Raw genomic sequence first — 72,089 nt, 5'->3', positions numbered from 1 at the left:
TTAAAGGAAAATCTAGACTCTGTAATGTAGGATAATACTTTAAAATAACAGTTGTTGTTTAGCCACAGATGTACAAACCTTAATTTCTCCAAGATTAGTAGTTCTAGGGGATAAAACTTAATAGACACAATGTAACTAATATTTTATAAGTTTTTTGTCATTTTAACATATAAATATATCAGTTCATTATTATTTGTCCTTAGGGAACAACTTTGAATAGTTTTAACTATTTGTGTTGCATATATAACCAACTTAGTTACATATAAACCTTTTAATATTTGTCTTTTATTTATAGACCTTTATATTACTTAATTAGACCCTTTTGTTGTTTACTTAGATGTACTATAATTATACTTTACGACATAAAGACTTTTTACCTGGAAACGTTTTTCATTAAATATATTTTTATATTTAGAACTTTTTAATAATTTTTAATCCATTGACCCTGTTTTTGATTGTATCTTGAAATAACCCTTATAAATTTTTGAATTTAGATAAATTAATCTATTTTAATAAGATGAAATATTTTGTTATTTACAGTACTTTAATTGAAGTACAGTTGAAACCTCTTGACTACTTGTATGTAGAATTATACCTGTTGGGACTTTGTAATTTATAGTAACCTTGTTTCTATAATAACACAAAATAATTTCAAATTTCTTTTTTAGTTTACCAATTTATGAAAACATCAACATTGTTTAAGTATTTTACCTTATGGAATTTAAGGAGTTAAAAGTACTTGATATTATATTTAACAATCAGTATTTTAACTTTGTAAACCAATTAGATGTCTCTAACAAACACATCTATGATTAATTTCACATACGTTTAGATGAAATATATGTATCTTTTTTAAAAAACAACGTATCACACAAGTGCATTGAATAGTATTAGTAATCTTTTTTTTCCTGTTGAATAAAAATCCTAGAGACAATGGATATCAGACACTTTATAGACATTAATTTCAACAGCTGTTTAACCATCTAGAAACAAAACTGTGCATTAGTAAGTTTAAAGACATTTATACTTTTATTTATTTTTTTCAATCTGAATTGAACCTTTTAAATTATATTAACCAAAAGTATTTGGATCCATTTTTTTAAATTTTAATTTATGAGCTCATATGTCAATTTTTTTGTACCAAATATATGTAGACATGGCAATATATGTAGACAGACAGTACACTGGTGCACCCACACAAAGCAAACAGACAAACGAAAGCCTTGTAGCTTATTTTTTAAAATTTATTAGATTGAGAGTTAACCCTTGTAAACTGGCCTTAAAATAAAGCAGAGTGCAATCAGAAAAAAATATATTAACCTAAGCGTATTGGATCAAAATTATGAGTTTAACAAATATAGAATTTTAAAAGTTTTCTCACCTTTTTCCTGAGGTGGTCCTGTTCATGAAAGCTGAAAAGAGTTGAGGGAACATAGACCAATGAAGGGGGCTTATTTCTCCCTGGAGGAACTTCCCAAAGACGCAGCTTCATTGGTCTCCTTGGGAGAGTCCCCCAGGTTGGGGTCCCATTTTAACTGGTTTTTCTGGTTTCTTGGATAGTGGCCAACAACTTTTAGCCTGAAGATGAAAAATCTTTGGACCATTTTTAATAGTTGGGAGTTATTCATGTTTGCAAATACTGAGAGACAAAAGCCAAATTTTCTAGACAAAATTATGCTTTTTGTTATACAATTTAGGAATAATAATTTTATAAAACACTTTAGTTTTAATCTGTCCTCCATAGGAACTGACATGATCTACCCAGTTGGCCACCTGGCCCAGTTCCTAAGTGAAGGCAATCTCTAGAATGCCTTTTTCTTTTTACCTTTAGCTTTTACTTTTGACAATCTTTTAGTCCTGTTGGCAGCTCTTTACATTTTAATGCCAGCTGTAGTGAGCACAGTTAAAACCTTCTTAACCATTTTTTTTCCCATTAGAAAACAAACTGAGGTAGAAATTAACAAACAAAAACAAACCAACAAAGTCCTGAAAACTGTTAAGAAAACAAGTTCAAGGGGTCCAGGTAGAGACCTCTGTAGCGCTTCCTGTCCATGATGTGGTGGAGCCAAGGAGTCCTGATGAAAGAGAGCGGTTATGAGAACTAGAAAAGGGCCCCGCACAACACACGGACAGACAAACAGGACAAACGGCCAAGGAACAGACATTGGACAAATGACAAACAGCAAGAAGACGCTGGAGAAAAGACAAACAGCAGAACAGACACGGGACAAGCAACAATCGCTGAGGTCACCCAGGGAGACCTCTAATGGGGCAGAGACGACGTCTCGTCCTGCCCCCAGACAGATGAGCCCTTCAGGGAGGCCTCCAGTTGGACAGATACAGACAGATGAGGTCACACAGGGAGCCCTCCAGGGAGACAGTGACAACGTCTAGTCCTGTCCCAGGGAAAGTGTAAGTGACTGCGTCCAATCTGACCTTTCCACCCACCAGGTCTGACAGGCCAGCAGGAGGCTTTTCAGAGCATCCTTGGATGGATTGGAGTCATCCTCAGAGTGAGGCTGAGGAATGTCTCTCTGGAGCTCCCCTCTACTCTGGGGCCGAGGTCCAAAGGCCCGTCGTTGGAGCCAAATTTGGCGAGAGGATAGGGAAGAAATGGATCCCGGATGAGCCCCCAGATGTTATAGTTAAAGCTTTGTCCCAGGGTTTCATAAACTGACTTCCAGACCACTCACGTATAATCGAATCAAGCCTTTATTGAAGCACACTGGTGGCCGCTGACCAGAACATAAAGCTGTTCCCCTGATCAGCCCTGAACAACTGCAAGGGCGCTCCTTATAAGCCTGAAAACCGCAAAAGGGATGTTCGGGGTCCAGCCAATACTAGCAAGCCAGGTTACAGAAGCAGGAGAGTGGGGTCAGGTGGCGGGAAGCCTAACCAATCACAGTTAGCCCAGTCACCCCAGTTACAGAAACAGAGCCCCGTTATCCTAGTAACAGAAACAATGCTCCATTAGGTGGTTCCGTGTTCTTAAAGGTTTCTATAGCAAAAGGAAAAGACCATCTTGCCCCAGTCATGGTTGTTTTTCAGAAAGGAGTCTCAAAACAAAATGGAGTCACATTTGCTCCTACTATCACAGATAGATCCCTCCTGGCCATCACTAGATCGATGTATGTGATGGGATTGTGATGTTTAATTTGTCCATGTTCAAAATATTTTTAATGGCTGTTTTTTTTAAAGAAAAAACTATGAAGGCCATGTGCTGTTTTTTAAATGCTTTCATGTATAATATTTAGCTGCAAAAAACAAAAAACCCCAAGCAATAATGTTTTAAACAAAATAAGAATCTATTTCTCTCATGCTTAAATGAACATACACAGTTCAAGGTTTGTGCAGAGGCTTGACTTTTTTCATATACAGAGACTCCACCCCCTCATTGCTCTGCTATGCCCCACATGTGGCTTACAATCCACATTCCAAACACCTTATTCATTTATCTATCTTCGCCAGCCAGAAGGAGAAATTGGAAGGAGAAAACCATGTTGTTTCTCTTTAAGAATATTTCCTAAAGAAAAACAAAACAAAAACACTAATTCCATTTACATTCCATTAGTCAGAATTGAATCACATGATCACATCTTGCTGCAAGCAAGTCTGGGCCAGGAGGTTTTCCTGAACTGCTGTATCCAGGTAATTTTAGGTGCCTCGTTATTGAGGGAGGAGAGAAAATAAACTAGTAGACGAACTGCCTCGCATTGTTCATTGCTTCCTTCAACAAAACTGCTTGGCCACCGATACAGAAGGCACTAGTGATGGACTCTCAGACATGGACTACACTGGAATATAGTCCCTTCTACATGTCTAATAAACAGGGAACGGCCAAGTAACTAAGCACACGTATCTTCTGCCCATTCCTCCAGCCTATTTCAACCAGTTTGGTGTGTAATAATATTGTGTTACTTTAATTCCCACTAATAAGCCCTATCTAACATGACCTTAGGCACTCAGACTTACCCTCAGGTGTTAGAATGAAAGAAAACTTCAGAGATCATTTAATTCTTTGTGGTTAAGGAAACTGAGGTCCAGAGACAAAGGGACTTCACCCAAAATCTCTCCTTTAATCTTTCCATTGTCAAGGATTCATATCTCTGTTTTCAACCAACACAGAGTCTGTCAGGACTAAAAAATTCAAGAAGAGTCGAGCCTCCCTTAGGATTCCCCAGGCATCTGTGAGTCATAGGAGAAAAACCCCTGGAAACAGCCACCAGCCACCATGGCTGCTTAAGGAATGTGGCTCCTGGGGCAGTTTAACTTCTCATTGTTCCATGGCACAGAGCCCACCCAGACTGCTGACCTACCCTTCAAACAAGTCTCTGTGTCTGGAAAGAAACTAGTTAGTGGTACATGCTAGACTTCTTTCCCTACCCCAGCATTTATTAGCTGTATGTCCTTGAGCACATTGCTTACTTGAGCTGTTTCTAATTTTTTTCTAATTTGGGGAAGGTTATCCCTAAACTATAGCATGAAAAGGATCAAGTGCTACACCACAGATAACACCTTTAGAACATCACCACACCTGAAAATGATGTTGTCATTCACCTAAGTTCATGCCTGATTGCCTCCAGGAAATCTCCCTCTACAAAAATTAATTTGGATAATTCAACCAATTTTAATCTTTCAATGGCTCCCAGTCCCTTGCGGGAGAAAAGTACAAACTCTTTGGCATGATTCTCAATGTCTTCCCTCTTTCTGGAAAAGAGAGAGAGAGAGAGAGAGACTTTCCACAAATCAAAGACAAAGCCAACACATAAGTCGACCAACTCCTGTGCCAAGAACCACTGCAAAAAAAAAAAAAAGTAAAGAAATATTGTAAAATGTAGAAAGTCATATTATAGAGATTAATACAGGGCACTGGCATAAAAGGGGACTCCCGTTGGTCATATTAATGCTTTTCCTTCCCCGTCATTCACTTCCAGGGACTGGAATACCACCAAAAACTGTGGCCATCTTTAAGTGGCAGGCTTGTGAGTGGCTTTTAAAATTTTTGTTATCAGTTTGCATATTTTCCAATTTTTAACAAAAAAAACATTTCTTGTTTTTCTCTTAAAATTAAAATGATCCTGATTATAATATGTACTGTCTATAACTGAAGAGAGTCCCCAGGCAAAGAAAGGTAATGAAAAGTGAAACTTGTGAATGACATTGGATACTAGGATACTTAATGACAAGATAAAGCAGTGGTCCTTGGGGCCATATGCAAGTATGCATCACATAGAGGATCATCACCAGGCCATACTGTTCCAAGTCTCAAGGTCACTTTTCTGACTCTGACACTATGGCTACATCTTGAGGAAGGACCTGCAACTGAAAGATATTCTTCATTCCAGTATGAGAAGCCATGCTCCAAAGTGGCATGTGTCACTCAATTTCAGAATACAGTTAAGTATGGGGAGGTGGCCAGAGCCTCATTAAGGGGTTCTTCTTCCTGCCAAGGAGGGTGTGTAAGCCACCTAAGAAATTAAAGTCTAGAATAATTAGTAAAGAACAAAAGATAAAGTCAGAAAGATATTTTCAAAAAGTTGGAGCCCCTGATAGATCCAGTCCACACAGAAGCTGGAGCTAGACAATTAGAAAATGACTCCCATGGTTTATTTAAGGGGGTACATCAAAGGCAAGGATAGGGTTTCAAGGGTGGAGTGTTGTTTCATGATATCTTATAGTCAACAGGTTGATTGGCATCTTGGCAGGTCACACCCATCTCAGAGAGGCACTCCATCACTAAGCCATATCCCAGCCCTATTTTGTATTTTATTTAGAGACATGGTCTCACTGAGTTGGTTAGCAACTCGCCATTGTTGAGGCTGGCTTTGAACTTGCACTCCTCCTGCCTCAGCCTCTCTAGCCACTAGGATTACAAGCATGCACCACCCCCACCCCACCCAGCAAACCTTTTATTTTATTCAACAAATTACATGAGTGAGAGGAGACATACCCAGGCCTGGTGAGGATGAGCTTTGGCATCCCTTTGGGACCTTGGACTCTGATACCAGAGACTGTATGGACTGTTGTGCTGTCTCCTTTGTGGTGGCATGACTGTGTTTTACATGTTCGAAGGTGAGTAGACCAAATGTGGTGACTGGAAGAGCAGGCTGTGGTCATTATTAATGTTGTCCACCAAAAGATTTCTATTTCCCCTCTCAGGAACATAGTGGGGTTGCACCTCTTGATCTTCCTTCCACTGACTTTGGCCAGGGAATGTGAGAGAAACCCTTGCCACATCTGAGACAGTGTGCTACTGCACCTCCTCCCGTCCTCTGCCATGGCATACATGAGGTATAAATTATAGTAGCAGATATAGAAAATTAACTGAAAAATAGAAACCTTTTTTAACACTTACTAAGGAGGATTAAGGTCCATGAAGAGTGAAGTCAACTTTTTCAAGAGAGGAGTAATGAAAGGGAATTCCCCTAATAGATATTAGATGCTATAAAGCCACAGTACTAAAAAATGGAATTGGCACAAGAACAGAAAAATAGGCAAGTGGAACAAAATAGAAAGTTCAGAGAGAGGCCAATGGATAGATAGATAGATACATATATATATAGAGACAAATAGAAACTCAATATATAAAAGTGCAGGACCACAGATCAATAGGAAAGGGATAATTTTTAGTAGATGATGCTGGGAAATACCAGCTCACTGTGCTGACCTTTAGCCTGTTCAACTTCAAATCTAGTCCCTGCTCTCCTCTGCTTTATATCACAGGTTGCAGGCTGTATTTCCAGTCTCTCAAGTCACCTGCCCTCCATCTGGCTGAGGACAATGAGAGGCAATGGAGGAGAGTGGAGAGCAAAAGGAATAAAGAAGCCAGAGTGTTTCCCTCCCACCCTCTGTGCATATAAGGGTATTTCTGGAAACAGAAATGTATTTCTTTGTTCATTCCAGTTCTCTTCACAAATTTTTGCAATGGTTCCAGTTTCCACCCAGTAGACCCGAGTCCTGGGTGCCCTGACACTACTTCCTCCTCACTGCTACTCATCCAACTTACAACCTATGGTGGCTTCCTGTTGTTTCTAATGATCAGGTTGCCTCAACACCTCCTGGTTAACTTATTGGGCCTTCCATCCTGTGAAACCAATTCCCTGCATTAAATTCCTTCTATTGTAAACACTAGAAAAAACAATCAGTATCCTGGTGACCTATATCATCAACATGTGGAAGGAAAACAATCTGTATCCATGGCCAACATCACATGTGGACTGTAGAATAACTTAAGATCTTAATGTAAAGACTAAAACTTGAGTTTACAGAAGAAAATGTATAAATGTATACACACACACACACACACACACATACACACACACACATGCACATCTTTTAACGGAGGAGTAGGAAATTTTAGATTTCAAATGCACAAGTCACTAAAAAACTGACAAATGTAATTGTGACTAGGGATTTCTGTTTAATGAAAAAGATCATTAAAAAATTAACAAAGATATGACTGATAAGAAAAGATAGATCTATAAGGTCAAAACCATCTAAAAATGGCTAATATTCCTTGATTTTAATAACTAAAATATATAAGAAAATCTTGCAAATCAAGGAGAAACAGACAGCTGTTCCAGCATAAATATGGTAACAGAATGAAAATAGTCAATTTTTAGAAGAGAGAGCCCCAAGAGCTCACAAGTTATGAAGAGATGTTCGAAATAATTAGGAATTAGAGAAATGCAAATGACATTTGGGACTCAAGAAAAATTACAAACATTTGCACTAGCTGAAATCATACAAATTGTGTGGAAAAAAAACTAGATTAGCAGGGATATGAGACTCTATGGCCATCATCTTCCAGTGGTGGAATAACCTGGTAGGCAGCTATCCTAGATGACCAACTGTTGATATTTAGTCCCATGACATATGCACATGCCCAGCAATATTTCTCCAGGGAATATAGCCCAAAAACTCACAAAGGGACATTTCTGCCGTGTGTGTATGTGTGTGTGTGTGTGTGTGTGTGTGTGTGTGTGTGTGTGTTTAGAGCAATTGGGAGTGGGGAAATTAAAGTGGGTAGGGAGAAATGGAAAATCATTTGATGTCATTCCCTGGAATAATGAGTAGGTAAAAGTAGGTGGATGCATACCTTAAAATACCATGAAATGTCAGGAGTTCAAAGAAATGGCTGTAATTATTCTCAAAGAAACATAAATGGATCTTAAAAACATCACCCTTAAAAAAAAGGAAAAGCCAGAATGAATTTTATTTATGTAGATTCAATATATACACATAAAAGATAACACACATTTTGACAGAGTAGAGGCAAAGGAAAACAGGGACATAAGCACAGAGCATCTCTTTGGCTTCCTCTCCTCCCACACTCCCCCGCATCTACTTTCTATGCCAATGAGAGCAAGCTGCTTGCAGTTCCACCAATTCACCATGCTATTTCACTACTGTGTGTCTCTGCACACACTGTTCCTTCCCCTCTGGGTTACTGAGAGATGGGCACAGTGAATCTTACTCACTCTTGAATCATCAGAGCATATAGGTCGCTATTTGGGGCAGAGTATATGCTCAGTAAATATCTTAACATTAAACTCAGCTTGGATACCCATGACAGACCTGTCCTGCATCCCCCACACACACCCCAATCCTCTCTCAAGTGTTTTGTGTAATAACTAAAAGCTGTTGAGCACATTTTAAATACTAACATTAGGCATCTAGAAGGTGGGCATGAGGTCAACATTCTGGGAAAAACAGGAGTGTGTTGACTTTTATTTAATCTCCCTGCCTGTTTTCCATGAGAAGTGCCTTTTTCCAGCTGTCCCCAGTATCCACTAGTCCAGAACCTGTCCCATTGGCTGCCTTCAGAGAGTATACTGCCAGTTCTAGTCCAGGAAACAGGAGAGATATCACGTGAGTGAGACCTTCCCTTGCCCTTAGTCAGTTTTCCAACAAACTCCCCTCTTTTAGGCTCAACTTCACCCTGTTCCAAAGTTCCAGAGTCCAGACCCCTTCTGACTGCAAATCTTGCTCTTTTCAGTTTATGGATCAGTGTTCTCGGTCTTCTGATGCCAGTAGAAACAGCTTTCCAGGAACTTCCTGGCTTTTCATATTCCTCTCTTCCCTTCTCCTCTTCTTGTTGAGAATTCAGGCCACACACTGCACTAAGATTCAAGTCGCTCCCACTTTATTGGCATTTAAGAAGAGAGCCAGGACAAACCAGTGCGTCAAAATGTCATCTTTAACCAAAGGCTGCCCACTTTCAGACATTTCAGATTGTTAAAAATATCTTCTCACTCAAGTGCTGGCAAAATCGGCCCTTTAGTAAGACCCACCTCCTGTTCTTGTTTTGACACAGCAGATCTTGAGACTGAAGAGAATGCCTTGATGTTCCTCTCATACTTTGATTTGCCTCTTCTCCGGGCTGAAGATAAGTTTCCCTCCAGTCTGCATTAAAGTTATTTTCTTTGTGGGCAAAAGAAACCACATCCAGCAAAACTTTAAAAAAAGAAAGGTGGAGGGTTGGACAGGGGAGGTGGGCAGCCAGATATGCCCAGGATAGCTCAGTTCCCTGCTCTGACATCAGAGATTGTCAGTGTGTCCTACTTGGACCAGCAGCATCAGCATTACCTGGAGATTTTGGAAAATATAACTAATCAAGCCCCATCCTAGATCTGCAGGGCACCAGACACCCTAAGAGTGAGACCCAGGAATCTGGTCTGATGAGGAGGTCCTGAGGCATGCCCCAATATGAGAGCAACTGCCTTAGAATCAACTGTGGCCAAGGGTGCAGGGAGGTAAAGGACAAACCTGGCCACTGGGTTACAAGGTCCGCTACCTGGGAAGGACAGTGATGACCTAGAGAGCTGGCCAGTGGCTATGATTTACCCTCCAGCAGAAAGAGTGTCCCCAGGGAAGCGAACTTCAAATCCACCTGTGTTCAGAATGACTCTGCTCTGTCCTTGTTTCATTCTTGTGGCTTTACTTATTCTCTCTGCACCCTGTGCAAAAGTGTGCATTCCAAAAACCTAGTCCAGAGGCACCACATTCTCACCAGTTGGTCTCCTCGGTGCTATTCATAACCCACAGGCTTAGAAACAGCTTTGCACTTGACATGTAGGTAATGGCCTCCCAAAGAACTTGGCTCTCAGAAATTAATGCTTTGAAGTTTTGTTTTTTCCTTCACCACATGGTGACCCACCACAAGACAGTGCAACCTCAGCCTTGGGTCAATTTTATTGTAGCCTCAGGAAGCACAGAGGCAAGCGTCAGCATCATCACTCGAGTTACTGCAATTCAGAAAAGTTTCCAAGAGGCTCAGCACAAAAGCCAAAAGGTCATAAATAATATCTGCACCCCTTTTTTTGCAGGGGCATATTTTCTCACCTCCTTTCCAACTTGCTCACAGTGCCACTAAGACTCTACCCAACCAAAGAGCCAATATATTACAATCAAGATAATCATTCCAATTTATGGGTCTACTCCATGCCCAGCAATGCGCACAGATTTTATACGAACTATCTCAATTCACTGAAAGTTTTCCAAATTCCCAAACTGTATCCTTCTTTTGACTTTGAAGACATAATATCTCAGAGAGGTTAAATAGTGTGACCAAGATGACACTAATAAATCAGGGTTAAACTCATCAGCATGTAACATGCGTAATTTTAACTGCCTGCCCTAATGGCTCCACGAACACAAAGAGCTGTTTCTTAGCTTAGATAGCACTAACTAGTTCACTTCAAAAACTGTCCAAAAATTTTTTCTGCCCAAATATGTTCCTAATACTCCCTACACCTAGAAACCTTGTCTGCCTAACAAATGACACCATTTCCTGAGACCAGGCCCAGGACCACCTCTTCCATGAAACTTCCCCACCATCCCAAATCTGGGTCAGGTGTACATTATTCTCTTTGGCTATTTGTTTCCCTCTCCCACAAGACTGCAAGCCCTTGGAAAACAGATCTCTTATCTTGCAGTACCTAGGACAGGACCAAATAGGATATATTTAGTAGTTGAAAGACAAACTAAAGGATGGATGGGTGAAAGGAGGTCGGATTTCAAACGGAAGTAAAAGCAGCCTACACATGACCCCAATACCCAGAGATCACAGGATGATTCAGGCAAAGCCCAAACTCTTAATCTGCAAACCACTGGCCCTAAGACCACTGTCTCTTACCTTCCCCATGTCTTTTACATTTCTGCCAAGTCTCCTACCTCCCTGTCCCCTTCTCTTCCTCCTCCTCCTCTCCCTCTTCCCTTTAAGAACCTGTAATATAGAACTGAAATCACATATGGAATATTTTCACTTGTTGTAATTTATGATTCAGTGATAAATAATGTTTCCTTATTCTTAATTTCAAAATCCAGTGGATGGAACATTTTTGCAATTTCTAAAAATAAGATCCAAAACATAAACACCCACAATTCTCTCCCTTGAATTAACAATATACAGTAAATTGATTCTTTTTCTTCTATTTTGGTGAGTCAGTAACCATCAATAGGAAAAAATAAATATACAATGTTGTTCATGGTTAGAATTAACCTGATGTTTGGTACCTACTAAGTGCAGTGGTGTATGTGCTTGTGTGTGTGTGTGTGTGTGTGTGTGTGTGTGTGTAGGTGTTGTGTGTGTGAAATTACCTTCTTACCTGAATATCCAGTGGTAGAGCCTCAGAGAGGCTTAGTAATTGTCTCAATATTACCCAGTACGCAGAAGGAGGAGATGGGATTCAAACACAGACCCATGCTTCATTATCTCACATGAAATGGAAGAGTCCCTATTGGTGGAAGGAAGGAAACACCCCTGCAAAACCTCAGGATTAAGAAGCACTTTTGCAAGCAGAGCATCGAGGTTATCCGACCTTTTGGTTGTGTCTTCATGGCGCAGGGCACACACGCTGACGCGTCCTATGATTCAGCCCTGCCGTCCCACTCAGCTCTTTACGAAATGAAACCACACTTTAGCAAAGGAAACAATATCAGACTGATAATAACTTCTGTTTCAAATCAGAAGGTAGAACACAAAGGTGAAAACCAGTGGAATGACATAGATTTTTATCTTGCCTTCTAGTCACAGAAATGTTGAGTCTGAAAAACTTTGAATTCCAAATTCCAGAAACAAAATCTTCTTTGCTGGCTCTGGCTCTCTTATTGTTTCACAACCCACATGCCCCACGCCCCCACTCTCAGGATGTCTGCTTCCTCTTCCTCCCACAGTCCACCCCGCGACCTCGATGGCATGCTGCAGGGAGGGGCCCAGATAGGGGACCCAGGAGCCGGTCCCTGCATAGAGCGCTCTGAGCAGCTCTAGGTGCTCTTGACCATGACTCTCGACTCGGGCTGCTGTGGCTGAGCTAAGGAGGAGGAAGCCAGGCAGGATGTCATGAACTGCATTCTGAGAATTGCAACTTGCCCACAGCTTTCGCTGGCTTGAACCATAGCGGTGGGCAGGATAGAAAGTGCAAGAAAAGAAAGTGCAGCCGGTGCTTTGGGGAAGTCCTCAGAGCCAATGCAGCAGGGGTCTCCAGGAGACCTCAGCCTCGGCCATGGCCCAATGGGTCCAGGAAAGCTGCCCAGCCTGAGGTGCCAGGCAGAATTGGCGTTCTTCTCTCTTGCCTCAGTAACTTTCTGCCACATTTTTGCATCTTCATTCTTAAGAAGTCATTCTCCTTTGGTAAATACAAAGGTCCTTCAAGGCAAGTCTTGTTCCCAAGACTCTGTTTTCTTCTGGGCTGCAGCTTGACAACGCTTGGAGTTGCTACACACTTGCGGTTGAACTTGGGGTGTGTGCACTTAGACAGACCTAACTTCAAGTTCTGAGTCTGCCAGTTGCCAGCAACTTGGCCTTGAGAAAGGAATCATCTTTCCTCATGTCATTCTTTCCTTGAACTTCTCTGTAAAACCAACTCTCTGAGTTATATTTTAATCCCCTACCAACTGCCTGCTAAACATGTCTACTTAGAAGTTCCTTTATTGACTCAAATATGTTTTTTTAATTCTAATTTGTTATACATGATGGCAGAATGCAATTCATTTCATATTACACAATTTTTCAAGTCACTGATTGTATGCAAAGTATTTTGACACCTTCGTGTCTTATACATGTACTTAGGGTAATGATGTCTAACTCATTCCACCATCATTCCTACTCCTTTGCCCCCTCCTTTACCCTCCCTCCCCTTTGCCCTTTCTAAAGTCCCTCCATTCCTCCCATGCTTCCCTCTCCCCCAATCACCATTATGAGTCAGCATTCTCATTTCAAAGAAAACATTCAGCCTTTGGTTTTGGGGGATAGACTTGCTTAACTTAGCATTATATTCTCTAACTTCATCCATTTACCTGCAAATGATTTTATTCTCTTTTAATGCTGAGTAATGTTCCATTGTGTATATATACCAAAGTTGACTCAAATATAACAAAAATAATGAATAAATACAAGTCATTATCTATTCTTCCCTACCTTCTCCCCAAATCCTGTGTGCTGTTTTTCCTTTCTACCAACGGAACAGCTGGTTGTGGAGAATGATCTCTAACTCCATATTGAATCAGAATTTCAGGACCTGTGAGAAAAGCAGAGCTGGATTTCAGGAGCTGGTGTCAGAAGATGTTTGAAGAAGCTCCAGAGAGGGACACGGGTGACGCACAGGTTTGAAAATGACCATACCAAAGTACACCACTTGCATTTCAGAACTCCAGGGATACAGAGATGATTCTGAGGGGCAGGGAGAGAGGAAGAAGAAGATCAAGATGACAGACAAGTAGGAATCAAAATGACAATTGGGGTTCTACCAGAAACACTAGAAGTTGGGAAAATAACTGGAGAAAGCCTTAGAAATTCCGAGGAAATCTTAATTTAGAACATTGCTGAGCTAAGCCATGGACCAACACAAGGGCAGCCCATAGACATTTCCAGACATTTTATATCCGGTACACAGGCTCTGTTTTAGGAAGTTACGTCCTCTAACTAAGTGAAGGAATAAAGCAGGAAAGAGGAAGATGCCGGGGCCTGAGAAACGAGGAGTCTAAAACAGGGAAGCAATGGAAGGAAGTCCCAGGATGCCAGCCAGACAGGGTACCACAAGAAGGACCTGAGCAGAAACAGCAGCTGAGTGGAGGGCTGCCGGGAAGGGCTAGGGGCAGTAAAACATGATAAAAAAATTAATTTTGATATATTTTATCATTTAGGACAGAGTGGAAAACAAACCATATGGGGGCCAAATCTTGCCTAGCACCTGTTTTTATAAAGTTTTATTGAAACACAGCAATACCATACACTTCCATATTGTCTGTAGCTCCCTTACAGATCGTCTGTGTCTGTGTTCCTATCACAAGAGTGGAACTGAGTTGTTGCAACAGACAGTCTGGGCTGAAGAGCCTGGGAATATTTACAGTGTGATCCTTTCACCAAAAGAATTGCCCAGCCCTTGATGGAAAACCGAAAATTAACTACTGACCCGATAGAATCCGTGGGAAAAAATTATAATAAATGTAGAAAAACACCAACAACCGGGAGTAAAGAAGAAATTGTCGACTCAGAAAATCTAACTGTATGAAGTGATCACAGTGTGCTGCGTGTACCCTGAAATGAACAATGTTTGCCTCATCATCAAAACATTAACACAGATTCTGTTTCACCTAAGAATTGTGATATACAGATTTAAGGAAGAAGAGAAATAAAAAGATGTAGAAAAGGTCTGAGTTTCTGTGCACGATAGCAAGAAGTTAGTAGAAGCGTAACGTTGGTAAATTAAAGAGTTTGAGATTTGTTTGTTAAGCAGGACCAAGTGAGTAGGGATTAACAGACAGGCACTGCTGTTTGATTTTAAAACTCTTCATTGTGTTTTTTTTTTAATCAATATACATACTATCAATAAAGTGGCAAATTATTTTCAAAAACACAGACTCTCAAAAATCAAAAAATATAATAGGCGATATGAAGCCCCAAAACAAGGTACCTGAGAGAATAATTGTGGTGGATAAACGATGAACTTGCTCCCATCTTCAAAGAAGAAGTTCTAAGAAAATGACACAAACAGAAAACTTGAAAGCCAGCCAGCAAGTTGGGGGAAGGTACTTCGCAGGCAGGACAAGTGCACACCCGGCCTGGGTGTGAGAAGGAGCTTCAGGGTGACTTAAGGGACCTGGAGTCCTTAAGTTGAGCACAGGGGGAGAGGGTGGATGCAGGAGGCTCTGAAAACAAACCAGGAGAAGATCAGGAACCATCCTGAAGTATGTGCAGCCTATCCCAAAGGCCACGCCCACTCACCGCAGGATGACAAGGCGGATGGATGGACTCCCGAGAGGGAGGCGCAGAACAGGGACCAACATTCAGAATAAGTTTCTTCTTCTCATGATTTTGTCATAAAATCAGATTCACATCCACAACAGAACAAAAGAAGTTACTATACTGTCCGAAGCCGAGCCAGGTGGCATCTGTTTCCTCCTGCAGGACATGCAGACTCAGCCATAAGCCACTGTGAAGGGATTCCCTCCACGGGGGACCCACTCTCTTTAGTCACGGGGCAGCTGCCTTTGACCTGCTTTCTAAAGGAAGCACCCACTTTGCTCCTCCCCCTGCCTCCCCCTTCCCCTTAGTCCCGCTCAGAGTTTTACATCTCTGCTGGACCCCCACTGGCCTCTCTTAAACCAGATCCATCACCCCACACCCACTTCTCACCCTCTCCTCATTCTGTTTCAGATTCTAGTCTCTTGGTAAGGGACCAAGAGATGCCTTCTCCCTACTTCCATGAAGAAAATTAGTCCTCAGAGAAAGAAGTGACTTTCCCACCCACCGTCACACAGCAGGCCAAGGGCAGAATCAAGGTCAGGATGCAAACTGTATCATTTTGGTGGGGGAGGTGCCCCCTTCAAGACCTCAGAGAAAAATACATTTTCATGCTATGACAGGAGCCCGACACAGTGTGAATTCCCAACAGGTAGATTTCCTCTTTGATTTTCCTCTATAAATAGAAGATTTTCTTTCTCTATTAAAGAAATTAGTATTTGAAAAAATATGTTCTAATTACATTTTACAACCATGCCTTGGGGTTAAAGTGTACCTAGATGGAATTTTTTCTTTCTTTCTTTCTTATTTATTTATTTTTTGTGTGTGTGTGCGTGTGAAATAGCACTTTAGTCTCTGAATATTAATTCCTCCTTCCTTTCAAAGCAGCAGGAAGCCCTACATCATCGCTGCTGGCATTTCTTGTCAGAATTATTAAGGATTAATTACAAATTATTTTTATTGTACTGGGACCAGGCAGTTCAGAATTAATAATGTGTCCTAAACAATATAGTCAGTGGCTCTCCGTCATTTTGGTCTCAAAATGCCTTATCCTGTTAAAAACTGAGGACCCTCAAAGAATTAATGAGTTTGTGACTTGATCTACAAATGTTATTAAAATAAAAATTGAGAAACTGTGGAAACCTTTATTTATTGATTCATTTTCAAATAACAATAATAAGCCAGTACCTATTACCATAAATGACATTTTATGAAAAATAACTACAACTATATTTTTTAAAATACTGAGAAAAGTGGCATTAGTTTGACATTTTTGCTAAATCTCTTCTTTGTCTGGCTTAATCTGAGACAGCTGGATTGTCACATCTGCTTCTGCTGTGGATGTCACACGTTATGCAATCTCTAAGACCTCTACTTACGCTTGAGAAATGAGCTTGAAAAGAAGACCAGTGCATTCTAGTATTATGAAAATAGTTTTTGACCTCCTGGGCAATGTAAAAAAGGCTTTAGGCATCCTCAGGGATTCCAGGACCACATTTCGAGAACAACTGGCTTAATTAAAACAACATGGCAAAATGTGTTTCTTTGCTCCGATATTTTGTTTTTACACGAGTGCTTTATTTAACCCTCCCAACCACGCAGGGAGGGGATAGCGTTATACACCATTACATATAAAGTAATGGTTAGTAAGTTAGTTAAGTGGTTCTTAAATATTGGGACCCCCTAAACCAGGATCCTGGGTCTGTGAAGCTCCTTGTGTGATACCAGTGGCTAAAATGATGTCACCCAAAGATGAGGTGCTTACCTTAGTATTTCACTCTGTCCTTGGACATTCACTGTGGACACTTCATTTGAATTCATCATTCAACAGCTGCTCTCAACTCCATTCCACCTGCCTCAAGCATCGATTCTTGTTTCAGGATGCAGCATGGCTTATTTTGGTGTTTCCTATTTCCTGTTTGTACCATTTTGGGATGGCACAATGGGCTAAATCTATCATTTGCTAAGCAAAATAATAAGCATATTGGTAATCAGCTGATCAAATACCAATTCACATTCTGCTGAGTGCTACAGCTGGAGAGGAAGAGAAGGACCATGGGAGGATACAGCTAAGGACCGAGTTTGGGAAGTAAGATCTAACTGGTACTAGCTGTATGATTTGGGCAAGTTGAGGGAGTCTGTGAGCCTCAGCATCCTTATTGCTAAAATGGAGATAAGAATGCCAGCCTCCCAAGGCTGTCAGAAGATCATACAGGACAATGCATGGAAAGTTCCTACCACTGTGCCTGAAAAACACTGAGACCTCCATCATGGTAGCTGTGGTGACGTGGATCATAGTGACAATGATGCAGCACCACCCCAGGACTGACACAGCCAGGTGGATTCAGGACCCACAGAGGGTCCACAATCACAGCCAGAAGTGACAGCCACCCCTTCTCTGCCCTGCATTCCAGCCACAAAAGCCATCTTTCAGATTCTCAACCACATGAGGTCCCTTCCAGCCTCAGAGCTTTCCTAAACAGCATCCACTCTGCCTGGAAACACCTAAGCCCTCCACACTCATAGTCACCCAGCCACTTACCCTTCATGAAAACCACGTCCCCTAAGAAGCCTTCTTGGACCATCTAGACGGTCATCCCACAGGTTCCAGGGGACCCACGATCCTTCATCAAATTGTCCATTGATGAAGTCATTGCGTCATCACATGCTTGATATCTGCCTTCCCCCTTTCTCTCGAGCTTCTAGCTCATTGCAAAGGGAAATAATCTGTCTTAGCACCGAGGCTCCCTGCCCTCTGCTTCATGCCACACTAACCAAGCACAGGGGCAACAGGTTAAATTTCTCACAGAATCAACTGCCCAAAGTCATTCAGGATACTAATAGCAACAAGAGCTGATGTTTGTTGAGATGCCCCTCTGTGCCAAGCATTGTATATATATATGATCCAATTTTTCCAGCTACCCAAATTTGCAGATGGGATCACAAAGATAAGAGATGTGAAGAACCTGCCTAAGGTCAAAATCAGCAAAGAACAGAGCCAGAATTCAAATCCAGATCAGATGGATCCAAAATCCATTTTCTTTCCACTCTCTGAAGAACCCCTAGGCAAACACTTTTCATTTTCAACTCTCTATAATATTGCTCATGATGTTTTATTCTGTCTGACATTATGCATAAATCCATATGCATTTATGGATTTTGTCATTCAATCCCTTTAAGTTCCCATTTGGGAAAACAGACTCTAGGAGATTAAAATAATATTTCCAAGGTCAGGCATCTAGCAATTACTAAGTCATACTTTTTAATATTTATTTTTTAGTTGTAGTTGGACACAATACCCTTATTTTAATTATTCATTTCTATGTGCTGAGGATCGAACCCAGGACCCCATGCGTGTTAGGCCAGCACTCAACCGCTGAGCCACAACCCCAGCCCATAGACATAAATTTTTAACCCATTAAGAAATGTTCAAAATAAAAATAGATTAAACAAGTGGATCCTCCTCTGACATTTGGTCACTATCAATGGCAAAGATTTGTCCCCTAACCCTAAAAAAGAGTATTTCTTTCTAATCTATCCATTCTGCATTTGCATTTCCTATTGGTATACCTACTGAAGGACAAAGACAATGTGACTTTGTCACTGGCTGCCCCAGGAAACTTTCTTTGTCAGCTACACTAGCTTTGCTAAATCACAGAGTAGGCTTGCAAAAAAAAAAAAAAAAAAACCTTGCTAAGTGAAATATCAAATGAAAATAACAAATATATGAGAAATGTGTTTGTTCATAAATATACTAGGAAGCATTGAAAGGAGGGAGAACATTGTGATATCATGAAGCCAGAAGTAGCTTCAGGAAGTTTAGTCCACTTCCTGTCACTGAGACAGAATACCTAAGAACATCAACTTAAAGGAGAAAAGGTTTGTTTGGGCTCAGGTCTCAGAACTCTCAGTTCATAGTCATTGCAGGAAACAAAGCTACTCACTTCAAGCCAGGCAGCAAACAGAGGCAGTGGGGATAGAAAGTGAGTGCGGACAAAATATACCCTTGAAGGGCTCACCCTCAATGACTGCTTTCTCCAACCAGGGCCCATGTTCCAAGGTTTCCACCACCTCCCATCAGCCTGTTATTGACGGTTCAATCCATTGATGGGGTCAAAGCCCTCAAGATCCAGCCACCTCCAAAGGTCCTTCCTCTGAACACTGCTGCACTGGGGACCAAGGACTTAACACATGAGCTTTTGAAGGACATCGAAGACCCAAACCATGACAGGAAGTGACTTGGGAATGACCTCGGAGTCTGAGTACAACTCTGATTTCTCCTCTGGACATTCACAGCACAGACGACTGCAGACACCAGGAGAGTGAGCATTTCTCTCACACCAGCCAGGGTGCTGCTGCAGCAGACACCAGCCAGGTGTCCTCTGACCCAATCTGATTCTGACTCTTGCCACCTGGACGTGATGTGAGATCCCACAGGTTGAGGGCTTAGCCTCCAATGCTGCCTCCTCCGCAACTTCAGAGGCCAGTCACGAGCCCCGGCCTCCTCTTCCCGGCCATCTCAGGGATATCTTGCCCCACTGGACCCTTTTCCTGATGCCAGTTACTCTCTTTACCCAGAAGATGCTCACACCAACTTACTCTTCCTAGGCTGCCTGAGGCCGTCCATTTCCCCCTCTGCCTTCTCTCTCTCTTCTATGAACTTTACTGGGGGCCTTTGTTAATAAACTAAGTCATCCCTTTTACTGATAGCTGGACATGTGGTGGTAACTCCCCGAATTCCTCTTCATGACACTGACGTCACTCTGAAAGTGCTGGGTCCTAGTAAAAGTGTCATCTGCCCAAGTTCACACAAGCAGCCCTGGAATCAGACTCTGAGATCATTCCCAAGTCACTTCCTGTCATGGTTTGGGTCTTAGATGTCCTTCAAAAGCTTATGTGTTAAATCCTTGGTCCCCAATGCAGCAGTGTTCAGAGAAGGAACCTTTGGAGGTAGTTGGATCCTGAGGGCTTTGACCCCATCAATTTGACCTTCATCACACTGAAGATGAGCTGACTGCCATCAATTCACTATTGTTCTCAAGACTTTGTTTCATTTCATTGAAGTTATCTGCCTTTCTTTATCAAAAATCACCATCTGCAGAAATGAGCATGGCAGAGAGGGGTGAATAATAGCACATTTAAGACCCCAGCCTAGGACTGCGATTGTGGCTCAGTGGTGGAGCACTCACCTAGCATGCGTGGGCACTGGGTTCCATCCTCAGCACCACATAAAAATAAAGATAAATAAATAAATAAAGGTATTGTGTTCATCTACAACTAAAAAAATAATCAAAGAGAAAACCACTCCTGTTGAATTCATGAAACCTCAGGGAAGAGACCTGAGTCTCCACAGTGGCTCCGGCTGTGGGCTTCCACTCGCTGGCCCTCCTTGCCCCCTCGCATCCCTCCAGCCCTGCCCTGCTCGGTAACATTTCCAAACGCAGCTGTAAACCTGTGATTCTTCTCAGAAATGTCCTATGTCCCACCACTGCCCACAGCACCAAGTCCCAGCTCCTCCCCTGAAAGTTGCCACAGTGGTGGCAGCCACTCTGACCACCGTCTCGCTCTCTCTCCTCTCCTCTCCTCTCCTCTCCTTCCTACTCTGAAGGCCAGGGCGCCCACTGCAGGCTTTCTTGAGGGAGGGAGCCATGCTTTACTTACAGGCAGGCACGAGTCTCCTCCCTCATCCACACACAGACGGGCTACTCCGGATGCCACTGCCTGGTGCCCTTCTCTTCCTCTGTAATGCGTTTCCATTACTGATCAGGAAAACCCACCTGTTAAGGCCCCAAACCCTGCTGCCTCCCCCGGGTCTTCCCATTCATCTCTGCTGTCACTCTGATGTCCCCTCTTGTTGCATTAGCAGGTGTTCCAAATACCCACATGTGGACTGCTGCAGTAGCTGTCTAATGGCAGGACCAGGCCTCCCAGGCCTCTGCATCTGCCTCCCTCTCTCCTGAACTCTGCACAGCTCCTGGAAGTGACTTGGGAATGATGTCAACTAGTGACTTTGAGCAAACCAATAGACTAATGGATGGAACCTGGTCCTGACACTCTTCCGCCTGGACTCCTTCAATGGCTTTCATTGTACTCAGACTAGACCCAGGCTCCCTGAGAGCTTGTGTTGTCCCCATTCACTCTCCAGCCTTGTCCAGCACTGCCTCAGCTGAGTCCCTCCATACATGTCCCTCCCTGATCTGTCCCATAAACAATACAAAGTTCCATCTGGCCTTAAGGCCTTCCTGCATGTCCCTCCTATTTCTAATACCCCCCCCCCATTCATTCATTCCTGGTCCACGATTTCTGACATTTCAGTTGTCAACATAAAATATGCTGGGCTCCAAAAGACCCTCTGGAATACAGCCACCAGAGCTCTTTCAGGAAACAAGTGTCAAAACCACATGGGGTCATACACAAAACAGGCAGGGCTTGGGGACACCAGCAAGACACAGTTCAGAAAGCCATGGCTGGCAATGGCAGGGGGATACCTGAAGCAGGGGAGGAGGGAACGGGTCCCTGAAGCTGAAGAGGGTAAGGGTCAAAGAGGGACCCTGTCAAGAACTGGTGGCCCTCTGGAAAGGAACAACTATCAAGCAGAAAAACCTGGAAAAAATGGGGCAGGGAAGAAGCCCCGGCCTTGTTCTCTCACCACCCCCTTGCCAACACCCAACAGAGGGCACAGAGCCCCAAGGCAGCCCCTGAGGCCAGCCTCCCAGGGTGGGGAGCAGGCTGGCAGCAAGGCCCCTGAGACAGACAAGCTGTACCCACTAGGGAGACCCTCTTGTTATTCTGCCCATATCAGCGTGTTCTTTCTCTTCTAAATATTCAATAAAAATTATATTCTGATATCTATCTTTTGGGAATAGGGGGAGAGAAAGGGAAGGGGAAGTGTTGGGGTCTGAATTAGAACAAATTATATTCCATCCTTGTATAAATTGGTCAAAATGAATCTTATTGTCATTTATAACTAAAAAGAAGCCATAAAGAAAAAATAATCAATCAATCAATAAATAAAAATAAAGTCTATAAGCACCTACGGAGTGTCAATACCATGGCCGTGAAGACATGAGATTGTTTTGTGAGGTCACTAAAGCATTCCTGGAATCTGGCATAGAGCAGACGTTGACTGAATGCTTGCCAGTACAAAGCCGACGCTCAGGTCTGCCAGAGATGTTGGCCTGGGTCATCACTATGTGTGTACTACATACAGCTGTGCATCTCAGCTTCGAAGGAAGAAACCTCCTCTACAGAATTAAGAAATGTCAGGATATTTCACATCTAAGTCAAATCAATGAAGCCAAACATTTCCTAGTATAAAGAATCAAACTCCAACTTCAGAAAGAACTGATCAATTTCCAGAAAGAAAGAAAAAGGCTTTCCTATGCACCTCCTATGAAAACGCTCGGAGCCAGGCTAAATCAGCTGTCAATGTATGTACAAAACCACGACCTTCCCCAGTCCACACTGCCGATTTCATAAGGTCAACGGGAAGTGCTCTTCCTTGAACCCTGTGCTCCACAGCACCTCCATAGCTCCCACACTGGACCTCAGGGCTTCAAAAGAAAGAAAGGGCAAGAGACCACAGGATACCCTCCTCCTGGCTTGGGGTCTTATGTGTCTCCCCAGAATCTGCATTTCTCCAAGATCTTGTGGTATCATTTATTATGAGGAATAGAGACACAGCATATTAAAACCAAAGTCTCCATTGTTTCATATTTTATGGTGTTTTACAGGCAGCTGAATTTGGCACCCAGACATAAGCTTTCACATTTGCTTCTTCCCTCCCTCCCCCAACACAATCACACTGTGATGGGGAAACAGATATTTTCCTTTCAGCATTTTACACAGTATGATTCCAAATGCTTTCCTTCAGTTCCTCAAATGAGTCACTTGCCATGGTTTTTCTAACCACAGGGCCCTTGCACTTCCTCCTTTTCACTAGAAGATGCACCTCTCTTTTTCGCCAGCTAGTTCTATAACCAAAGGGGAGAGCACTATTAATACATGAATCATAGACATTGTAAGAAATAACTGAGATAATACACATTAGCACATAATACAAAAATTGGCACATTATAAGGACTCAGTGCTACTGCCGCCACCATCACCACCACCATCATCCTCATCACCACTACTTTATCTCTAAATTATCCTCCAGATCTCAAATGTTCCTGGCTCCAGAAAGTTTTTATGTTTCCCAAATTGGATTGGGCTTCCCTGTTGTACTGATTCCTATGACATGGACCTTTTCTTCATAGCATTAATTAGACTCCTTAACTAGGTACTACTGAAAACACACACACACACACACACACACACACACAAACACACACACACACCCCACAAGATAACGATTATGACTCCAAGGGGAAAAAAACTTGAGAATTTGTGTAACAAGCACATTTGTTATGGGCCATCAATTTTCTAGAAAAATACCCTGCACTTAGTGCACAAAAACATGTTGAATTCAAGGATAAGCAATTAACCTCTCTTTACTCTGATTGTGTTTTAATCATCAGCCCTTTCCATCCATTTCCCTCCTGTTCATTATTTCAAGAGTTCTGAAGTTTGAGGAGACAGATGCATCAAAAACCCACATGAATAGAAGAGAATAGAACAGGACAGAAGAACAGAGACAACCCACACAAAAACATATATTGAGAAAAAGACAGCCTTTTTAACAAATGGTTCTGGGAAAACCAGATCTCCATATATAGAAGAATGAAACTGGATCCCTATCTTTCATCCTACTTAAAAAGACAACTCAGAGTGGATCAAAGACCTAGAATTAGACCAGGAGCTTGCAAGTGCTAGAAGAAAACACAAGGCCAACCCTCCAATACATTGGTGCAGGTGCCATCTCATATACTCAAGAAATAAAACTAAGAGTCAATAGTGGATGATATCAACTTTAAAAACCTTCTGTATAACAAAGAAAACAACAAAAATCATGAAGAGAGAGCCTACAGAATGGGAGAAAATGATTTGCCAGCTACTTCTGCAGGGGATTAATATTCAGAGTATAAAGAACTTACTCAAAAACTTAACACAAAATAACCCCAAAACACTATCAATAAATGGGCAAGAGAACTAAATAGTCATTTCTCAAAAGAAGACATATAAATGGACAACAAAAATGTGGAAAATGTTCCATTGCCACTACAATCAGGGAAATGCAAATCAAAACAACATTGAAATACCATCTCACTTCAGTTTGAATGGCAATCATCAAGAATAGAAAGGATAATAAATGCTGGCAAGCACCTGAGGGAAAGATGCACTCTTACCTCGTTGTGGGACTGCAAATTAACAACCTGGGAAAGCAGTGTGGAGATTTCTCAGAAGCCTGGGAATGGGACCACCCTGTGACCCAGCTGTCCGACTCCTCAGTATTGTCCAAAAGAACTGAAATCACCCCACTTTACCAGCACATCAGTACTTATAACAGTGCAGTTCACAATGGTCAAGTGGTAGAAGCAGCTCTGGCAGCCGTCAACAGATGAACTGATGAAGAAAGGGGGTCTAACCACACAACGAAGTCTGACTCCACCAGGAAGAAGAGTGAAACCATGGTGTCTGCTGTAAACGTAATAAGCCACACTCAGAAAGCCAAGGGTCAAATGTTTTCTGTCCTATAGAGAAGCTGCAGCAAAACGAGGAGGAAAAGGGGGGGGGGTTCTTCTCTGAGAACAGAGGGGAGATGGGTGAAGTAGAGGAAGAGGATGGGGAGGGGGGCAAAGGGAGTAACTGTAGAATGAAAATGTCAAAATCATTTTATGTACATATATGAATATACCATGGTGATCTTCACCTTGATGTTTGTCTATAAAGTGTCAATCAAGAAAAAAATAACACAAGGAAGAAAGAAGAAGGAGAGCAAGGGGGACATGGGGAGGGAGGGGGGAGGCACACAGGAAGCTCTGGGGACTGAAATGGAGCAAATCATCTTCCATGCAGGTATGATTATGTCAAAACGAACCTTGGTGTTATGTAGAACCTTAATGTAATATTAAAACATTTTTAAAAATTTTTAAAAAGAAGTCATAACTAGAGGTCCCAGTTTCCAGAGTCCCAAGTGGAGCAGAACTCAAGTAGGCCTATTTCAAATCACAAAGTGTCTCAGGCATAGACAGAAAATGGCAGAAGATATGTTATGGACTGAACGTTGGTGTCCCCCCAAAATGCATGTGTGGAATTCCTAACCCCAACGTGACGTTATTTGCAGGTAATGGTACCTGAGGTTCTGCGGGTGAGGTTCTCTTGATGGGATTAGTGTCCTAACAAGAGACACTTGAGAGCTTCCCTGCCCCCTGTCTCTCCAGCAAGAAGGTAACTTTCTTCAAGCCAGAAAGGAGTCCTCACCAGAACCCACCCATGCTGACCTTGGACTGTGAGAAATGAATGTCCGCTGTTGAAGCCACCTAGTCTACGGTTTTTGTTATAGCAGCCCTAACAGGCTGACACACCTCCTCTTGCAGACAGGAGTGAGAGGTTGACCTTTGCTGCACACCACAGGCCTTCAGCCCTTGCTGTACAGCTTGCTAAATAATTGCACTGGTCAATTGTGAAAGCAGAGCTGTGAGAGAGTGTGCAAAGAAAATGCTTTATGTTTGACACAATGTTTCCTCTCCCTGGACTCAGGGAGGGAGGACTATTTCCCAGCCTCCCTGGTACTTGGATAGGGGTCCTGTCTGAGTTCTGGCCATCATAGTTCAGGCAGCAGTGATGTAAGCCACCTCATGCCTGACCTGCAGGGTGGTCCGGCACAGCAGTCCACGTTGTCCCCCACTGCTGAGGTTTGGATGTTGAATGTCCCCAGAAGGCCCATGTGCTAGAGGTTTAGTCTGCCAGAGTGGCATGGCAGGGACTATTAGGAGGAGGGGTCTGATGGAGGTCCCTAGGTCATCAGGGCTGTGCCCTCTGAGAAGATTGGGGACCCCCTCCCCTTCCTCTTCTCTTCCTCATGGTCATGAGGTGAGTAGGATGCTCTGCCATGTGCCATCTGACACCCTCACCTCAAAGAAAGAGGTCGTCCTGAGCATGAACTGGAGCTCCTTAAACCAGGAGTGAAAACAAATCTCTTTATAATCTTCTCGGGCATCTTGTTATAGCAATGGGAAGTTGACTAATGCCCCACCCTACAGCCACCTTGGAGGCCATGAGAGCTACCTATCACCCACTGTACCCCATTCAGGTGACAAATAACTTCTTTTATTTTATTAAGGCCCTGGTATTTAAAGGTTAACTTATTACTGCAGCTTATCCTACTGCCATACGGACTAATGCAAAGAAGCAGAGTGGAATCCTGGGAAAAGAAAGGAAAAGACCAAGAGTTTGAGCCCTGGCTCTGTCATCAGCTTATAAAGTGAGGTTGAAAAGTTGCCTCCTCTCTAGTCCTGGATTTTCTCATCTGTTATTCACACATGAATAGATCACCGTGAATGCTCTCTAACATACTCCATACCCACTGGGAAGCTGGACTCGATGTTTCAGTATATGCCTCCTTCCCACAACTCTAAAAGCAATAATGAGTGAATCACATTGTTTTCACTGAAGACTTGTTGGGAGAAAACAAGCTAGATATCATCTAGAGTGACCCTAGGTGTCATATTTTGACTAGGACAGTTCCCATTCGTCACCGCAGTGTGATTCAGGGTGATTCTTAAAGGACCCCCTTTTGTCTCTTAGGCATTGAACAATAAAAGATAGGGCCAAGTCACTTATATGACCCTCAGCATACCGTAACTGTCAGCAGACAGCTCTCTGCCTATACTATAGTTTCCCCTCCACCTTGAGGCTGCACCCTCCCCATGCATCTTCCCTGGAGTCCTTTACAGGACCAGCAACCCGGCCAGCGAGGTAGCTGAGAAGTTGCTCATAGAAATACCCAACTTGCAAGTCCCCATCACATGCCATTGCCTCAGATTCACTATGTGGCCCTGTCCTCATGATAAGGGAGACAGATGACTATAGACTTCCTGGCACTCGGTGCGCTCAGGAACAAAGCCAAATTGGTGCGTTCATGTGAGGAATATTCTAACCAAATGCCTTTTCCTTCTCTAGGAGAAAGTGACTATGGGTCAAGCATTGCCTGAAAGTTATGGATTGAACTCTGGGGTGTTTAAACACTGAGCCGAATCCCCAGTAACTTCTATTTCTTATTTTGAGACAGGGTCTATGATAAGTTTCTGAGGGCCTGTCTAAATTGTTGAGGCTGGCTTTGAACTTACGATCCTCCTGCCTCAGCCTCCCGAGCCTCTGGGATTACAGGTGGGCGCCACTATGCCCAGCCTAGAATGGCATTGTTAGTGGCAAAAACAGTGTATCTGACTGATACACTGTGAATGAATTATGAACACTTGGTGGGACAGAACAAACTTGGGCTTCCTGCAGTGCAGGACCCAGAAGCCGGGACAACACAATATTGGTTATTATGAGCTTAAGGCTTTTAAGCAAAGGTGGATCCTCTACATAGCTCCACTGTCTCATTACAATGCAACACCTGTGCTTTGGGAGGAGGGAAGACTGCCCCTGGGACCTCCAGGAAATTCTCTTGACACTGGCCTGTTGGCGGCTGAGTTTCCTCTGCCTTATTCTTCTGAGTGAAGTGAACCACTGTGTGAGAGTTAGGGTTACTTTCCTTGATGTCGGGAAGCAGCATCAGCCTGGCCCATTGCATTTGTGAGAAATGCCACTTCCCCTCCCAGACCTTCTGCCTTGGAATCCGAGTTTTATCAAGCCCTCCAGGCTATTCCCAGGCATGGGTAAGTTTGAGAGGCAGTGGTGTAGATGGATCAGGGCCAGAACCTGTGGTCACATGAAACAGGCACAGTAGTGAACATGAGCCAATTTCTGATAGTCTTGTGAAGCTCTTACCCCTCTCCAGGTAGGATCAATACTTGTGTAGGTATTTTCCTTTTATTATTTCTAGTGTATTTTTACATGCGGATGGGATTTGTTGTTATATATTCACACATGCACACAATATAACAATAGAAATTGGCCAATGTCCCTCCCAGAACTTTCCCCCTCCCTCCCACCCTCCCACCCCTTCCCTTTCCTCTATTGATCTCCTTTTAATTTTTAGGAGACTCACCTCCACCTTTACCTTCCTTTTTTCTCTTAGTCGCAGCATTACTGATGTTCTCCAGACGAATCTGGAAACAGAGAAATTAGGTCCTTCTTGCTAAACCTATTTTTAATTGATTCGCTCTCAGTCCCAATGCACCATGGACCACAGGTTCCCCAGGGTTTTGAATTGATCCACATTTAGGCTTTATTTTCTTCCTCCAAATGTGCTTATCAAGCTCTACTACATTAAAGCAAAGCAAAGAGGGAGGAAAGGCAAACGTGTGGCCCCAGAGATGGCAGTTCCTGTGGTCCTGTGAGGCTCAGGAGGCCCTGGGCTTCCAATGGACAGACATGCACCACCGGAACCCAAGGCACAACTTTGGAGGAGGCGCTGGCGGTCACGGCCACCTTTCCCAGCCATGCCCAGGGGCAGCTCTCTGAGGAGAGTGGAATCCACTTATATAGTTTGGCCAAAGTGGCAGAAGGAGCCCCTTGGAATGATGGCTTACTCTCTCTCAGTCCCCATGGAGGGTTTTCAGACCACACTAACATCTCCTGCCTGAAGGGCAGAGGGGCTACCCCAAAATCAACTATACAGAGAAAGAAGTGAAGGATTCCCAAAGTTGGCTCAACCACTCACTCCATGAGCTGGTTTCAGAAGGAGAGACTTCGTTTTATTTATTTTTTGTTGTGTATTCTATATTCCCTGGAAAGAGGTAGTGAAAGGTAGTTCATGGTATTCGAACAAGGAAATGCTAGATTTTTCCTATGACACATAGGAAACTACATCTATTTAAAAAGAAAAACACAGCCCAACGTAGATTCAGAATGTTCCCAAGACATGATTCACAGCCTTTCCTATGGGTAGGGATCAGGGGTTGGAGGACCTTCTGGGTATGGAGGAACACAGTCATTGTTAACAACCTGGGACTAACAAAATAATACCATACAGGAAGGAAAGGAGATCGATGTATTTGGTAGAATTGGAGCTGGGAGTCAGCAGGAGGGACAGAAGACCCAGGAAGGGAACAAGGTCAAATGAGAAAATGAGGAGGGTAGAACCTGGAAGCCTAGGAGGGAGAAAGGAATGGGGAAAGGGCATCTTCGGAGCTGTGAGCAGGGAGGAAGATGAGGGAGACATGTCCTCTGGATATGTAGCCCTGTGGCTTCTTGGGTATTTGGTCTCTAACACTTCACATCCACAAAAGCAGGGTTCAGATCCTTTCAACAAATATAAACCAAATGTCCTGTGTGGACCAGAAGGTGTCCTAATACACAACATTCAACTGTTACCCACCCAAAAGGGGAAAGTGATTGTCCCCATATTTACCAATGAAAACTACTGAGAGTCCAGGTGTGTAGGTAGACCCCCAAAGTGTGCAAGCCCCTATCCTCCTGCAGACACTCATCAAATGCCTGTTGTGGAATAGAAGGAGATGGGTGAGAATTGAGCTGGGAATCTGTATTTCCCAGATACTTCTCTGAACTCTCCTCCAAATAGCTACGCTCTTCTAAGGCTGCATTGAGGACAAATCTCCTCCACTCCAAGTTTTTCCTTTTCCACCACCCCGTGGTCCCCACATAGGCTATCCCATCTCTCAGCCCACTGCCCACGGGCATCAAGCATATGGACATTTTTGCTCTGCCCATCTATCTCCATCCCTCCTTTTCTATATCTACTTAGATGTTTTTGTGCTGCTAAAAGTTTGTGGTTCAGCAGGCAAAGTTGGGCCAGGACTTTTTGTTCTTCCCAGTAAAAATAATTACTATGAAAAGTGAACTGGTGTCTTCTGTTGGGGTTTCAACTTCTCTTACCCATCACAACTGAAAATGTGTGTCATTTCACAGTTAATGTACCTGAATAGTGTACTCAGTGTCCCAGACATTCAGGGTTAAATTGATTTTTACTTCATATGAAGACTGCTGGACTCTAGCTTCCTAGAAATTAAAAAAAAAAATCAGCCCACTTTAAAGAGAAAAAGGTCATTTCCTGATTTTGTTAGCATCAGGAAACAATGCTTTAGGGTATCTTCTAATGTGGGCCTCCACCTAAGTCTAGAACAACCAGAAGATTCAGGCCTGATCCCACATGTAAAGAGTTCAATTGAACGCCCGGCACAGGAGTGCATGCCTGTAATCCCAGCAGCCAGGAGGATCTCGGGTTTAAAGCTAGCCTCAGCAATAGCAAGGTGTTAAGAAATTCAGTGAGACCCTGTCTCTAAATAAAATACAAAAAAGGGGGGGCTGGAGATATGGCTCAGTGGTCAAGTGCCCCTGAGTTCAATCCCTGGTACCCCCTCTTCCCTGAAAAAGTCTCAGATTCAGAAGTTCTGAAATGTACTCAGATCTTTCTCCTCCACCCCTCTCTCATTCTCTTTTCTCAAAATAACACTTGCTCAACCACACTTTTTGCACACCAGTTATGCACTAGGGACCATTCCCAGGAAATGTCAATTCCCTTAGACATCTGTGTGCCATGGTTTCTGTCTGTTCTACTTTGAAGACATGTATATGTGTGAGTATATGTAGAAGCAAAGACTGGAATGGGAGAAAGAGGAATTTGGACATTTGTCATGACCAGTGCGGCCAAACTAGCAGGATCCAGTGATGGGTGATGGGAAATTGGAAGAAATAAGACTCACATATGCAGATCTTGAAGACAAAACAGCTGGGATCCTGTGGAGCACTGCTCTCTGATGGAGAAGCCAGTCTAAAGAATTATACCAGTAATCTTTATATATATATATATATATATATATATATATATATATATATATATATATATATATATATATCATTGATCAGATTAAATACTATGAAAGCATTATTCTTTGTATCCATGCAAGTTACAGAGTTAGCAACAGTATGCAGCTATTTCCTCAGTTACATTCTACAGTTGCAATGTGCGATGTTAGGTGCATTGTGTAGCTCTCAAGAAAAGTCCATTGTTTAAAATTACTAATTCGTGTGCAGGTTCAGGAGAGGTGGAACTGGTGAAACATTGTGGTTGTGTTGGCAAGAGAATTACTTCATTTCCTTCATTCCCAAGAGCTGAAAGCCTGAGAGCAAAGTCGAAGCTGATAAGACTCCAACAACAGAATCTCCCCATGGAGAGCATTGCCAACGCAACTGGGCATCTTATTCCTTTGCACAGAAACTTTCCCAGTCACCAAGCATGCCACAGCCATGAAGTCATCAGGGACCCCAGTTTCAGACACTGGTCTCCCAATCACTGTCACCGCTCTCCACAGAGGCTAAATGGCACTTCTGGGATTATTATCAATTAAGTGAAACAATGAATTTCATGTGCTTGGCATAGAACATGAGTTCACAAAATGTAGGAAGTATAGCTGAAACCATACAAGCATGCTAGGAAACCCACAGAGAAGAGAAGGACCCATTTCTTCCTGGAAGCTGGAGAGGGGAGGGCAAAGAAGAGACGATATTTGAAAAGCAACTTGTAAAAAATATGAGTTGAACTTCGAAAGCCAGTGGTGCAAGAAAGGGCGGTGGATGCTGCCTCAGGATGTGGCACAGACGGAAGGGGAGCCAGGGAGGGATCAGCAGGCACGTGAGCAGACGAAAGCTGTGTTCCTGAAGTGGAGACCACCAGAGACTGAAGAAGAGCTCAGAGGGAGGCCAGAGAAACTTCTACAGGCAAGAGGAGAGGCTGAAAGATTTTGAACTAAAAGGGAGTAAATGACCGACTAAGAGCTTGTGGTGGATTCTAGCTGAACTAGCTGAACTAGTATAGAGGTCAAGGAGTGGCCTTCAAGGAGCCCCCTAGAGAATGACCGTCAGCCTGAGCTACCCCACTGCATACACACAACCCTGAAGCATCTGCATGCATAGCAATCACCTTACATGATGATAATTTAACTGCCCGTCTTTCCATAAGCTTCATGAGAGCAAGGACGTTGTCTTGGTCAATGTTATCTCAGCAGTGCCCAGTACACAGTAAGCTTTCAGATGTCCAGTGGGTGATACCTTTCCCGGTAACCATTGTTTATCAGTGTGCAAGGACCTTTCCTCAGCTTTGGCGGGAGGAAAATCCAACAATAACAAAACAATGCATTTCCATGTCTCTTCTTGGAAGGACAACAGAGTTCTTAAGGACCACCTCAGTATTTGAGTTTTCTAGTTCTTCATCTGTTCTGGAAGTCCCTGGAGGACAGGGGAGTAATGCTACTTTTTTTTTTGTTGTTGTTTAATCTCCCCCTTCTGTCATTAGTTCTGCATCATTGAACATCGTAAATTTGTACTCTTTAAATGTTCCAACATTCTCACTTGTTAAAATTGGATTTTAACCTAATTCATAGCTAAGACATTTCATAAATTACAATCATCTAGCATTTTGAAATATATTAGATATTTCAATATAGTATTCACATATATATATTTCATTCAAAACAGCAAGGTATTCATTTTTTCCTTTAACTCACCTGCTTTTTATGATGAGAGTGTTATGCAATCCCATGCATTTCCTTTTTTGCTCTTGTTACCAGGAAGCTCATACATGTACATGTTTTGCTTGAACCCTAAAACTGTCACCAGCCAGGATTTCTTAATACATTCATTTTACTCTCTGCATTTTTATCTGGGCTTCTTTCTTTTGTGCTAATGGTTTTCATTCTAATACCAGTACATTTATTTTAAATTTTCTCAAAACCTTATAAATTGTTATCTATAAATTAAAAACACATGCACACATATACTAAAATATATATCTCTATCTGTCCTGCCTCCTTTTCAACTCCTATGTCCTCTCCAGCAGTCTATTTTTATCATGCATCAACTAGTACATATAATTTATATATATATATATATATATATATATATATATATATATATATATATATTACACTAAAGCACAAGCTAGCCATGTAGGCACTGGTGAAGATTCTATAGAGCAGACTTAAGAAACACATTTCTGTGATTTTCCCCAAATCCCTTTGGTTATCTTACCTTGAGTTTCTTCAGTACTCTACAAATGAGGAATCTGCAAACTTCTGTAAAGAAGTTAAATAGTAAATATTTTAAACTTTATAGCCCATTGCAACAACTCATCTCTACCATTTTAGTGAAATACAGAACAAATGTTCATTACTGTATTTCAATAAAACTTTATCTACAAAAATAAAGTGACTCCCAGATTTAGCCCATAAGCCATAGGTTACTGATCCTGCTCCAAAGTCTCCCCCTCCTACTGCACCCCATCCTTGCTGAGACCTCTCAGGAAAGTGCCTCTGAGGCTCAACTCCAATGTGCATTCTCCTTGAGTCAGCCTCTTCAGGGCTGAGAGCTCTCCCACCTCAAAAGGCATTTTTGTTACAGGTTTTGTTGCTTAAACACACCCTGCATGAGTAGGACTGTTGAGAGCCACAGCAAACTTCCAGCTCATTGGCTCACAGCAGCCCCAGCAAACTTCCAGCTGATTGGCTCACCTGGCCCCAAAAAACTTCCAGCTGCCAGCTGATTGGCTCCTCTGCGGTGATGCTCATTGGGCTGTTTCCCTGCCCTTTCAGACCACGGAGCTGCTCACTGGGGCACTCTTTGGGCTCCGCCCATGCGACCCAGCCAATTGGCCTCAAGAGCGGGAGGAGTGGGGTTTGAAAGGCTTGCTGGAAGCCGGTGGTGGCAGTTGAGCTCTGAGGGAATTCCTGAAGAGCTCCTGTGGTGCGGTGTGCGTTCTGAAAATAAAGTTTGTTTATGCTTGACAAGTGGCTCATGAATTGTGCCCATCCAGACTGCGGCATAGGACCTTCTCTCACATGCACCAATAGTTTTGTTTAAATATTTCTTTCGACCACATATGGTGATTGCCACAAGGGAACTATTGGTGCAAAAAATCATCCTCTTCTCATTCCAGATGCATCTTCATCTGCTTAAGCAACAGCATTTTTACAGCCCACAGCCATACTTGAGGTAAGAAAGCTGGTTCAGTAGAGGAATGGAAAAGGTGGTCTTCATACCAACATTGCCCAGCCACACAACCCTGGAAAGTGGCTGTACTGTGCCTTGGCTTCCTCATCTACACAACAGTGGGGTAGTCTACCTGCCCAAAGGCCAGAGTGTAGACAAGAAGATTTCTGGGAATAACTTTCTGAAATTTAGATAGGCTATTTCCCTAAGTCAGCGTTTTTCAAATGGTTTAGAATTCCCGGGATTCTTGTTAGAATTCCTGGACCTCGGTCTAAGATTCTATTCAGTAGTTGAAATAGGTCTTGAAGTTCCTTCAAGTTCCCAGGTGCTGCTCTTGCTGCTACTTCTGTGGATCCAGGGACCACACTTTGGGAATCACTGGTCTATATGATGGACATCTCACAGTCCACTGTATAGGGAAGCAACAAAAGAGGAGCCAGAGCTGGTTTTTCTGCAGTTTCTCAAAATGGGGTTCCCTCTTGAGGGGATGAGAGATCAGTTTGGTCTGTCCTCTGAGTGTCAGGCACTGGCACCATAGCTCAGCAACAGATGGAGGTGGGTGGTCAGTCTCACAAGGGCATCATGCTGGAACTTACAGGCTGGCAGGCAGCCAGGTAAGGCGTCTGGGGAAGGACAGGGAAGAGGGGGCCCGCTGAGAAGTGAGAGGTAAAAATGCCAGCACACAATTAATTCCTTTGTATCCACCCTTCTAGAACTTTCCCCTTCTGTAAACACTAAGTCAACACAAGCATTGACTAAAGGTTGGCCATTCATAGGTCTAGCACCACATCATGTGGAGTAGGATGCAAGGAATGGAAGAGGTAGATGGTTTGGACTGTTCTCGGGGACCCTCAGCCTGTAAGGAAGGCAAAACTCGTGTGTTCACAAAACTGACAGTCCTGTGTTGAGACAGGTACATAATGAGACCCTGAGGTGATGTGGCAGGGAGATAGTGGGTTCCAGAGGGTGTACCCGTGGGCTGGGCAGGTCCTCCTGGAGGAGGTGAAGCAGGCTCTCAAGAGTCTGGAAGGATCAAAGCACAGAAAAGTGAGCAAAGCATGCAAGGAAGTCGAGATGGGTCCGGGGATATTAACAGAGTGGCCTGGGAAGGAGCAGGGGGCACTCTCAACCTGCCTCTCTCTGTTCCTTTGTGAGCTCCCTCAAGTTACTCCCATTTCTGTGTCTCAGTTTCCTCATTTGAGAGCTGCAGTATTTAGGTTAAGTCCCAAATTTCCAAATTCCATTCATCTTGGAGAGACTCCAGGCCAGAAGAGGGTGAATGGGCAGACTGGGCTCAGCCTCCTACAGCCACAGCAGTTCTGCTTTCTTATATTTTTACCCTCCCTGCACGGTTTTGCTTCCAGAAAGGGTTAGACAATCACTCAACAAGAAACTCTGTCAATACTCCTTTCATTTGCACACCAGGTGGATTGAGCAGAAGAGGGAAAAGAGCCAGTGAGTAATGGGGATGGACTGCCAGGTTAGCTGGGCCGGTTTCTAGAACAGAAAGGAGTTTAGAATAGTGGGGACAGGGAATAGGGAGCCATAGAAGGTTTGTGAGGGGAGGAGTGCCACAACAGGAACAAAATCAGGCCCAGAAACCACCAGAGACTGATCTGAAAATCTCAACTGTTCAGAAGGTTTTGAGTAAAAACAATGTGTGATTTTCCCCCTTGTCAGCCTTCCCCCAGGACACGGTACTGTATGCAAAATGGGTAACTGTAAGACGAACATATTTTTCCACTGCCCTTCTCAGCCCCACAGGTCTTCAGGAAGACCTGAGCTTCAAGCAAAGCCTCTTTAGTTTTCAACACCCACAGCTTCCATTCAACAATCACAAGTTTTCCACTTTGATCAAAGAGGCTGAACAGAGAGGGCCACAGGAGCGGCCTGTTCTCAGCAGCCCAGAGCAGACCACAAAAGCCCAGCTACCCACTCACTGTCTGTACCTACCGGAGGACACAGTCTTCCCCGCAGACCAACCAGGTACACACCCCCAAAACACTGGCCCGTCTCATTCCCACCTCAGCTATCTCATGAATGTGCCCAGGCGCGTCTTCCAGGCCAGCATGGGCTCCAGGGCCTCTGCTTTCCTGACTGTGAAGTGGGCCTACCGCTGATCGCTCTGATCAGGCCACGGAAGCACTTCAGCTGGTCACCTCTTAATCCCTCTTCCATCTCTGAGATTATTCTCGAGGAAGAATATCCACACCAGCTCCAAAGTCCAAACTGACTCGGGTGTTCAGAGGTTAGGACTCTAAGCAAGGGTGCCCAGGGCCTTTGCTGAGGGGGTCCTGGGATGTCCTCGGACTCTCAGAGATAGACGGCCACCAAAGACGGAGCAGAAAGGGCAGAGGCGCTACAGGGAGAATGGGCTACCTCCAGGCCCGTGGCAAAAAAAAAAAAAAAAAAAAAAAAAACGACTTTCCAAAAAGCCACATCTGGAAGAGCTAGCATCTTAAATCAGTTCATATTAACGTTTTAACTGGCACGCTGAAACGCAGATCATTAGTACCCACAGCTGTGACACACTGTGGCCCAGGGAGTCTATCTATCATCTCTGAATTCCAGACTTGGCCCGGGGGGACCACTGGAGCTGTTTAACAGGAATTGTTGGACCATCTGCCAAGCCTGTTCCCATTCATGAAGCTCTTACATCATCTCGCTTGGTCTTGGAGATGACCATACTGCAGGGGGGAAAGGAAGGACGGGGACCCTAGTGACTTACACAAGGACACAAAGCTAAAAAGAGGAGGAGCTGAGACTGGACCTCAGGTCTTCAGCCTTCAGGTGGAGTGGAGCTCCAGTGAAGGGTGCAGGCCTTGGGGCCAGGCAGGCTGGGCCAGGCAGCCCAATTCTTTCCGAGATTAGCATTTCAGACTTTGAGAAAGTTTACACCCTTGCTGAGCCTCAGTTTTTCCCATCTATAAAGAAGGAATATTACCTGAATCACAGGGCAAAGGTGCAGGTGGAGTGAGGCCACTTGTAACACTCTTGGGACTGTGCCTGGGACAGGAGGTTCAATTCCAGTAGACACACACACACACACACACACACGCACACAAAGTGCACAACACACTCCAGACACATCATGGCAAACCACAAATACACACACACCCCATAGAGCACCCCCCCATTCTGTACCCTCCTTCCCTCCTCACCCTCCTCACTAATTCCTTCCCCTTTCTGTGAGTTGTAGGACAGTTCACAAAACAATTTCATCTGCAAGTTTAAAGATCCCCTAACACCCTGAGAAAGTTTCTGCTCAAAAATTCCATGTTTCCGGATTCTCATTCTCTTGCCATATCTTTGACCCTGACTCCAAATTTCAGGCTGCCTTGAGTTTGTGCCCTTTTGGATAAATCTCTATGTTGGTGGGCTTTTTCCTTCCCACATAACCGGTAGCCTTTCCAGTTTTCAGCAGTAGCAGATATTATCACACCGGACCCTACGAGTCCCTCTACTGCAGCCCGAGGAATGCAGCCCCCCGGGACCCGGCAAAGAAACTTCATCTGCAGGGGCTTCTGAGCTGAAAATCATGTGCAGCCAGCCGCCCCAGCAGGAAGGCGTTTGTGGCTGGGTCTAAATGAAACAGAAGTCACTTCATCACACACACACACACACACACACACACACACACACACACACTAGGGGAACCGTCATTTTCCTACGCACCCTCTGACATCAGCCACCTTCTCTGTAGCTACAGTTTTCTCTGCACTCAAATTAATCTGGGCGATGAAAAATGAACCTCTCCCCCACCCTAGCTGCCGCCTTTCGCCTCACGCCCCCAGAGAAGAGTTTCTCCGCCAGGAAGCCGGTGAAGGTTTTTTTCCAAGTCACATGATCCAGGATGCAGGGGGAGAATCCTTCTTGGAACAGAGATGGGCCCAGAACCGGATCAGATGAGGAGAGATAAGGTGTGATGCGGGGCAGCCTATATAAAGAATGGACCCAGGGCTGCAGCGAGCACGCAGCCCCGGAGCCCCTGGCCCAGACCCAGCCATGCATGTGCCGCCAGAACCCGTGGCCAGCCACTTGGGAACCACGACCCGCAACTACTTCTGCTTCACCACCGCCACGCTGGCTCTGTGTCTCATCTTCACTGTGGCCACCATCATGGTGCTGGTGGTTCAGAGGACGGTGAGTGGACGGTCTTCCTTGCTTTACCTTCTTGATTGAAGCTCAGCTTCCCCCTCACCCAGGGGAAAAAAAAAAAAAAGAACTCTGGGAGCAAACTGATACCTTAGTCGGGAACAAAAAGTTTGAAAGAAAAATAAATCAAAGTAGCTATGGGTTATGTCGGGCCACAAAACGGGAGAAAAGAAACAGGAACTTAGCTCCCTGAAATAATTTGGATTTTTGAGAGAAACTTTATTGGACCATCATCTCAAAACTTTCCAGATCCACATGAGCCAAAAGAGTGGAAAGAGCTATTGGCCTTGAGAAATTAGCATTTAAATCCTGCTGAGCCAGAAATCCATGGGACCAAGGAAGGAAGGAAGCAGCAGGCAGTCGGGAACCCTGGTCTAGAACATTCGCCTGGCTTGGTACTCGGTGATTCCAAGGTTCAGTCTTTTCAGCTGAAATGTTCCTGAGGTTTCTGAGACCTCATCCATTGCCCAGGTGATTTTGTTGTTGTTGTTTTTATTTGTTTGTTAACAAGGAGCTAAATGTAGAGGTCAAGTTCTAGAAGGAAGGCAGACAAGCCAGAGAGCTGAGCTGCTGAGCGTGTTGGGCATTTCAGCGTTAAAACCACAGAACAAATCGAAAGCTTCCTTGTAAGCCGCTGCTTTGAGGAGCGGAGGGTGTGATAAGAAACAGCAGAGAACCAGGAGAAATGTTTTTAATACCTGTTCCCCTGAGATGCCCCAGCACACGCTGTGCAGGGTCCAAGTGCCTCGGGAGATTTACTTTGTTTGCAGTAAGTGGTGAAAGATCTGTTCTTGAAAGTGGAAGGGATAAAGGAGAAAGCTCCTTTACACTTTAGAAATTTGATATCAACTGAGCATCCATTAGTACGTAGCGTACAGAAAATACCACACTGATGGAGGATGTGGCTCACCAATTTTTAAGATTTTGTGTACTTGGGTAGTGTAAGAACTGTACCCACACACATGACATCCTGCCAAAGTGAAACCGTGTCTGCGACTCCACGACTCCCGCTGTAATGCAAACGTCCAGAATTTGTTCTGGTTTTCCTTCAGCCGTCTCAGGCCAGATGCCCTGTAACTTATCAGTTGCTAAAAGGAACTGGGCTTCAAAAGGCTTTGCCACTTGTTAGTTCTCAAGTGTTACCAAGCTTGGAGATTTAAGTGAAGCTTTGAAGCTCAGATCTCCATAAAAGTGGGAAGAAGGGGATCACTCTGTTTGATTTGGATGGTGGAGTTTGTAAAACTCATCATTTAAGGGGTTTGTTGGCACCAACTAAGAGAAACACTCTTAAAAACATCCTTGGCATTGACTCTACCATTTTCTGCTATTATAATTTGGAATAAACCAGACATGTGTTGTTTTATAGCAATGGCCAGGGAAAAGAAATTGAAGTGGGCCGGAAGAAGTTCCTTAGGTAAAGATGCTGGTAGAGCTGTTGGGGTATGGGAGGTGGAGATGGTGGGATGCAGGTGGCAGTGGTGATATGTGAAGCCAGAAAGCTCCAGAATATTCTTCATACAAAGCCAACTTGGAGCCATATTGGTTCCTTCTATGAAATGGATGGATCCATTCCTTCTATGGAATGGATCGTTCTGCCTATTTAAAAAAAAATCCAAAATATGGGGAACCGAGAGGGGACAGGGCTTGAGCAGAGCCACCTGAGAGAGCAGTAGAGTCCACGGCTTGTGCTGTGTGAGAAGTGGACAGCCAAAGTACTGAAAAGCTTCTGTCACCCTCTTCTCTTGGGGACTTCTTTTGCTTGCAGACCTATTTCTTTGGCTTACCCTTCATGTTCGGGTATGAGAAGGTGTGCTTTGGAATCTGATTCTACGCTGTGATTTCCTAACTCTGAAACCTCAGTTACTGGCTTCTGAGTCAAGGACTATAATACAGTAGCTGTAATACTGAGTGTTGGATGCCTTACACACGTCATTTCCAATAAACCTCTCAGACATTACCTGTGAGGAGAGCTAGGAAAGCATGACTCCCACGAACCTGAGTGACCAGGGAGGCATCCATAGCAAGAGGGAATGAGGGCTGACTTTAGAACCGGTGGAACTTAGATGAGTGAGAGGCTCAACAGGACCTCTGGGGAAGAAGGCAAAGGAGAAACCTGGGGAGCTCAGATCCCCAGTCCTGTTCCTAACAGAGGAAGAAGTTGGTGGCCACAAAGCACTTTCTAAGTAGGTTGGGGACACCAGAATAAAAGCATGAGGATGGCTTTATTGCCATAAGAAATCACAATTCTAGGTCAAAGGGCACATATATGGACCATATTCAGAACAGCTAAGTCATAACATGTAACAAAGCAGGACACAGGTTACCGTAAGACCCCAGGTTAAGGAGAGAGGGCATTTAAGGAAAACCTCGCTGGACATGGGAGTTCCAGATCCACTTGAGAAATGAACAATTTCAAATGGGTGGAGAAAAGAGATCTGAGGACAAACTGCTCCCGGCCAGCGGCAGTGGGTGAGCAAAGGACTGGAGGAGAGAGGTTGTTACAGGGCAGGGGGACATGGCGTGGCTTGAAAGAGCTCATAAGTTTAAGGTCAAACTCCATGGGAGAGACAAAGGAGGAATTTAATTTCAATCACCAATATTTATTGAGCATCTATTCTGTATGGGACACTTTTCTAAGCACTGAATATATAGTCTTGAACAAAACCAACAAAATCCTGCTTTTGCATTGTTTATCAAACTTTCTTTCTAGTGAAGTCTTTAAAATGTCTGTGATTTGCACTTTTCTTTACATATACCAGTACATTTATTACAAAATATTGCATTTGCCTCATTTAAGAAAAGTAACCAACAAATAAGGGGAAAGAAAAAAAAAGTATAAAAGTCTCTGACACCCTCCCAAACCAACCACCCACCCCTTTTTTGCTAGATAACCACCATGAACAGATTCTTATGTGTTCTTCCAAACATCTGAGCATCTACACACGTTATTATAATAAACCGTTGATGCTGTAGCCCACCTTATACACTTGGCAATGTATCTTAGGGAACTTTCCACATCAATATGCAGAAGTCCATTTCAATCTGCTCAAAGAGTCACGCAGTATTGTCTTGTACCAATACCTCATAATTTATTTTATCTGCATCTCTTGAGAGACACTTGTCTTTTTTCCTCTAGAATATTTTTGCCCTCTGTGCACACCTACATCTGTTCAATGAATCCCTAGAGGTGGGAATAGAACATGTATTTTCACTTCAATAAATGTTTTCCATCAGCCTCCACAGAAATTGTCCCCGTAGGCTCCCGAGGAAATAGAAGTCTACCACCCAAGAGGCACCTCCTGACATCAATATGGAAAGAAAGAAAATTGACTGATGGGCTGGGGCTGGGGCTCAGTGGTAGAGCACTCGCCTAGCATGTGTGAGGCCCTGGGTTCAATACCCAGCACCACATGATAATAAATAAAATAAAGGTATTGTGTTCAACTACAACTAAAAAATAAATAGTAAGAAAATTGATTGATTACTGAGGAAGCCCAAGTGAACACGCAGACAGGGAAGCTGGAAAAGACTGGAGAGTCTAGATGAGATGTTCACATGATTTGTACAGAAAAGCAAAAGAAAAAAAGCATCAAATTTCTCTTCTCTCCTCAAGAGCCAATGGAATCCCATGAGATAGGTTCCTAGATTACAGCAGAGGGAGGTACGTACATTTCAGAGTGCCTTGAGACCCTGGACCTGAGGGTTGCCTCTGCTCCCTAAACCAGGAGACAGGACTAGTCCAGCCCCGGGGGCGGGGGGGGGGGGGATGTAAATGGCCACATTCCAAATGGTAGAGCAAGGACATAGGACGGTTGGATTTTTAAGTACTGTAGACAATTTCTAGAAAGAGAAAGCAGTGGCCTCATTTCTCTTTATAAGCAAATATATATACATATTTTTTTGAAAGAAAAATGTAACCTCCCAGTTCCCCCCATCATCCACCAAGAGGGAGGCAGAGCACCTGTTCAAGGGTAGCGAATGCCGGCAGCCAGGGTGTGGTTTGGGGAGTTGTTTTTAGACTCAGGAGTAATGCAGAGGTGAGCTGAACCCTCCCCACACGGGGATGCTTCCCTTTACCTAATAACTTTCATCTGATATCCTATTCCACTTAAGAATAAAAACACAACATCCTCTGAAATGGTTGTAAGGAGCAACCCAGAAGCCGGGCTGGAGGGAAGGAGCCCTCTGGACACAGCAGCACCCTGATTTCTGGGAGCTTTCTGCTAAACTAAGGAAACGAAGCCCAGGAATTTGAGTTCCAGACCCACCAGTAGAGAGGGAGATAATTTCTGTTCAGGATTCGGGAGGTGTTTGTAGGAGAACTGAACAAGAAGCCAAGCCTCTGAGAATTAGATCGTGTCTTATGCCCCAAGTCCTATTTTGAAAACTCTCACGCAGATTGGCCAAGTGTCAGTGCTTTGTCACATCTGTGCTATTTAAGTATATGAAAGTAAGTTACAGACAGTGTGACCTCTCCCTTCCCCGAGCTCCAGTACCCATCTGCCACTTACCAGTGTCATGACCACTGTCGGAGAGCTCATGGCAATTCACGGATACAGTTCATGTTTACATTTCCTCTCTTGTCCAAAAACCTCATCTATAGCTCTTTTGTTTAATTTTATTTGGGGACCTAGCATTCATTCTGGGGTCACATTGTGTTGTCAGCTAGAAGGTTGCTGTTTAATGAGTGGTCCTAGGTGTTTGTTGAAAACATAGACTCTCAGGCCCCACCCAGAGCTACTGAATCAAAATCTGAATTTAAAATGTTCCCCAGATGATGCTGTACACCATCATCATGCCCTTTCTTGTTTGTTTTTCATGACACTGATTTTTTTGAAGGGCCCAGGTGAATTTTGTTATAGAACAGTAGATGTTCAGGATTTGTCTGGAATATGAAATATTTCGGCAAGACTAGTATTTAGGTAATGTTGCGTGCTTTTTACTGTACCGCGGCTAGAAGCCTAGGTCCCACATTTGGATGCCCCATTTTTGGTGATGAAGGTGGTAGACACCAGTCATCTCATTTGTAAAACATTTTTTTCTTCTTTATTAATAATCTATGGAGTAATGCTTTGAAGACACAAACGTTCTTCACTTGACAATTGTGTCATTTCTTGATGTCACTTGTCTGAGTCTCTTCATGGGCTGAGGGTGCAGAAGGATGCCCAATTCTCCTTCCTTCCACCTTCTTCTGTAAAGTGGAGCTCTCCATGGGCAGGATGCTGGCAGGCGTAGTGGGCAGGCGTATTCTAGATGGGACCAGTGAACAGAGGCACAGCCCAAAGGCAGGCAAAACTGGGTATGAAGAGAGGATTGACGGGGCCAGAACCAGGGTTAGTCCACTCTCAACAGGGAAGCAGCAAGAGATAGAGTAGATGGCAAAAAGCAAATAATAAAATAACTTTAACAAAATTAAAAGTAATGATAGAAGATACCGAGAGGCCAGCCTGGCAGCTCCAACCTCAGACGAGCAAGATTTCCTAGACCCATATCTCAACCCCAATCCAGCTCCATCTCCTATGGTCATCTCTCAAGACCACAAGTGTTCTCGCTGCCCATGGAGTAAGGTCTTCGAGCCCTTGCTACTCCAGGTGTGGTCCATGCCCCTCCAACATTGTCATTACCTGGAAACTCACAGGAACGTCAAAACCAAAGGCCCCATCTAGATCTACTGAACCAGAATCCCCAGATGATGGTAAATCCTTGCAAGTGGGAGATGCACTTTTAGCACATTCTGGCCCAATCCCCACTTTCACAGACCATGGAAAACCAGGGACTCTCAAGAAAAATACCCCATCCCTGGGGATTTGATATGATCTCCATTCACTTTCCCTTTGGATCTTGGAAGCTGTATCCTGCCCTATGATGCAGAGAAGTACCCTCAAAATAACATATCTGACTTTGGGTCCATCCTCTGCTATTTATCACCTGTTGGACCTTTTGTTATCATAAAGTCTCTTCTGTAAGTTATAGTCAACCCCTAACTCTTGGGGTCAAGGTCAAGGGCAAACAAGATAATGCGTTCTTTCTTAGGAGTGGCCCCCTTAAGTGCTTATTCATGTCAGCTTGAAAATGATAGTGATCCTCATGGACCATGAGCCAGAGCCCACCTTAGGAGGCAGTGCGAGGCCAGAAGGAAGGGGATATGGAATCCCCCTTGTCATATTCCAAACATTAGTTGTCTTTGGTCATTTTCAGTCACAGAGGATATTCTGTGTCAAAAGCAAAATTAGGAGCTGATTACACCCATACATCATTGCTCTGTGCAAAGAAATGGGCCTTCTAAGTATTTAGAAAAATTAAGCACCTCAAAAGGCCGTCCCCAAAATAGCCACCACTTTTCAGCAGTTGTTAACACTTGATGTACAACATCTCACTCCATCTGCCACGATCCACTGGAGGGAAGGATTACAAGGCACTCTAGCAGAGACAATGGCTGGGAAGGGGGTCATTTCGCCTGGGGACTAACAGGCTCAACATGACCATTCTTCCCTCCATACACACAGAGATCTTAAGTTTTGCTGGGACACCCATGAGACTTCCACAGAGGCTGAAAAAAAATAAAAAATAAAAAGAGGAAGTCTGCTCAAGGCAGCGTAGCAGGTTGGTAACCATGGAGATGGAGTTTCCCGAGCTGTTCAAAGGAGCTGAAAATGACAACCGGCAAGGGTTCATTTGGTTATACCTGGGTCAGACCTGTCTTACTCAAAACCGTGTCACTGGTCTGGACAAGATGGCATTTCCTCAGCCAGGGTCCAAATCCCTAGGAAAGATTTGGGAGAACACAAGGGACACCTTGCCAACGAGGAGGGCATGGACAGCACTCAGCATGGTACCTTGGGCAGAAACAGCTTCAACAAACATCAACATTCACCACCTCTTTAGACCCCGTCTCCACCTTGAATGTGAGGCAGAGTGCTTGTGCAAGGGGAGAACAGGGAGCATTGAACATCCCTGTGGTTGGTTTCTGAGGACAGCATCTCTCCTGGGGCAGTAGAAGGTACAGGGGAGAATTTCAGGGCAGGATCTGCCTCTGACTCCTGAGCGCTTCGGCCTCCTCCCCTGCAAATCAGCTGGATGGGCTAAGATGTCTAGGTTCCTCTGTGGCTTTGATTCCCTAATCTTGTCTCCCACAGGCGGCCAGGGGAGCTGTAGAGATCTTGTGCTGTTCAAAACAGAGAGTCCCACTTGTGTCTTGGGTTCCCCTGGCCCTGAAGGTTTAAGCAACAGGACCCTCTGTCACACCAAGTTGCCTTGCCTTTGACATTTGCCCATCTGAAGTTAGGCAGCCAGGAAGCCTTCAGATGTCAGAGAAGCAGGCCCTTCCCTGATGCCTCCCTCCTGATCAGCCCTCCTGCTGACATTACCTCTTACAGCCTTGCTGCTCCAACTGTGTTTCATGGGCTAGAAGTGTGGGCATCACCTGGGAGCTTGTCACAAATACGGAATCCCGAGCTCTACCCAAACCTGCTGAACTAGAATTTGCCTTTTAACAAGATCCCAGGGTGATGTGTGCACACATTAAAGTTTGAGAAGCAGTGTCGTTAAGCACTCTGATTTTCTCTTCCATAGCTCTTGCCACCGAGTTGTCTTTCTAATTATATATCTGTGTATCTTAAATGACTGCTTTAATGATTATATCCATAGCGTGTCCTTGGATGACTAACAGCACGTTCCACTGGCCAGGTGCTCACCCAGTGTGTGTTGAATGGATGACTCTCTAGCACTCCCCCGCTGGGATGGCTCTGTTGGTTTTGCTCTTCTAACATTCTCTCCTTGACCCTGGATAGGCCCTGGGTGGCTGATGAAGTCAACCATGTTAGCGCCACATTTACATGTAAATGTTTTTCTTCGTTCATTTGCATATCATACTAACCCACAGGCCTGCTTGGAAGTAAGTTAATTGTGTATCAAACTTTGAAATGGTGGTTGTTTTGTCACAGAGGCAACACCAAGGGGAATTTTGTTATGTCAGGTTTTCCTACACTGCATACGTAATTGAGCGACCACAAACAAAAAGCATTCTTAGTTCAATTAAGAACTTTCAACTAAGGCAAAAAAAAAAAATAAAAAAGGCATAGAATATTTCAATGGAGACCGAAGAAACTTCCAGACCAAGTTCACCTCCTTTCTGCTGAGAAACTGAGTCACAAAGGTTCAGACTGACTTTCTCCATCCCCAGATCAGTGAGATGCCCAGGCTGTGACTACTAGACACATCCTTGACTCAGCACCGCTAGAGTGGGGGAAAAGAGATCCATTTGCCATAGAACTAGGTGTCCACGGAAGGCAAATGACTGCATTCCTGAGACATGGTGGCATAAAACACCCTAGACACTTGTACAGCTGCTAAAGTCTTGCTTTGGTAGAATTTAGGAAGTTGTCCCCCCCAGTGTTGTTCTCTCTTTCCTTCTGTAGGTCTTTATTAATATTTCAGTTCAATGCACTGCAGGAGATTTCAACCCATGCAGGTGTAAAATGAACAGGATACTTCAGTCCTTTCTGCAAAATCCTAAGGGATGTCTCCATGGCTGACAGGGGAAGAAGCGAGGCAGTACAGGGGAAAGTCTCTGAGATGTTCACTGGGGGAGAACGGTGCCTGTCCACTTCTCTGGACTATTAGCTCAGAGCACCTGAACTACGTCTCTCTTTAGCCCCAGCCCAGGGCCCCCTCCTTCAGCAATCTGCTTCCACAAACCTCTTACTTATGTAAACATTTACATATGTTTATATTTGTTAAATAGTGAATAATATATATTTGAATGCATGTATAATACAAAGTTGTATTTATTTCATATATTTATAAATATTGGTATGTTATAGTAGGACATAAACTTGTAATAAATCCATGAGGGCAGGGACCCGGTTTAATCACAGTGTGTTCCCGATGCTTGGCGTATAAACACTCAATTAATTCAAACTTTCCAACCACAAGAGAGAAAGAAATGTGCCTTCCAGGTTTGTTTATAGCATAATTTCACAAATGAATCAAACATGGGAAATAACCACATATTTATACAATTCTCTTGATTGTTCTTATGTTAACCATGGGAAAAAAAATTAGTACACGGGGGTGGGTGAGAGCGCTGGACTGACAGGCGAGAGTTCCAACCGCGGCTCCTGAGCCCTGCAATCGTACTGGGTGGCCCTGAGCCAGCCACTCTGTGTCACCTGTTCTGTCCCACGCTTCTAGCCTAGGAAGTGTGGATAGCAGTCCTTGTCTTGCCTTTCTGACAGGCAGATGGTTAAGCAAATGGTAAGAAGCCTGTTGTAAACTAAGTCAGCAGGTCAATTTTTAAAATGGAAGAGTCAGACAGTGGAGTTCTAATTTGCACGGCACTTTGACAACCACCAAAATGGAAAAGACAACAACAAATGGTTTCAACTGAATGTTGTTCTCATCCTGCACTTTCCTTTCTTCTCTTTCAGGACTCCATTCCCAGCCCGCCTGACAACTTCCCTCTCAAAGGAGGTAAGAGCTTGGCATTAGGAGTGAGACTGTCGCAAATCGTCCAGACGCCACCATAAGGTGCCATCACCCAGCAGAAAGGCTAGGATGGTGCCCACAGGAGAGAGGGTGGGGGTGGGTGGGGCAGCTCAGGGTTGAGCTGGTGCACCTCGATCACCCCCAGGCGGCCCCATCAAGGGTCTCATCCATGCAAGCTCCCACCAGCCCGCCACATTCCCACTAGTGAAAACTCTGCAACTGGCATAGGCCACGGCACAGATGCCAATAGGTTATACAAAGCAGTACTGTGTCTCCAGCTTGAAACTTACCTTGTGCAAATGGGGGTGTGAATCTCAGTCCTCCGGGGAGCCTCAGCTTCTGGTCTCTCATATGGAAGTAATAGCACTCATGTCACTGAGGTGCTGGAGAAGCCAATCAGACCCATAAATTGCATAGCACAGCCACCAGCACCAATAACCCTTAAATAACTGGTCATGGCCAAAATGCATAATGAAGTGGAGGATTTGTGTAAATAGACTTTCTCTTCACTCTCTTTTCATTTCCAATCACTGGAGTTACTGCCTCTATCAGCCCTAGAGGGGCAACATGTAGACTTCAGTTAACCCTGAGGATGAAAAGCCTTGAGATCATCTGACTAAGGATTTCACTGCTCAGAGGAGGAAAAGTAAGCCCTGGAGAGGGGAAGTGAAGTGTCCCTAACCCACATGTCCATCCTGTAACCTTAGAACTGGATCGCAAGCACAGCTACATAACCAGAGAAAAAGGAAGAGAGAAAGGAGTGAAGTCATCATAGACACCAGGATAGGGGCCTGGGGACCGAGGACACAGATGACCTGACCCAGCTCCTCACGCCACAGTATCACACTTGGAATTTCCTTCAGGATACCCTTGACCTTGTCTTTCACCTAGAGATTTAGAAAGTAGGGGCAAAGGGTCCCAGCAGACCAGCATTCTGGATCTGCAGGCATATGAGCAATTACAGCTTTGTGAACAATGTCTCGGTCTTGGCCACAATCACTTAGCATGAGGTTCCAATTCCCAAAATACCTGTAAATCAATGTAAAAAGGAGCAAGGCAAAGGCAGAGGGAAGAAAGCTTTTTTTTTTTTTTTTTTTTTTTTTTTTTATAAAGGTACACCTAGTAACCTTTTTAGTTTTTATGAGTCTCACCATCTCTGCACTTAGCTCTGTGGTTCCAGTAATGAAGCAGTCAGACTGACAGGCAAATGGCCTGGCACTCCCTAAAACATGTTTACATAATGAGGTGACGAGCTGGATTTGGCCCACGGAGCGGAGTTTGCTCACCCCTGTAGTGGAAACAGTGCAGGATTTGGAGTGAAAAGCCTCCATTAAATTGTAGCCCATGTTCCTGTGGAGATTTGCAAAGAAAGAAATACACTAAGCATGTGTAATCCCCACACCCTGCCCCCGTTCCACCACCACCTCCACCTCCACCCAGATTTTCCAAGCAAAACTGGAACTTTCTATTTTTGAGAGGAAGTAGAGATCTTTAAGATGGACATGGTCTCAAGGACATGGGCAGTTTTGATCAGCAGTAAGCCTCAGCCATTCCACCACTCAGTTCCCTTACATGTGGACGCTCCAATCACAGCCTTCCAAACCAGGAACCCTGACCAGTGGTTCTGGCCCCATGAGTTTGCCTTAGTCCCCAGGAGAATGGGAAAAAGAAGGACCATTAGCCCCTTCTTGCATGGCCAGTGACATTTAATGAAGGGCACATTTCCTCTGAGAATAAGTCCTTTTCACTTTTTTTGATGTTCAAAATCCTTTCATTTACAAACACAAGTTCATACAGGTGCAAGTTAACTTGGTTTGTTTTCTGTCAATCATTTGTTTTGCTTTAATGATCATAATAGGCAAAATTTTTTAAAAGCTTCCTGCTTCACATTGGTCTCTGGATTTTCATTTGTGGACGAAATTTCTTTGGTTCATAAAAATCCAAAACTTTGGGAAATGTTGACCAGACTCTTTACTTGGGCCATGATTGGTAATATCAGAATAGGCACTGGTCCAAAACCAACCTCAGTTTACAATTTCATGTTTCTGCAGCTAGATTTTTAAACATCTAATAATAATCCCCACTGGGGCTGTGACACCTTCTGTACCTCCTTTGCATTGGCTTCTGTCCCAACCCTGAGGGTAAGCAACATGGGGATTAATACACCCATAAATATTCCATGTACCAGTAAAGAACTGAGGCCTAAGGAGTTGGGGCAGTGTGAAGACCATTCAAGGAGTTAGTAGCAGAGCAAGAATGAGAGAATCCAGAGCTTGTCCTCACGTCCCTTGAGATGCCAGGGATCTGCTGAGTGTGGTCTCTGACTCTCTCTGCTTAGAATGCAAGTTCACACTTCCCTTAGCTTGGCAAACTACAAACTCTGCAGGAGGATTGGGTGGAAAGAATATCACCATGGGGCAAGTCACGGGCTCCAAACCTGGCCTCCACCCCAGCAGTGTGGTTCTCTGGGCAGGTTTTTCCTACTCTCTAAGCCTCGTCTGTAGTTAAACACAGTGTTCTAAATGAACTGAATGAGTCCTTTCAGCTTGGACACTTTCTGAGACTGTGATTCTCTCATCCAACATGTAAAGATTTGAAAAAAAAAATGTCTAACAACTACCTACAGAGAATCTGAAGCCAAGGCCCTTCCCCAAGAAGCTCTGAAACCAGCACAAGCAGCAAATTGCATCTTTTGGAAAACAAACAAAGCAAAGCAAAACAAAATAACATTTTAAGACATGCCAGGCAGAGAAGAATTATGTTCCAGAAATTTCTGGGAGGAAGCTCCAGGGACACATGAGGCTTGTCGCTAGAGAGGGCGAGGGTGTAAGCTTGCCCTTTGCTATAGTGGGTGTTGGAAATCTTTCACCATAAGCAGGAAACCAGAAGTGGCCAGAGCCTGGGCTGCAGGGCTGTACACACGCCAAAGTAACCTCACACGGGGTACGCTTAGCTTCCCGGAAACCACAGAGAACCACAGCTGCTTTGGTAATGAGTCCTAACACAAGCCTCCCATCCCTGGCCATCATAGCCCCAGCCAACTGTCACCTCACACCCACTGCCACTGTGCTTAGGACTCAGGGACCATTCCAGAGGTTCAGGTGGAGCTGGGAGCCAGGAAGAGCCCTGGGAACAGAACCTTGTCCCATGCTCTTCTCCTCTCTAGGTCTTAGTCTGTCATCTAGAAGATGGAGTTAACAATAACTCCTCAAGAGTAGAATGGGACTGCAAATATGCCTGCAGCTGCCACCTGGCTGAGCCTACATCTCAGGCCCTGGGTTCACTCTGCTCTTATACAGTCACATAAATGGCTCATCCCAGACACAGCCTGGAGGCAAGGAGGCTGGGGTAAAGAGACATCTGGGATTTTGCTTCTCCTTGGCCACTTCTGGTTCTGATTTTCTGCTTCCACGAATTGTGAATCGCACCTGTGCACGGGATGTGGCATCTCTGCCCAAATCACAGAACACAGCCACATTGGCCTTGATTTGCCCAGAGTCCCAACGGCAGCTCACATTTGTGTCTAGAACATCCATGAGAGGCAAGGCAGAAGAGTATTCCAGCCCAGCCCAGCCCAGCAAACCATGCAGAGCTGAATGTGAGACCCTCCATTCTGTAAGACCCCAGCTCTCCAGTCACCGGGAATCCTCCAAGAGCAGCTAGCTCCCCTCCTGTCGGCCCAGTCCCCTGCCATGCGGGCTGCACATTCCTTCCCACCTGATTTTATATCCTTCTCCCTATTTCTGCACACCCCCCTTCCTCTCACAAAGTCTACAGAAATTCAAATTCTACTGACTTTATTTTGAAGAACAGTTTTGATGCTTTGGGCTCACCCTTAGGCCTTCTCAGGGTTCTCTGGGTCTTTTCATAGCAAAACACCTCACTACCCAAAGAGTTCTCACCTGCACTAGAGGAATTCTGTAGACAGCCTCCCTGTATTCTCCCACTGCAGCTGTCTGAGGCCCTGATGGAGAAAGTAGTGACATCCATGGTCATCTATGACAGACTAAAATCTGTGCTCATTCACTCCTCGAAAGCCCCCAGGGATAATGATTAGCCCTCTTTTATGTGTAAGGAAATAGGAGCACAGAGAGGGCTACTGAATTAGCCAAGATTTCACAGCAAGCAAGCAGTGGGGCAAGACCTCAAATCCCGCTGAGCCTCATGCTTGGCCAGGACTGGATGGTGGAATGCCACACCCCACACACCTGCTTCCCAGCTGTTTCTTCTCGTGTGTCTGAAGCATATCCGCTGTTGTTGAGTTCTGGGGCAGAGAGGGCCACTGGGGACATGTGGGTTTGTACAGTGGGGGACTGGGGTGAGTTCATCCTCACTGCCTGTCAGTTGGGAGGGATTTAAGACCTCTATACCCTGGGGTTCCCCAAAGCCCTAAGGAAATCAAACCGTAGGTAGAACAGATGTGGGTCCTGACCCCTTCAGAGCACCCCTACCCTGGCCTGATGTCTGTCTCCCCCTGGAGACAGGCACCAAGGACAGAGAACTAGACTGGAATCCCTATACTCCCTTCCACTCCCAAGGTGGAAGTAGCTCATTTTCCTCAGAGAGTCGGATTCCCCATTTCTGAAGTGTAGGTGAGGGGACTGAGCCAGGTGACCAAACTCCAGGATGGATTTGGCTTCAAGTATCACCTTCCGTAATCAAAGACACATCTTGGCCTTCTTTGACCACGTTACTGCGCTGATATTGACAGCATTTACAGGGCTCGGCAAGCTACTCTCCCCCCCTCTCCCCCTGATAAACAGAAAATGTGGACAATAAAAGAGACCAAGAGCGGTTGGCTCCCTAATGAACCACCCCGAAGAAATAAGGGGAATGAACAAGGGAGGCCACCTTCTCCCCAGTACCCAGCTATCCCTGATGCCCTATGGCCAGGGTCCAGGTGGCAGCAGTGCCTCCAGGGTGAGGTGGGGGAGCAGCAGCCTCCTCCTACCCTCCCCTCCTTCACATCGAGGGGCAGTGCTCCTGTTCAGGGGGTAAATTGGTTTTCCCATCGTCACAGGCCACAAGGAGCCCATTTGCTTCTCCATTTCCTTAAACCTCCTCAGTAAAGCCCACCTTGACCTTGCCGTCTTTTCCTTAAGGCAGCGCTAATGGAAATCAGGACTCACCATCCAAGAACTGACTAGGAAATAAATGAGCCACTCAGAACGCAGTGCAGTGGGGTCCCGGGAGGCCACCTAGCATTCTGCAGTCATCTGCTCCTACCCCCACACCCAAACACAGAGAGGAGGAAGAAACAAGATGCAGGGAAGGCAAGTGGGGAACAGAGAGAGAATGGAAGAAAATAGAAAGGAAAAAAGAGGCAAGTACATGAAAGACATGTGAAAATTTGAATTTGAACTTAGCACATAAAAATCACAAGTCTCTGAATTGAGGGGAAGTCACAGGGTTCACCATCCAAATGCCTGGGAAAGGAAGGAAGCTGAGGGGTGAAGGGAGGGCAGGCCTACTCCTCCCGATGGTTGCATGACATATGTCACTCAAGTTGGCTGGTCCACTTGAGTGTCTGCAAACCAAGCCGCGCACAGCCTGGGCCGGGAGTGAGAGCAGCCACTGTTTGCTACAGTGTTGGTGGGAGACACTAGGCTCCTTTCAATGCACCATCTCACTTTGCCTTCCTGCCACCTCTTAAGGTAGGGATTATTATTGCTCTCACTTTGGGGAAAAGGAAAAGTGGCCTGTGCAAAGTCACACAACTAGTAAGTAACACAGGTGGGATTTGAACCAGTTTACCCAACCCCAAGCCTAACTTCCCACATGCTGCTGTACTTGCGCATCACAAACAAGCTGGGCAGAGGGCTATATGTTATTTAAAATGTTAGCGGCTTTCACTATATGATTTCAGACTCACCTTCCTTTTAAGTTCAAGACTTCTAAGGTGCTTCTTAAACATTCCCGATGCTTTTAGTATAAACAAATTCCAAGAAAATATCCACAGAGTCAGAGAGGTTTATCTTATATATTGCAACAGGCGAGGATTGAACTCCAGAGAATCTTCAGGGGATTTGTGTGGATGGGCTGTTGTTTATGTGCTTAATTCTAAGTGTGCCAGAATGGGTTATTCCCTATCTGGTTGTCCTTTGTTTAATAATCGGCTCATCCTGCAGCCCGTTTCTCCATCACAAGTTGATCTGGTGACATCAAGGAAATGGTCCAGCTGCAGCCCTTTGAAATGAGCCTTAGGTTAAAGATTCACCTGGATCCCAAATTCCACTGAAAGGGGAGACTCCTCCAGATGTCACTGTTGAGACTCTTCATAGAGACTCCCAGGAAGATGGAAACCAAAGTGCAGAGTCATTAGGATAATCCCTTTGCTTAAAAGGATTAAAATGTTTTCAATAGATGAAAGGAGGATTCTGCCCACCTTCCTAAAAGCATCGGATGGCCTCAGACACTTAGGTTCGTAATTAATTGAGAAACTCCAATCCATCAGATAATGTCATGAGCTTCACTTTCACGGGCATTTCATTAGCCAAATCACTCTGCTAAATGACACTGCTAAGCTGTGCCACTGTAACAACAAGGAAATGAGCGCAAGGGAGAATGGAGCTATATTTACAGAGTGCTCCTCTGGCCAGTGCCCCGATGGTTACTCAATATAATAATCTCAATGCATCGCCCAAACCTGCCTACGTTTGCATGGATTATTACTATCCTCACTTTACTGATGTAGTAAGAAGAACTCAGTAAAGGGGAGTGACGGGCCCAAAGCTCAAAGCCTGGTCCTGAATCCAGGTGCTCTCTTTTGAGATGCACAGTATCTGCCTTGGCTTTATGTCAGCAGTGCTGTGGAGCTGGAAGGGCCTGGCACTCAGACCATGCACCATCTGGTGGAATAGCTGCATGTTTTTTTGTTTTGTTTTGTTTTTTTGCCATGTAGAGCTTCCCTGAGCAGTGTCCATCTTTCTGGAAGCCTGATTGTCCCTGACTTGCAGCTGGGCATGGTCCAGCACACAGGCCTGAAGTCATCTGCTGGCATGCTCCCACAAGATGGGACCAGGGAGGCTCATTAGAACTTGTTTGCCCAGCACCTCCAGCTGTCTCGACAGTTTTCAGTTCCAGTATCTGTGGTGGCTGCATTTCACTCTCTCTGCTCCATGGAATAATGAAAAGACAGGGACAGAGCCCTGGACAGAGAGTCAGGAGCCCTGTGTTCTGAATCCAGCTCTGCCATTTACCTACTGTGGGGTCTTGGGCCAGACCCTCAGTCTCTCTAGGTTCAGTCTTCCCACTCCTAAAACTAGGACCTCTGTGAATATTACATCTAATATCCCTCTCTGTCCCTCATACTATATCTCAAAGTGGGGCCTAGTTCAAGGTTGCCAGAATCCTGACCTTCTAGAGCATAATCCTCTCAACCATCTTGAGCAATCTCTGTTTCTCCCTCTCTACTCTGTGCAACTGGCCAGTAGGGATTCCTGGGCACATCTTTCTCACCAACCTTCCAAAGCCACAGAAAGTCCATGATCTCTCTAAAAGAGGCAGGAGTTTGGAGACAAAATACAACATGCAAACTTCATGCATATGAAGACATTAATCCTCAGAGGAATACACAGAGTGCTTTGATTATCTGAAAGACCGAATATTCCCACAAAAGGAATGTGGAGCCCAGGGCTCTGGCCCTGCCTCTGTCACCCACTCTGGGTGAACTAGGACCAGCTTGTTAGGGGTGTGACATTGGAGAGCAAATGAGTTATGTCCTTTCAAACCTGGACCAGGTGCCTTCTTAGGGAACTTCTATTTCTAAAAAACATGCAAATTCTAACAGAACCAGACTCTTCATTACTTAGATTGCCCCCAGAGCTAGAATGTTCTGTTTTCTATCACTTCTGGGATCTGAAAATTTGAATGTGTGAACACAGCTTCCTACCGTGGGCTGAGCAATATGCCCACAGAGAGACAGAAATGGGGCCCACTTTCTGTGCCCAGCCCCTCACCCCCACAGCAGCCCTGGCAGGGGACAGCCGAGACCACACAGCCTACCAGAAAGAGCTACAGAGTCCCTTCTTGATCCCAGTCCACACTGTTCTCCATCTAGATAGGGACACAAGAGCCCAGAAAGAGGACTTCTGAGAGGCTCACTCCCAGGTCATGGATTCAGCCACTCCCTGTAGACAGTTCTCATTTCCCCGACCTCACATTCTGTTTTTTCAAACTAAACTCCTCCAGACATCACATCCATTGGGAAACAAGAAGATGTGTTGCTACGCATGCTCCCAGTCCTCAAAACTCTAGGGACATTGCCGGGTTCCAGCTGCAGGAAGAAACCTATCCTTTGATAAGTTGCTCCTTCTTGTTTTTATACCAAAAAAGAAAGACCTATCATGGACCCGGAGGGTGATAAGGAGACAAGCTACACGGCTGATGATCCACAGAATGTTATCCTAGCTCTTGACATCTGCCTCACAACCCCCAAAGCAGCCCTGACTGGTCAAATACCTGAACATCCAGCTCTGCAACATAGAGCACAACTTGGGTGTCCTTCATGTAGGTCTTTCCACAACCACATGGCTATGAGAGTGGCATTGGTCAAGATTTCACCTCCTCAACTTCCACTTGGAGCCTTAGTGATTAGACCCCAGAGATCAGGCTGCACTGTCTTCCTGCTGGCAGCCTTGTCAACAGAGATTGTGCCCTCCTCTGGGGTCTTGCTCCCCACCCTCAATAGCCCCTCTGGTGTCCTGCTTGCTCTGGTAATATCTTTTTTTTTTTTTTTTTTTAACCAGGGAGTTGAACCCAGGGGCGCTTAACCACTGAGCTATATCTCAACCCTTTCTAATTTCTATTTTTTTTTTTTTAAACTTTGAGACAGGGTCTCACTAAGTTGCTTAGGACCTCACTAAATTGCTGAGGTTGGCTTTGAACTTCTGCCAAGCCTCCTGAACCACTGGGATCACAGGTGTGCGCCACAGAGCCCGGTTGGTATTAGCATTCTTGAAAGAAGCTGTGTTTTTCCTTTAGCTAGACGCCATCTAAAACACTCTTTAAGAAAAACTAAACTGTGTCATGCCATTTGACTTCAGGAAATGCAAATGCTTCAAAATAAGGGCTTTTTTTTTCCATCCTTGGGTTTCTCAGAATCACAGCTGAGGTCACCCCACTAAACATGTGAAGAACAAAGGGGAAAAACAACAACAACCAAGAACCTGCATGTGTGAGGGGCAAGCCTGGGCTTGTAACGGGCCACCGCTGGCTTGTTTGTGGAAGCTCACCTGAGGCAGGTGTCACAAGTGTCAAGGACAGAGGGGCCCTTTGGCCAGTGGCAGAGCCTGTGTCTGACTTGATAATGCTGACTTCACCCCAGGCACGATTCTTGTCTTCCCGACTCCTTTGATCTGCAGCCCTTGGAAGAATGAGGTCTGTGTTATTCCAGCCCTGGGAGGAAAAGCAGACCAAACACCCTCTTCCATCCATCCTACTCATTGAACTGGTCTCCACAAGGGAAATAAAAGAGATGAACTAGATGATTCCATTCAACAAACATTGACAGGGCTTCTCCTGGTCAGGGCAGTGGGGATGGATAAATTGTGGTCTCTGCCCTGGGGGTTTACAGGAAAATAAGCAAACAGAGCAAGGGGCAGAGAAGGTCTCCTGGAGTACGGGACTGCCAGGTTGTGTTCCCATGGTGACCGGCCTGAAGGAGGTGGGGATTCCAGGTAGAGGGAGCAACGGGTGCCAAGGTGGAATAGAAAGCTAGCATGCACCCAAACTCCAATAGAGAAGTCAGGAGCCGCCCAGGCATTCGAGTCTGCACAGCCCGAGTTTGAGCCTCCACCCTGCCACCAGCTAGCTCTCTCATGGAAATTTCTCATGAAAATTAAGTGAAATAATTTCCATAATGTGCTTTGCAGAGTACCTAGAAAACAGCCATCATTGCACACACATTCATTATTGTTATCAATATTACTATCCCGGCTGTTGTTATGGTGATGATTATTAGTAGGAGGACAGAGAGTGAAAAGGGAAGGGCGGAGGTGAGGGGTAAACCTGGAGAGGTCAGAACACGAGGGCCTACAAAGGCCGTGCTGAGGAGTCAGGCCTGGTCATGCAGAGAGGAGACATCAGAGAGGGATTCCAAGCAAAGATTCGGGCAGACGTACCTCCCTGCAGTTCCTTCTGCCTTTTTGCTCTACAGCCCCAAAGAGGAGGCTGGGCCAGGGGACCGACTCATGAAGGTGACAACCTCTAAGGGAGAACAAGCTGCTTTCCGTGCTGTGGTTCTGATTCTACACACCCAATAGTGTGGGTGTGGACTGTGGCAGAGGACTCGCACGCTGGCTGAGGGATGAGAGAAACACGTGGCCCAGATTGCAGCTGGCCCACCAGCCCTTGCCACCAAAGGGGCTTTGGGCCAGAAGCTCTTTGTGGATCAAGGGCCCCCAGCTGGGGGAGCCTCCAGCAGTGAGCCGGCTCAGACAGCAGAGGGAACTCTTCGCTTCACTCTAACCACTTCAAGGCCCCACAGAGCTTTGAAGAAGCCAGCAGGGACTTTCTCAGGCCCGAGCAGAGAGGGCAATGGAGAAGTTTGTAAGCCCAAATAGAACACTCAGGAAGCAAACACGCCAGGGTGTGGCCACCCCATTGGATGAGTCAATGGCTTCCTGGGCTCTGATGGATGGACTGAGTGGTCATCTCTGATGACATCATCAAATGATGTCAAGGTCAATGTAGAGATCTCCCAGTTTTACAAAGTGGGAAACGGAGGCTAAGAGAAGAGAAGAGATTTGTTCCAAATAAGTTGAGTCCATGAGAACCCAGGAAGCCATTGGCAGGAAACGTTTGGGTAGTTCTTTGCATACAAAATGATTACTATAATAAGAAAGAGTTAATCTGTCATCTCTGATAAACATATTAAAATATTAAAAAATAAATTTCTTAAACACCATAATACTTTAATGCCATCATTGCTGTTTTTCCCTGTCAAGGAAGCTCCTGCTAAGATATCTTTAATCCTTTTCCTTCTTAAAATTGAGTAAAAAGATGCTTTGTCTTTGTCGTCTAGCAAAATGGCCCAGAATAGGAAACGTGGCCTAACTTGGTCAGACAGACATGGAGAATGTCAGCATTTCCTCACATTTGCTTGACTTTGAGTCTATCATTGACCATCTTCAGGCATCATGGATAACTGTGCAGGGTTAGTCTGAGAACAAGATTAGCTAACACTGGTGAAAATACACAGGGTCCTACACACATGCAGCAGGTAAAATGGAAATAATTAGTATCACTATTCAAATTTGACAGCCAGTACCTGGGTGAGTGACTTAGGACAATGGATAGCATGTACCTGATCCCCAGGGTTCTCCCAACTGTCAGAGGCACTTAACAAGGCCACTTTCATGGATTAGATACAAAGATCACACAAGGTAAAGTATGAGGAAGGATGAGAAGGGCCTTTGGCACATTATGGGAATTCAGGGCATATTCCTTCTACAGTCTCCTATAAAAGCCAAAGAGGAAACCCTCAATAAAAATAAATTTTAGAAAAGTACAACTCCTGAGATATTTGACAGCAAAAGAACTAAAGAAGTTTTCCTTTTACTTAGAAGCAAAACAGTAACTGTCCCCGTCACGGGGTCAGGGGAAAAGATCCAGTGACTTCAGTGCCCAGAGCAGCAGAGGCAATTCATGTGTATCTCCTTGTTTTTAGGAAATTGCTCAGAAGACCTCTTATGTATCCTGAAAAGGGCTCCATTCAAGAAGACATGGGCCTACCTCCAAGGTCAGTAGCCAAATCCAGGACAGCCAGCCACATGGAGGCCACTTCCTGTGGCCTTTCAGCAACTTCTAAGCAGAAGTCCCAACTAGAAGCCAACGGCTGGCCCAGTGTGACCTGCAGCGTGTTCTGGATTGCCTGCACACAAGACCTTTCAGCATTTGAATTTGAATGCCTTGGGGAACAGGAGAGAGTGTTGAGTTCCAGAGCCACAAGTCTCCTCTTTCCTCAGCCCCTTCATGTTGCCTACCCATCTCTGGAGGCATTTTTGAGCCCTGTCCCTACCTCCCCCACCATCACCCCTTTCTATCCAAGTACCTACCAGTTTCAGCCAAGTACACAGTTCTTTTCCTAATGCAAAGGGACCCGGCTCCTAATCTCTCCTCTATAAAGTTATTCACAAGGGAACCACAAAATTGTCTTGTCCCCAGATTGACAGCTTAATGAACATGTTGGCACAGGACCTATTTGCATATTGCAAAATGCTTTGCCATGTAAGAGGCTCCTGATAAATGAAATAAGAGGCACTTACACTGCAAAAGAATGAGATATGGAGAAAATGGCCAGGATTCTCTGAATAGCTATTTTGCTCATTTTAAAAATTCAATTTTGCACATAGATTAGTTCTTACCTTTCAATTGAATTGCAATGAAATTGAAAGGAAAAGTATATAAGCAATTAAAAGGCACCCTGTCAGTCAGTGCTGGCTTTTATCTGTCAGCACCCAGAGACTTGGCTTCTGACATAAACATGTCAGCTTGGAGGGTCTGCTAATTCTCTGCTTTTCTACAAATCCCAGATGGCAGAGCCCCTTACTGTACACCCGAGGGGCCTGTGCAATTATGTTTGGCTGCCCTTTGGAAAGAAGGGACATTCAAAAATTCAAATAATCAGATAAAGCGTACATCTTAGTGGAGAGTCTATTGGACAACTTGATACCTGAATTGGTTCTTAACTGCACAGTATAGAATGTCCTTTCTCTGACACTTTCCTTAATCTCTCCCAAATAGTAGTCACACACTAACTGCTCATTCATGATAAATAAACATGACATTCAGTTCTTCTGCAGAATACAGTCAAGGAGCTTATAGTCTAAAAAGGGAAAGATAATAATCATAACATAATATGATAATAGGCGAAGGGGAAAACATTCCGTAGTAGGTAGAGTGCACTACTGTGAGTGTTGTGGCCCTCTAGCTTTGAGCATTGGAAAGGAAGAGAGGTAATTTTCTACTTGTGCCTTGAATAATAAGTAGACCCTAGAAGGAGTCACATGAAAGATATTCAGATGGCTGGGTCATCAGGCAACATGATAGAAAACATGGCTCTTAAATGGGAACCTTGAACAAAGACAGAGTGTTCTAATTTGTACCCTCGATGTGGTTAATAATTCTCTTTTTTATACTTTCCAGTGTCCAAGCATCTCAACAATACCAAGTTGTCTTGGAACAAAGATGGAATCATCCATGGCGTCAGATACCAGGATGGGAATCTGGTGATCCAGTTCCCAGGTTGGTATTTCATCATCTGCCAGCTGCAGTTTCTGGTTCAATGCTCAAATCATTCCATGGACCTGAAGTTGGAGCTCCTCGTCAACACAGAGGTCAAAAAACAGGCCCTGGTAACAGTGTGCGAGTCTGGAATACAAACCAAAAACATATACCAGAATCTCTCCCAATTCTTGCTGGACTACTTGCCAGTCAACACCACCATATCAGTCATGGTGGATAAATTCCAGTATGTGGATACAAACACCTTTCCTCTTGAGAATGTGTTATCCGTTTTCTTATACAGTGGTTCAGACTGAGAAATTTCTCTTGGCCTGCAGAAGAAAATGGTATTTCATCCATTCGTCCCAACACTTGGGCAAAAAGAAAATGTTAGAACAAGACTGAACTCGCAAAGGGTATTAAGTAGTATACGTCTCCTTCTGTCTGTTGGGAAGATACAGCTCCAGGGTTAAAAAAGGGAAGTATTTTTCAGGTAGAAGACAGGGAAGCAGTGTGGTGTGGTGGAAAGAGCCCTAACTCTCTGGGCCTCGGAAGGGAGTGGGTTGTCCCAACCCAAGCATTCATTCACTCTTTAACCTTGAGCTATGCTTTCCCCTCCTGGAATTCAGACTCCAGATCTGAAAAATTAGGGGATTTGGTTTGAATCTCTCCAAAGTTTCCTTCACCTCAGAAGATCAGACCTGTGAACTGAAATTCCAGGCAGAGATCTGGAAGGTCCCAACCAAAGGAAGGCCCGCCCCACCTACCAGTATGAACTGATGGTATCACTAACATCCGACTGCATGTCATCCCAGCAAGTCAGAATGTGGGGACAATGTTCACCTGCCTTGCAGAATATGCCATGTGTTCAGCAAACACCCCACCAGCTTGCAATGGCCAAGGTGATATGGTCATTTAGCCAGGAAACAGCTGCTGTCATCTCCTGCATGATATATGGCTGTTTTATACTTCAAATAACCCTTAGAAAATCAGTTCTGTGATGGACTTTTAAGTCCTGACGAAGTTGTTGAAAGACAATGGTGACGCTGGAAATGGGAAGAACATAGGAGCCCGGCAGCCTCCTGACCTGATTTGGGCAGCTGGGAGAGTTCTCCAGCTACATCAAGTTTGACACTCCCACATCATCTTTGAAAGAGCGCCTTATTTGTTGGAGGACTTTGACAATCGTCGAAGTTGGAAGTGTAGACCCCTGAGGATAGAGTTGAGAAAAGAAGACCATCTGCTGCTGCGCAGAAGAGTGGAGCAAACGTTCATTTTCTCAAGAAGGGAAAAGGTCTAACAAAGAAGAAGAAGAAGAAGAAGGCCAGGCGCCGTGGTGCATGCTTGTAATCCCAAAGGCTCAGGAGGCTGAGGCAGGAGGATCACGAGTTCAAAGTCAGCCTCTGCAAAAAGCGAGGCGCTAAGCAACTCAGTGAGACCCTGTCTCTAATAAAATACAAAATAGGGCTGGGGATGTGGCTCAGTGGTCGAGTGCCCCTGAGTTCAATCCCCAGTACCACTCCCCCAAAACAGAAGAAGGAAACCGCAGCAGTTGTGGTATGGATAGAGAGCAACGTGGAAAAACAAATGACCAAGGGGAAAGTGTAAGTCCCTCTCTGAGCAGCGTGCCTTGTCCACCTCCTCATAGGTCACCCCTGTGAACCATTCAGTAAAGCCTACCTTTCTCTTCAACTCTTTCTAAGAGTAGATTCTGAGGGAGGAGCAGGCATTGGAAGAGGGATTGAATTCTGTGAGCCAAGTGGCACATGGTTAAAAGAGAGAGGCACACAAAGCTAGAGAATAAGGGGATATCTGGCATTTTAGTTGCACACTAATGGGTTAGGACTCATGAATCTCCATTGGACCGACTCATGCATTCTTTCTTTTAATTTAATTTAATTTGTTCTTTTTTAGGTCTACATGACAGTAGAGTATATTTTGACACAGTATACACTCATGAATGCATTCTTGAAAAGGAACACTCAACCTAATTGCGTATAAACAAAGCAAATGTTCTTCCCTCTCATTCCTAATTCGTTTTCACGTTTTACCGACTAACTTTCATGCAATGAGTGGTTCTTAATCTGATTTGCCACACAATGCTCAGAAAACCAAAGGCACAAAAATAAATAGATAGATAAATAAATATAAATATCAATAAGTCAAAGTCTACATATATAGGACTCATGATGATTAAAACCAAATTCTGTTACTCTGGAGGACTAAGCATCCCTGGGAATTTTATAGCCAAATGACACCATTTATGCAAGTGAAACAAATCATTTACCTAACTGAGGTCCCAGGCTACCTAAAATATAAGCCTCTACAGCAAAATGTCAACTTGAGCTTAGAGACCCTTCCCTCTTCCTTTCTCCCACACCCAATCCAATCACACACAGTATATTGCAGAACATGTAGAGGAAGGTGATGGTGAGTTGATGAACAATACCAAGTTCAAGGTAGACTGAATGTATACCTGCCCTTGAAAAAAAAATCACATGACCCTGTCCATGTTCACTAACTGTATTTTCAACTGACCTCCCATAACTGCACCACCTAATTCCTCCTCAGAATCCCCCAGTCACACAAAAGGTGGCTCAGAAAATGGCCCAGTGCCCAGAAAGGTTTTAATATGAATAGTCACTAAACAGAGGCAGAGCTGAGGGAAGGTGGTCAGATTTACAAACAGATGAGACTTCCAGGATCCCTGGAATACACTGGCTATTCCATCACAGGGGACAAAACCCTTTAATTAAAAGTATCCAGAAGTCAGCCAAGTGTCCTCTCTGGTATGCTCCTGAGACAGAAGCTAAGCCCAGTGGAATTCCTATCTGTGGGAAACAGATGCTTGTCAAGTCCTGGCTAGAATTTGAACCCAGAATCCAGTATCCTATCTCTGTAATTCCCCGCTAGACTTTATTAGAGTTCTCCTGTGACCTTTCATGTACATATGTGTGTATGCATGCATACACATGTGCATATGCATCTGTGTATATGTAGACATATATTAATATGCATATATATATATATATATATATATATATGTATGTTTTTTCCTACTCACTATTTTATAGGTCATCTACTTAACCTGAGTTCAGGGGAGGAAGCCTGTTTCTTGCTCTGGGAATTGCAAGACTTATATATGCTTATATTTATTTTTAATTAAAAAGAGAACAGAAAAGAATATTTCTTCCATTCCTCATCAGCTTATTTAATAACTATTAATATTTTGCCATATTTGCTTTTGCTTCTTTTTAAAGTAAAAGAATACATAGAGAGTTAAAATCCCACTCCTCCATCTATTCCTCAATTTCCTCTCCAGAGGTTATATGATCACTGCCCAGACGTATATGTGTATGTCTTTCCCTTACATAATTTTATATTTGTTTTGCCATAGGAACACATAATACGATTTTGTGTGATTTTTAGAATGTTAATAAATGATATCATGCTTATATAATAGTCTGCGACTTGCGTTTTTTATGTAACATTGGAATTTTCAGATCTACTCTACATGTGGATCTAGCTCACCCATTTAAATGCTCTGTTCTCCTGTTTCAATACACCATCTCAGGTCCATTCTCCTAGGTATGGACATTTGGTTTGCTCACAGGTTTTTGTTGTTACACAAAATACTGCAATAAACACATCTTCTTATATACCTCCCACCCCTTGTTGCCATTTTTCTAGACAGTAAAAATATTCTTGGAAAAAATATAGATGGAATCCCAAAGCTGCTGTCTTAGCCATGACTATGGAGGGGATAAGCCCACAGCAGGAGCTGAGACTTTGGAATCTGAAGTGCTCTTTTTATCTAATTACTGCTCTGCTGTGTACATCCATTCAAAACTCACATCCTGAGTACTAATGTGACACCGGACCCCACAGTAGGTGCCAATTTACAATCCAGCATGGTGTGTGCCTTTGAAACCTGCCTTTCCAAGGCACTCTGGGGCTTCTCTGGATCCATCTCTTTTCTGGAGAGTGCACAAAGGACAAATACAGCCCCAGAAGGAATTTCCTACCCCAAGATCAAAGGTGTAGATTCCTTGGGGTCTGGTCCCTACTTCCTTGTCCACTGCCTCCCTGGATGACTTAAGCCACTTCAATGGCTTCAAGTAACACCATTTTGCCAGTGTCTAAACACTGCATTTCCAGCTTTTTACTTTCTCCTAAAGCCCAACCCAATACATTCTGTGGCCTTTGGACTTTACCATAGTTCTCTCTTTAGACATTTGATACCCTGCAGTGAAGACTGACGTGCAACATTCAGTGCAGTGACTTTTTTTTTTTCTGTTAGCATGACCCAGAGAAAGCAACATCTTACATTGCCTGAAAAGACTAAGGAAAAGAAAAATGTGAACACCTGAACTGATTTTATGATGCTCTCATATGTTCGCAAAACACTGTTCTAGTGTGCCTTCCTCCAAAGCTTACTCCCTTGAAGCTCAGAATCCTGGATTATTGAGACTGAGATAGATGGGCAGGATCTGGGATGTCTATCCATTGGTCCAGCAAGCCAGCTGTGGAGGCACTTGGGTTTCTGCAGCTACATTTGCAGACATCCCTGTGTGTAGCTATTAGCTTAGTGAGTAGTGGTGGGTCTGAGTGGAAGGCTAGGAGCATCCACTCTGCTAATGGAATTTGCTCCAGATGTTTACTGGTACTAGAACCAACAGCACTAGCAGTTTCCTGATTGAAATAGTTTCCTGTTTGCAACAACAGTGATGGGGTTCTAGAGGGGACAGCTTCCTGCTTGCAAGACTATAAAAGAGACTGCTGTGACTATGGCATCCCAGTTCCTAGGAGTAGCTTTAGAAGTTGCTTCTGGGGCTGGGCGTGTGGCTCAGTGGCAGAACAGTTATGTAGCATGCACAAGGTCTTAGGTTTGATTCCCAGTACAACATAAATAAAAGTTGCTCCTGGAAGCTCAGTCTGTTTCTTCAGCCCCCTTGATAATTCTGTAAGCCATTGAAAACCCAATGATAAATCCCTCAGTAGCCTCACTAGCAGGCTAGAGCAAAATCTCTTCTCTGTCGAGGATTCCTAATAGATGCAATCCCACCATGTACAAACTGACCTCATGAAACTCACCTCAAACATATCTCTATCCCTCCTCCAAATCTCATGGATGATCTGAGTCTCTCATTACCTTCTTCTCATTCCTTACCCAGTCAATATCCAGCCAATTCCACTAGTCCCCAGTGTCCACCACCATCAGCTCACTAAGTCCCCAGTCCCCACCACCATGAGCTCACTAAATCAGCTCTCAGCACTGCCCAACTCACATCCCATCTCCAGCCTGACTCCTTACAAACCCCATCTCCAGACTTCAGCAATAATAAGTCTCCACTGTCCTTGAGATTGATAGGAAGTTTGGTCATTGATCAAGCTGGTACAAGTTTTGCACTTTTCCTGTCCCCACTCCTTTAATCCTGAAAGCAGCCTTACGAGGAAGGCATCATCACCCGCCATGCTCCAGACAAGGACCTCCAGAGCCCCAGTCACTGAGTAACATGGCCAACATACACAGCCAGTGGGTGGCAGAGCTGGGATTCAGAATCGCCCATCTGTGCCCAGAGCCTTCCTAAAATCGAAACTCTTTCCACCTGTCCATCTAGATTCTGCATGCTCTCTAGATTCATGCCCATTCCCCCCACATGCTCTTGTTCTTCGCACAAATCATGTTGAACATTTTCTAATTCTCCAAGTCCTCCATGCCCTCCCCTGACACCCGGTGTTTGCAGAATTTCTGCCTTCGGTGAAATAACTCCTTCCATTCTCTTTTGCCTGATTACCTCCTATAATTTTCTGATCTTCAGGGGACTCTTCCTGACAGTTCTGGTCTCGCCTAATTCCTTGCTGCCTCTTTTCATTCTCCTCCATCCTTGATGGCTCAGTATTTCACTGGTTTCTGATGGTTTTCTCTGTAGTTCTGCTCTGATACTCAAACTCCTAAAAGGCAATGACTCTATGGATCTTACTCAGCATGGCATTCTCACAGTCCAGCATAGTTCCTGGGACATAGTCGGTAATTGTTCAATAAATATTTCTCCAATGAATAACTGAAAAGAGCCATTTAAAACACAGGTCCAATTTAGGGAAAAGATAACACAAAAGCAGACATCACATAAGCCATTCCCCCCACACCACCCTCCCTCCCAAGAAAGGGAAAGAACTCTACAAAATAAAAATGTGAATTGAAAGTCACCATTTTTCTTAGAAATAATTTTCAGAACTAAGAAATCAGGAATGCCAATTAAAAATGGGTAAAAATTTCAGGAACTGAGTTCATCTGGGCTATCTGAGAATTTAGAAGGGCAGAGGCAAATCTTTGTTTACTTCATTTAACTCCTTTTATGAGCAAGGCATAGTATATTTGCTATACAATCGAGCTCCCCTCCTCTCCCTCTGAGATAACTGAATGCTCGCTTAATCATTTTGTGATTAGACACAATTAATGAAGATACTAATCTTAGAGAGTTTAAATCAAACTTTGGTGTATTTTAGAATCAACCGAGAGACTTTAAAATCCTGAAATCCCAGGCCAGATCCTAGACCAATTAAATTAGAATCTCTAGGCATCAAGATTATTTTAAGCTCCCAAAGTTTAAGAGTTGGAGGTTTAAATTCTTACTACCAAATTGTGTCCTGGTGTCTGCATCATCGGAGGTTATTAAAAATGCAGCATCTCATACCCAAACTGACACAGACCTGTCTCAATAAAATCCACACAAGATTGAGGAGCACAGTACAGTTTGAAGAAGCCTCATGTAGAAGACTTTCCTTAGTGGAGCCGATGGCTTGCCATCCATTAGGTTTCCCTGTCTCTACTCTCAATACCACCTGACTCACATCCCAATCTCTACCCTCGCTTCTTAAGAACCCCATCTCCAATCATCAATCGGAACTCCCCACTGTCCTTGGGGCTGATAGGAATCATGATCAATGATCAAGCTCTTACACATTCAGGACTTTTTAGAGTTCAAATGAAACTTTGGTATATCTTAGAATCAACAGAAAGAAGTTAAAGTTCTGAAACCCCAGGCCACATCCTAGACCAACTAAATTAGAATCTCTAGGAGTTGAACCCAGGCATCAACCTTTGGGAAATGGACTCTCCCTTCCCTTTCCACTGTTTATGTAAACGTCAGGGTCTAGACACTAGGGAAAGCGTCATTAAATCCACATGATGCAATATGGTTGTCATAATCATCACTAAGTTTTTAAAACTTGCTTTTTATCCTGAACTTTCTCTTGGGAATCTTGGGCAAAAGTCAAGACAAGAATTTGACTAGTATGTTGAAAGCTTTGGAACAGTCCAGACACTCAAATGGAGACTGTACTTTCCCCGGGGCCCAAAAAAGAGAAACAAAATGTCTGGGGTAGGATTAAGACAGTGGCAGTGGAATTTGAACATTTGAGTATGAGCCCCAGCTCAAGGAATTACTGACACTCCGATCTTGGCAAGTCACAGGAACTCTCCACACCTAAATGTCTCCAGCTGGTAAAAGGAGGACAATCCTTCCCAAACCAGTCCAGAGAACAAACGTATATATACCAAACTTGAAAAGTACGCCCTGTGGGCATTTTATTATATTTGCTATTTGAGAAAAAATTTATGGGATAAGGTGCAGAAAAAAAATCAGTACGAATTAGAAAGGAATGAAGGGGTGCAGAGGCCCATGCATGGCTGTGATTCTAGCAGCTCAGGAGACTGAGACAGGAGCATCATAAGTTCAAAGCCAGCCTCAGCAACTTAGTGAGGCCCTAAGCAACATCGTAAGACCATGTCTCTAAATAAAATATATTTTTTTAAAAAAAAGGGCTGGGGATGTGGCTAGGTGGTTAAGTGCCTCTGGGTTCAATCCTCAATACCAAAAAAAAAAAAAAAAAATAGAAAGAAATAGAAGTGAACTTTTCTCAAGCTACACTGAAGCCTATTCCCATCTGCCTGGTTGGTGGGGTGGGTACAGGCATTGGATGAGCAATGGCCTCCATGAGGCTAACACTCAAAGGCTGCTTCCATACAGTGGGGAAACTGCACTGGATTAACCAACTGGCTGTTGGGGAGATGGAGTATTGGGGGTCCTCTCCCTGTGCCTCCCTGCAGGCAGCGAATGGTCACACAAAAATGAGCACTTTGTCCTCATAGAAATGAGCAGAAGGTAAGAATCTGTCTCAGCACCTAGACAGCTGTCTTTACAAAGTCAGCACTCGGGAAATGTGATCTTACTGGCAACCGGAGGCAGGAGTTGCCAGCCCAGGCGATCAGCTGAACCAGCGGGCCTGAAGGCTGATCCTCCTCCACAACCAGGAGCTCCAAGCGAAAATTTCATCATTGCACTCCCATGGAGGGACGCAAGATGACACCCCCGCCTGACCTTCCGATTTGACCTTCCACTCCGCCACTGATCTTATTACCAGGGGTCTGATGTCATTGGCATCAGGCATGGTAGTCAAGGGAACGAAGACCACAGCCCATCCCAAGACCATACAGCAAGATGAGGAAACAGCAAGAAAAGGCACAGAGAGGCTTTGTTATTCAAAGAGGCTGAATTCCTCCTGCTGAAGCTGCATTCACACCCTTGAAGACATAACCCTCAATTGTACTCTTTTTTTTTTCATGATTTTTCTTCATAACTGTGATGTGTTCATTTAAATGGCTTCCTGTTTATAGGTGTCGGTGCAGAGTCTAACACCTACCGAGCGTTTGCCCACGGGTTCCAGGTGCAACAAAGCCATGAAACACTTTTTCTGCTTCATCCTCCCAATCGCCTTAGGAGATAGAGATTGTCATTCCCATGTTACAGATGGGGAAACAGATGCCCAAAGAAATTCAGGAGTATGTCCAAGTCTAAGCAGCTGGTGAGCTGAAGAGCCAGGGTGTAAGTGTTCTTGGTCCAGCTTGGGAACCACATCCCCAACCACACAGTACTGACCTGCTTGCTGCCAAGCCACTTTGCATCCTTAGAGGATGATGATATGTTTATCCCCGAGGTCCTTGCCCTCCCTTCTCAGCTAGGTTAACTTGACCTTCTTCATAAAAATCTCAACTCAGCCATTATTTCTTAAGAACCACTCCAAAGCTAAATTAGACTCGCTACCTGGGCCTGGATATTGTGAGACTGTGGACCTCTGGGTAAGAACAATGTCTGAGCGTAGCACACGCCTCCTCCCAGAGTAAAGTGACTCTTCCTTCTAAGTCATTTTGGCCTTCTAAGTCATCCCCCATCACTCACATTGTACTCTGGGCCTGGGAAAGGGCCATGGCTGCCTTGAGACTCCACAGCCCTTGAGCCTCGATGCTGGCTTCCCCACGGAGTGACACATGAACTTGAGAGACCAGTCACTGTAGGTCTGACCTAACAGCTCACCCCCACGGAGAGATGCCTCCAGGACTTTCTGGGATTTGGAATCTTGCCACATAACTAACTCTTCCTGGCCCCAGAGAGAGAAAGAAGTGGGACCACCCCCAACCCAAAGTGCCAACTCACTTCCTGCCCAGAATTAACCACTTCCCAAAATGAGTGCCTGTGTGAATGCCAATGCCTTTCAGGGGAAAACCCCACCCCCACCTACCAGGCTGTCATCTTGCCCTGTGACCCCAACCTGACGATCACCCAACAATCCCACATCGGTACCTTTTCCCAATTTTATGACTCGTCCCTATCAGCGCCTTGTGATTCTAGGAAAGTTCTTGACCTGCAGTGGACATTCAACATTCATATTCTTTAATATGAAAGATTGAACAAATACTCTCTTGGATGTCTGTATGGTACACTCAAGTTCACAAGATGATTCTTTCAAGTGACAGATGAGAGAACTAAGCCATATTCTTGGCAGGTAACCACCAGAACTAGGAGCCCCTGCTATTTGGATTTCTTATCCAGTGCTATATTATATTCAGGAAATGGCAAAATACAGCCCCAGGGGTAAATAGTGTTCCTGCGGCATGGCAGATTTCTCCATTCATAGTCCCTGGCTAGTTTTGTGCGACAAAAGCAGAGGTGAGTAGTTGCCCCAGAACACAAGAGAGATCCCACACATCTTCAAAGTCTAAAATAGTGACTAGTTGTCCTTTATAGAAAGGGTTTACCAACCCTGCTGTATATCATCAGTGACTCCATGTGTTTAGATATACAAGTTTAACACACCATAAATTTACCCACAAAGAGTATCATTCAGCCATTGTTTCTTTTTTTTATTTAGTTGTTGATAGACCTTTATTTTTATTTATTTATATGCAGTGCTAAGAATCAAACCCAGTGCCTCACACATGCCAGGCAAGTGCACTACCCCTGAGCCCCTGCCTAGTCCCCTCCCCATCTCCCCACCCCTGCCATTACTTCTTTCTGAACACCTCCCTGTATTGTCAGCTGTGACAGGGAGGTATCCAGTTTGTAGGAATGGTGTATGGAATGTGTCTGCGAGTGCAGAGCATGAGGCCCTCGGAGCTAACGCAGAGGCTTGGACCATGGACTTGGTGGTATCTAGCCTAACAATATGAAGAAGTGGGAAGGAAGGAAGGAAGGAAGGAAGGAAGGAAGGAAGACTTCAAAGTAAGTCCACCAGAAGAAGTGAGGAAAACTGAAAAACAGAATTAGAAGACCACACATGGATTCCTTGGCTCAGAGGGACCACACACCCTTAGGACAAGACGGCTCGGCTCTGGCCTAGGGGTCTCTTGCATTGACATTGTTCTTCACCCTGATAACTTGAGTTAGAGAAAAAGCTGCCAGGAGCTTCCTAAGGCAGAAGCTTGGATTAACCTTTGGGGACCAAGAGTTCTTCTGATTCTGCAAAAACATGTGAACAGACCTTTCGGTTATGTAGTCAAGATTGTGCTCTAAAATAAAAAGGTCTGCAATGTAGGGATTTGAACTTCTTAATAATGAAAAGGCTTTTTAATAAAAATGTCTCTTTCTAAAATATGGATGAAGAGTGTAGCACTCCAGGAAATTATGGCTCTTTCTTTGATGTGTAG

General features: G+C 44.3%; 1 protein-coding gene across 1 annotated transcript; it reads left to right on the top strand.

Annotated features, from left to right (window-relative positions):
* Positions 1-38,185: 38,185 nt before the first annotated feature.
* On the top strand, positions 38,186-61,419 carry Tnfsf8 (TNF superfamily member 8). Its single transcript, XM_026393355.2, has 4 exons — positions 38,186-38,380; positions 47,821-47,863; positions 59,547-59,618; positions 61,025-61,419. The coding sequence occupies exons 1-4, from the start codon at positions 38,186-38,188 to the stop codon at positions 61,417-61,419; spliced, it is 705 nt and encodes a 234-aa protein (XP_026249140.1).
* The last annotated feature ends 10,670 nt before the right edge of the window (positions 61,420-72,089 follow it).

Source organism: Urocitellus parryii, chromosome 4 (genome assembly GCF_045843805.1).
Source record: "Urocitellus parryii isolate mUroPar1 chromosome 4, mUroPar1.hap1, whole genome shotgun sequence".
NCBI classification, from domain to species: domain Eukaryota; kingdom Metazoa; phylum Chordata; class Mammalia; order Rodentia; family Sciuridae; genus Urocitellus; species Urocitellus parryii.
The sequence above is the reverse complement of the archived record's forward strand: the minus strand, read 5'-3'. Positions and strand labels throughout refer to the sequence as shown.

Excerpts from the sequence above, each read along its gene's own strand:
- Tnfsf8 (XM_026393355.2), top strand. The coding sequence starts at position 38,186 with ATGGACCCAGGGCTGCAGCGAGCACGCAGCCCCGGAGCCCCTGGCCCA. Across the intron at positions 47,864-59,546 it reads CAACTTCCCTCTCAAAGGAG|GAAATTGCTCAGAAGACCTC; the intron begins GTAAGAGCTTGG and ends CCTTGTTTTTAG. Across the intron at positions 59,619-61,024 it reads GACATGGGCCTACCTCCAAG|TGTCCAAGCATCTCAACAAT; the intron begins GTCAGTAGCCAA and ends TATACTTTCCAG.